The sequence below is a fragment of the Vitis vinifera genome, chromosome 18 (genome assembly GCF_030704535.1).
Source record: "Vitis vinifera cultivar Pinot Noir 40024 chromosome 18, ASM3070453v1".
In the NCBI taxonomy this organism is placed as follows: Eukaryota; Viridiplantae; Streptophyta; class Magnoliopsida; order Vitales; family Vitaceae; genus Vitis; species Vitis vinifera.
The window spans coordinates 29,405,602-29,477,690 of record NC_081822.1 but is presented as its reverse complement, the minus strand read 5'-3'; the positions used below and the strand labels follow the sequence as shown (position 1 = coordinate 29,477,690).

Here is a 72,089-nt window from a genome sequence, read left to right as displayed (position 1 = left end):
ATTGAGATTTTAATTATTATTACTCTTTCTATCATGCATTATATTATTTATATCTAATTTCATATTTGTTAAATAATGATTGAGAGGAGATATTACAAAATTAAGCAATTGTAATTTGTAATTGACAAAGATTCCTAAATGACTATCCGAAAAGTTTGAAGGAAATATAACAATAGTCAAAATTCTAGCACAAGTTAGCAATTGTTTAGTAAAAATATGGAACATGTAAAATGTTATAGAAAGTCTTATCACTACAACATATATCAATTTTTACTACAAAAGTATTCATCATAAATAGACAACAATTCATTAGAATTTGTGCGATGTGACAATTTTTTTGTCATGAGGTTTATAGACAAAAGTTTGTTGCATACTGATAGTCATGTTCTACGAATATCTTATTTCATCATGGAAAATTAAGTGATTGGTGACAAAATTTGAAGTATCATTGAAATAACATTTTATGAAAAAAGAAATTAACATAAAAAATAACAAATTTTTGTTGCTAGATCCTACCATTTTGTTGCTAAAGAGATATTTTTGTGGAAAAAAAAAATTGGCCAACTTAACATATATTTTTATGAAAAATTTCATCACCAAGGAGATATCTTTAACAAAGAAGCTAGTTTTGAAGCAAAATATTTTATAATGATAATTTATTTTTTTAACCTTTTAGAATATATATTATATTAGCTTAGGTCCATTTCTAAAGTCATTGTAAAACCTCCACACTCATCTTGGTTTATAGGTAAGACATTTGAACCTTTTAATAATTATGCTATTAACTTGTAATTCTTTTTATTTGAACTCTTGACCATTTTGTTTTACCATCCAATTTATAAACTAATTAATGGTTAAAAAGGTATGCTAATCCCTTTATCTCAAACAAAGATATTTTCTATAGTTGTATCCATGAAGATTAAAAATTTTGAAAAAAATTAAACATTTCAAACAAGCTTCATAAAATTATCAATTCTTATTTGTTTATGAAAATTATCATCTCTTAAAAATATATTTAAAAGAGAGAGAGAGAGGAAGAGGGAGAGAGATAAAGAGAGGTAGAGAGATTTTCAAGTAAAAAAATATATGGAAAAATGTAGTAGTTATGTGATCCGAAAGAAAACTAAAATATTAAATTAAAGAATCTTTGTAAAAATATGATACTTATTATGCAAATGAAAGAAAGAAAAATTAAAATTGAAAAAAAAAACCTATTTATGTAAAAAGTAAGAAATAAATTTTAAAATTTTATACGTTTTTCCTTATTAATGCAAAATAATAAATGCTATTATAATAATATTTACTCATTATAAAATATATGTAAATCTTCAATCTCACTTTTATTTATTTATTTTATTTTTGTGGTTAAATATTATAGTATATAATGGTAAATGTATATATGACCAAATATATTTATTAAAAAATTCAATTCTTTATGATAAAATATATACAATAAAATCTCAATAAATGAATGTTTGATAAATTAATAACCTGACTTAAAAAATAAAATTTTCTAGTCCCAACACTTGAGTCAATGTATTAAATTAATAATCTTGTTAAATACTATATATATATATACACTCATACTTATTAATTATAAAAGATAGAAAGACTCCTAAATACAATAAATTTAGTGTCAAAAATTAATGTTGACATTTAACGCAGAAATTAACACACAATATTCCATATCATTGAATTCAACCCATCTCTAAATTTAAAAAAAATGTATAGATTACATACCGTTTGAAGAACACGTAGCCATGTTGAATCGAGAGATTCCCTTCAATCTATAAATCTTAAATCTTTGATGTCTTCTTCTCCTTATCAAACTTTAATATACAGAATTGTTTTCTGTAATTGATGGAAGAGAGCACTCACCACACATGAAGGGGTTTCTGTATATATATTTTATTGATAGGAGAAGAGGGCCAATAATACACGTTCAAAACCGTTCTGAACGTGCTATTCGAATAACTGTTTTTATTCCAAATAATAATATCATTATTATTATAATTTACCCACTTCATCAAAGGATAAATATCTTTATAACAGTTTAAATATTTTGGGCATTCTTTTAATTGGCTAAACACTAGGTTAGTGGGCCACCCACTTAATTTTAACGTGGGAATAACACTTAATGCCCTAAAAGATAAAGAAATTTGGAGTATGTGATGATTCCAAGAATGAATGAAATGTTGAGAAAAATAGAATTTGTTTGGTTGTTATTCTTTGTTTTTCATTTTTAAAAATAAAGTGAAATAAAGAACAATTTTTAGAGATCGACTAAAACTTATTTTAACTTTATATATATATATATATATCATTATTATTTTTTTACTTTAATCAATTGGATTTGTTAATAAATCTATTAATTTTTAAAAAAATTAAAACTTAAATAATAAACTCATTAATATTAAAATTTATGAACAAAAATTGGTTTAGAATAATTCTATTGTTTTCGCTTTTACATAAAGTCATAATTTCTGGATTTTTTTAATATGCAAATAAATTCCAAAGTAAATAAGACTTAATAAGTTGGATTCATTAATAAGTCTAGTAATTTTTAAAAATAATTTAAAACTCAAATAATGAACTCGTTAATACCATAAATTTATGGGAAAAAATTGGTTTACAATAACTCAATTATTTCCTTTTTGCATATAATTATATTTTTATAAAATTTTCCACTAAGAAAAATGAACTTAAAAAAAAGGAATACTTTTTATTGAATTTATTAATGTGTTTAAATATTTTTTAAGATAATTTGGAAAAGTCTAATCATTAAAAAAAATAATAGAGTAAAACTCATATATTGTAGGTGATGACTTTACTATTTTTCCTAAGTACAGAACTATTTTTCTTTTTAAAATTTTCTCATTAAGTAAATGGATGATAAATTAAGTAAGATATACCTAATAATTTAAATTCATTAATAATCCTTTATTTTTTTAAGAATAATTTGCAATAAAAAAATTGATCCAATTAGATCAATTAAATTTAATTAATATTACATAATTTGAATTTACAATATTTTTACAAAATCAAAAGAGAAAAATTATTTTTAAAAACAATTTATCCAAACAAGGATTTTTGTTTGTTATTTTTAAAATCTTCTTTTAAAAAAAAAACTTGCCAAATACTCTTATTTTTATAAAACACTAAAGAAACTATTTTTTGTTCTTTAATTTGAAAATAGATTTTTAAAGAATTAAAAACCATAATCAAATGGGAATTTTTTTTATAAAAATAAATAAATTACTTATTTGAGTTGTATTAAAAATGAATACTAAAATTATTTTTATCTTATAGTAATTTTTGTTTTATTAGAATAAAAAAAATTATTTATCTTTAACTTATACATAATTATATCTTTATTTTTTATATTTTTTAAATAAAACTTAACTTGAATTTGATTTCATATTAATATAAATTAAATTTCTAAAATAAAAATAAGACATTGTTTTTTAAAATAATATAAATTCTTTCATCAAAACAACTTTTTGTTTTTTCTTTAAAAAAATTATTTTTTAAAACATCTTGCCAAACACTCTTGTTTATTTTTAAAAACAAATTAAAATAATTTTTTACTCTTTATTTTAAAAACAATTTTTAAAAACCATCCAAATGGGCCCTAATATTCTTTATAAATTAATAAATATTTATTTATTGATAAATTAATAACCTATATATATATATATATATATATATATATATATATATATAAAAGAAGATGAAATTAAAAATATTACTACTTTTTTGTGAGTAAGTATTATTGTCACAAAAATAAATAAATAAATACTTTATTGACAAAGTATTTTACCACAAAAGAATACTTCTATAATTTAAAAATTCATTTTTTTTATGGAACATTAGTATTGCAACATAATTATGAATAGTAAATATATTTTCCAACAATGGTTGAAGTAGTGACCAAAATTATTCCTCATTGAAAAATATAATGATAATCAATTTCATCATAAATATACGTATTTTTTCATAAAAAAATTTCCCTTTGTATGGTAGAAACGACATTTTTTATGGTAAACTCTCTAGTGATAAATTTTAGTGAAGAAAGAGTTCATAGGCAAAAAACTTATGGTAAAATATTTTATGATAAAATCTCCATTATTTTGTGTAAGTTTATCATTAGTAACAAATTTTTAATTTAGGATTAAAAATCTGTCATTGATCTCGTATTTGTCACTAGTATAAATACAATAAAGGGTTGAAAGAATAGCACACCTTTAGCCTCCCATAGAAGAGTCACATTTTGTTTTATTTATTTGATATTTTATTTATTATGAGGGGAATTTTTTTTAGCTCCTAGGATAAGTATTAATATAATGATGATAAAAATGTAACTATTATAGCTTATATGCTATATAAAAAAATCAATTATTAATACTATTTTTGAATATTATTATGGCCAATATGTTGTAAAGGAATTATTAATTTCATTATATTTAGCTAGGTGTAGAGGTTTATATATGTGTATGTATTTAAACCACATTTGATGATATTAGGGCATAGTGTTTGTTGTATTGCTTGAATATAAAATATGCTATTCCAATTATATGTGTCCAAGACATTATTATAGAGAATATTCCCACAAAGGAACCAATTCAAAAGTTTCAAATCACAATTTTTTATTTTATTTTATTTTATTTTTGTAATTTTGATTATATTTTTCTATCCACTTTAATATTAATTTGCCCTCATACACTCACTACTTATGTCTCTCAATCAACTTTTAGCATGGTTAAAAAATGAAATTAACTATTTTGATTGTTAGCTTTGGAAATCTTTCAAGTAAAAGTAATTTTTTTTTTCAAAATAAAGAGATATTTTTGTGAGTTGTTTTAATTTATTAAACTAGTTTTATCTTTAAATTCCTAAAACATTTGACCAAAATTTGCTTTGTTTCTCTCTCTTTAGAATAAGTTTGAATTTGTCTTAAACTTAAAAAGAAATTAATAAAAAAGTCATTAATTTTGATTTCAAATTTTTTAATTTATTTATTTAGCTAAAATACCTTATAATAAGAATATTCAATCCAAACCTCTAACATTTTTGTAAATATATTTAATCATTGTTGTTAGGAAGTGTCCCAAATTCCTAATTAGTATAGATTACTTTTTTTGTAAAGAATATTATATAGAATATTTTTAGGTTGATATATTATTATAATATTAGACTTCCTTATAGAATAAGGAAGGTTGTTAGAAATATCTCTATAAATATTCTAGGTCATGAGAAAAAAAAGTTATGAGATGGAGATGGGTCTGTAGAGACTATATGAGATGAATAGAGATGTGAGAAAGAATGGGAGGTACCCAATGGAGCGAGAGGGCTCATAGTAAGGTATGGATATAAGGAGTGGGAAAACATGGGATGTTTCGAGAACCCAATAGTTGTATCTGGTTATATCCTCTGTAATATTCTCTATTATATAGTGGAATCATTCTCTTTCATCCATGGACATAGGCATGGTTAGCCGAACCACGTTAAAATCTCGTGTACCGTATGTTTGATTGTTTTATCTTTGTGTTCTTGAACTAACATTGTTGGCATTAAAACTTTCGCTGACACTACTACAATTGTTGGTGTCAAATTTCGAATGTCAGCATCCTATAAATTAATTCTATTTGTAAACTTTATATTTGAGAGAAATTTTAGGTAAAAAAGTTTTAAGTAGGTATGTTTAAGAATTCTCTAAAATTAAATTTTATCATTTAAAAATAAATTTTATTCTCTAAAAAGTAAAATTTATATATAAAATACATCATTAAAGATGCTACTAAAAAAATTTGAAACTAATAATGATTTGATATATTTATATTAAATCTAAGGAATATGAATGAAATTAATCCTCAAAACAAATTATAACTAAACATTTGAAGTCTATTACTACAAAAATAAATGAATAAATAAATAAATAAATAAAACCTTAATATTTTTGGGAAAATAATTCATTTCTAGAAATGTTTGTTAAAATAGTTCAAGAATATTCTATAAAACATATGTTGTATTCATTTTTTATTGTTTCAAAAGTAGAAATCAATTCTCATTTCACTATCAAAGAAATTTTTAATTATCTCCAATGTATTCATTTTTATTGTTTCAAAAATGCAAATGGGTTTTCCTTTTTATTATCAAATAATATTTATGCATATGCTTCTGCTAAAAAAAAATCTAAAATAAATGAAAAATAAAAGTTAAATGAGTTGATTGAAAATCATGGACGAAAATTTAATAATAATATAAACCACATACAATAACATGTGACTTGATGGGAAAGTGGGATTTTACTATTTGGGCTTTGAATTAAGTAGCAACATCAATCAACCTCACTTCCATATCTATCTAGATTTCAAATGGTGGATTGGAGCAGTTGAAGGACAATGACTTCTAAGAGACTTTACAATTCCATTACTAAAATCATTGACTCTCAACATGAGAAAAGGCCCATTAATTTGGGCATGTTTAATATTTGTACGATCACTTTAAAGTAAAATTTGCAAATAATAATAATAATAATAATAATAACACATAAAAATATAAAAGAAACACAATGCTTATATTACCATACCATAGAAAATAACATCTCATCTTAAACATTAGGGATGACAAAGTTTGTTAGAATTTGCCACTAACACGACACGTAACCTGATATGTTTTTTGTGGGTTTAAATTAAATATAATGAGTTTGATCAAATTTATGTTGATTTGTATAAACTTCGTTTAATAAATAGATATTTTTTGAGTCAATATATATAACATAAATTTGATTCGAATTAACATATTTAATAATTTTGTTAATTACCTAGAATATATGATTATTAAATGAATTAAATAGGTTACACATCATATTACTTGTTTAATAATTAGATAGTATTTGAGTTTATATTTTTTATACGATTATTATTTGTATTGGACTGGATTGAGCTATATATGATACATAAGTTTTGATATAATACAAATACAATCCATCAACACGAATTGCAAGCCTGATATAGAAGGATTTTAGCATCTGATTTAAGACCATCTCTTAAAAAAAATGGTTTTAATATATTTTAAACTTGTATCTTTAACAAAATGATTTTATTTTCTCCTTTAGATTAATTGTTTTTGAAAGTTCTTGTCCATTTACATATTTTATAGGGTTTGGAAAACCATTGTCATTATCATATCAACATCAAAAGTGGAGAATAAAAGGAAATTTAATGTTCCACACCACTGAAAGCCACCAACCCACCTCCCCCTCATTGAGTTTCTTCCTCCTTAGTCAACCCTGAAAATTTTAAATTTTCTTCCCTTACCACTATACCACTATAGTGTTGCCTTTGAATTCATCCACCCTTTTTGGGTTGGAAACCATTTTCACAGCAGAGTGACAGGAAAAATGGTGTGTAGGAGTCTTTGATGCCATCATGATTCATGGGTAAAGGGCATTGAGACTAAAATTTTGAGGTATAAACTTCTACATAATACATAAAAAATTTCAAATGCTAACTTTTTCATCTTTGTGTACATTTTTTTATTTATAGAAATTACTTTTAAAATAATATATAAAAATAAAATTTAAATAATATTTTTGTGTAATATATAAAAAATGCACTTTAAGTTGAAGTTCATGTACATCAAAAAAGTGGCAAAAAACATTACAAATGCCCCCACAAAAAATAATACGACAAAAAAAATTATTATAACTTTATATTTGTAAGGGAATTTGGAAAAGGAATCCTTTCGGGGAACCCCAGCGTAGGAGTGAAGGTTGTCCAGACTTGACATAAATCCTAAACCTATTCTGACACTGACACTGACCCATGTGGCCTCCCTATTTACTCTACCCATTGGAAACCCGTTCCAGTCCCCCAATTCAATCACAATCCTTTTTCAAATTGCAACCCATTCATAATTGTTCTGTCAGCTCCATGACAAAACGTCAAATCTTATCTTCAATATATTTACTCTCATTTTCATACCCAAAAAAAAAAAATATTTACATTATAATTGTATAACAATACATGATTTATAATGTAATTTTATTTAAAAAAAAATTATAATACCCTTATGGTAGCTATAAAAGGAAAATATTATAGTACCTTTATGATAGCTATAGAATAAGAATTCGAATAGGTGAATATACATTATGAAACTTGAAATAAGGATATAAATAAATAAGAATTAATTATGATGATTTAAATAAATAAAATTAAGTTATAAAGAATATGATCAAAAAGTATGTATATCATACCGTTTGATTATCAAGACATTTTTTATGGATATAAAAGAAGTATATTTCGATACTATATCTTGACCCAAATTAGAAAAGAATAAAAAATGATAGTTAATAATCTCTTAATTAATAAAAGCATGAATATGCAAATGATATGTGTCTTCCATGGTGATTTATGAGGTTTAGGGAAAGAAAAAAAAAAAAAAAAGGGTAAAATTGTGGTTTTGCATGCAAGGGTTTTTGGCATTTTCTCTTCTAGTTGTTATGTATGATAGCCTCCAAAGCTTCTTGCACCACTTCATTTTTACCTACATTTTTTTTTGTTTTCTCTTTTGACTTGTATTGGGCTATATATCAACGCACTACGAAAGCCAAACATTATTTATTTTCATTGCCCTCCACAAGCTTTTTCCATTGACCTTCCCCCCTTTTTAACTCCTAGAAATGTCTCTAAATTTAGTCCAGAACCCCAATATCTAGCGCACCAAAGAAGAAAAGTCAGAGAAAAAAAATGAATGGGTATTCCAGAATCATCAATACTGGCCTGCAAAAATCAAGGTCCTCGGAATTTTCAGGCCTGGTCTTCATCCCAAACCACACGGCCCCCAAGTCCCAACAGCCCACCCAAAACCCCGCCATGATCAACTGCAACACCCATGATTTGCATCAGAGCCAGGACCCTGAGGATGGGGTTGGTGAGATATTTGGAGTGATTCTGGGGAGAAGGTACTCAGCCGCTTCTGCATCTTTTCGTGGGCCGAGTGGCTGTGAGAAGCACAGTGAAGCAGCAGTACCAGCAGCAGCTGAGGGTTGTGCTGTGAAGAGGGCATTTTCAATGAGGAGATCATCTTCAGTCTCAGACGGGTACTCAAGGATTCATCATCAGTGTGGTTGTGATGATGGAGGAGGCTTGGGGGCACAGCAGAGAAGATCTAAGAAGAAGAAGAACAAGATCCTTAAAGCCTGTAGGCGCCTCTTTGGATTTTAGTTTTGATTTTCTTTCTTTTTTGTTTGGAAGTGGGAGTGGTGATGATGATGATAATAAGATTCACAGAGAAATTCCTTTTAAGATCTGCAGAATATATGGTCCCTTTTCCAAAGTTTTTCTTTGTATATTCAACTTAATATCTTAATGTAATCAGCTGTGGCTCCCTTTGCAAATTTAAACGTGCTTAACACTTAATAGTAATTCTAGTGTCAGTGTATATGGTTTTTATCTTTAAGTTTTTGCTCTTCAGAATTCTATTCATTGTTAATTGGCTATGCCAAGTTGTGTTAGACTGAGTTGATTGGTGAATTGGAAGAAGATTCAGGGGCCTCTCTCCTTCCTATTCATGAAAACACCTTATGTTGCAGAGAATAAAACAGTTTCTTCCATTGAAAAATTCTTTTGAAATTTGTTGTAAAATACATTTTTTTTTATAGAATGTTTTATTTCAAAAAAGATGGAAAACATTTTAGAAATATAATTTTATTCCTAAAAATAATTGAAAATAATTATTTTTAAAAATTGTTCTAACCCTTAAAAAAACATTGTGAAATCCATCTTAAAAGCTTTATTTTTTATTTTTTATTTTTAAATTAGGCTAGTTATTATTTTTGTTATACTTTTTAGTACTTATTTGACCATACCTTTTATTTTTGTTTTTAAAAAGAGAAAATGGTAGTAATTAATCCTTATATATAAAAAAAAATTATGAACTTAAGGATCTTCTTAAAATAACTTTTAAAAATGTTAAAATGGCAATTTTTTTTTAATATCCTAATTTTTTATATAGTTTTTAAAAATCATTATTTTTTTTTAAAGATAAGTCTTTAAAAAAATCTTATATATTATATTAGAGTTATTACTATTTTTTATTTTTTAATTAATAAAAAAACAAAAAGTGTATTTAAAAAAGTAACTTAATTCTCATTATTTGGCACTAATTGTGCCATGTCATGACCATAACCTCAATTTGGAAGTCATTTCACATTTTAAGTTTAATTTAAAAGATTATAACCTTGAAATATTGTAATATACCAATATAAAAAAAATTAATATATACAAAAGCCTAATTTAAATGAAGTGGGTGTGATCCAAAAATAGTGCTTTAAAAAAAATAAATACTCAAATTTAACTGAAGACTTCCTCAAGAGGGAAATAATTCTAAAATATCTATAGTCATCCATCCATCTGCTTAAGGGTGTAAAATTTGGCCCATGGATTGAAACCCAACATAGGCCCACTTAAGAGTTTTGGGCTAGAGCCCAGCCCAAACATTAAAAGTTCGAGTTCAATCTAGGAAATCTAAAAAAGTGTTGGAAATTTGTTATCGAAGAAATTTAAATTATTTAAAGTAACTTGTTTTAAGACTTCAATTATTTTTAAAATTAATTATTTTCAATTAATTATTTTTTAAGACAAAATTTTAATGAAAAAATTATTTTTTTAATATTAAATTATATAGTAATTTGATTTTAAGACTTAAATTTTTTTTTTTAAAAAAACAACTCCTCCATCTCCAAGCTGCCCAATCTAGAGTATTTTGTAGAATATACCATTATTCCACAATTTTATTTTATTTTTTCATTATGAAGTATTTATAAAAATTTTTTTAGGTATCATAGTTATTTTTTATTACCTCTTTGTCTTAACTATTTTTTAGAAAATGATCCATATAATATTTTATGTTAGCTTATATTCTTAATAATAATATATTATTTATATAGTATATATTTGAAAGAAAATATCAATTTATATTCTTAATAATTAATATATTATTTATTTAGTATTTGAAAGAAATATTTCAAGTTATATAAATGCAACACTTATAGTATAGTAATAAAGTACTTAATACTTAATTTTTAATCTTATCATAGACCCCTTAGTCCCTCTTAGGCCTATTTAAAATAAAAATGTAGAAATCATTAATAGCAAATTGTTGGATACATAAATATATAATATTGGTGTATCATACTAGTGTTATGCTTAGGTGACATGTCACAGCCTCACTCCCGAGGCGATGTGGGACACCACATTCCACCCCTTTGGGGGCCTAGCAGCCTCATTTGCACACTTCCAATGAGAGATTAGGTTATGATATTATTTTATCACCACTCCAATACTATTCACCCGATATTGTTTGGTTTAGGGTTACAATGGTGTACACAAGGTTTTCCAATCGACTCTATTTTTGTTTCTTTATTGGGCTTATACCCTCAAGAAAAAACCTCGATATTACATTGTAAAAACCTTCTATATACGACTTTTCACTACTTACTCTTCAAATGACATGAGACACCACATGATATTTGTTTTTAATCTAATTAAAATATAAATTTGAATAAATTTGTTTGAATTTAAATAGAAATTGATGTAAGAACATCATTCGAATTTTAAATTTTAGATAAAAATTGAAAGTTTTAATGCTTTATATTTAAATTTATAAAATATCTAAAAATAAAATAAACTTTATAAAGAAGAAAAAAAAAGGCAAAAAAATAAAAATAAATAAATCAGGGGCTTGATCTCAACCCATCTCCCTTCTTTTCCACTCCTCACCTTCCATACATTTCTGACTTTGCATCCACATGTCCATGCCCTAATGGTGGCTGAAAAGAAAAAAAAAATGATATATACAATATGACTAGTAAATAAATTGTTTGCTTGTGCATATGTTCCTCTAATGATTAGCTTACCTTAAAGTACTTTGTTATGGGATGATCTCAATTTGGCATTAGACATGTATGACAAAAAAGCTAGTCTCATAATCATGCTTGATTTAGCTGTGGTGGGTAGTAGACACAGCCAGCCGTGTATAGTGGAAATCCAACTAAACCATTTTATCTTAATTCAATTATGCAACTCCCACTAATCATGCTTACTGCTTTAACAATTTCAACTTGGCTCCAAGACATGTTTCTCCAACCCCACTTGCTATATATTTTGATAAAGTAAAATTTTTGGAAATAAAGACAAAATTTAGTGAAATCCCACCTTAATTATTTTTATTTTAATAGTATATACACTTTTTTTTGCAGACTCAAACATCCTTCTTCATGCCTATTTCTCTAAGAAAATTTATATGTATATATATATTAACACATAGGTACATAGATGAAGCAGACTGATTTTTTGAAGGATGAACCTTTATTGTTGCATCTTAGCTATGTTTCTCTTGGTCTCTTCAGGTATTATTACTATATTGAATTTAATTGAATGCATTTTTTTTAAATACAAAATGCATGTAATGTAATTTTTTTCTTTTAAATTAAATTGTTTCTTCTTAACTATAACTAGGTTTTTCCCTCTGAATTCTAATTATTTTTCCTTCCAACTTTTCTATTGCAAATTATATTGAATTTTGTCGATTTGTTCAACATTTTGGCCCTGTTGGAATCATAATAAATTTAAAGAAAAGTACCAACAAAAGAAAGTACAAAGGAAAAAGGAGAGGAAAGACTATGTTTGGTTTCCAAAAAATATTAGGAAAGAAAAAAAATGTTAAAGAAAATGATTTTTTAATGTTTGGTTTTGCTATAGAAAATAGGAAAGAAAGTCAAATATAATTAAAATTATTAATTTTTTTTTTATATTTTAAAATTATTTAATCTTTATATAAAAGAATTAAATAAATGAAAATTTTTTGAGTAATATATCAAAATAATTTATTGACTTTAAATTTATTTTTAATTTTCTTTCAATTTTTCTTTCCCTTACATTTTTCTTCAAACTTTTTGGGAACTAAACACAACTAAAGGAAAAACAAATGAAGTAAAACAAATTAATAAGTTTCTATTTTTTTTATTATTTGATATAATGTATGTATATGCACAATATCATGCCTTAATTATTTTTGGATTAGTTCTATATTGTTTATAACACCTTTTTTTTTTTTTTTTTTGTATTATTTGAAAAAAAAGGAGTGGAGATGAAGCATATTAAGGCAGAGAATGGCAATGGAGGGAGGTGCATGGCAGTGATGGACCCAAATGGATGTAATCTGTCATCATGCAAGCAACGTTGCCTTCAACAAAAAAATGGAAATGGAGTCTGTTTGGCAAATCGGAAAGAGGGCTATCAATGTGTCTGCTATATTAATTGTTGAGGACCTTTGTTTAATATTGCAAATTTTTATCTTCAAATGATCAATATCATATGATGTTTCCTTTTTCTTTCTTGTTAACAATGGGAATTTATTAATCTTTAAAGAGTACGACAAATAATCAAATATTAAAAAAAAGGATTATTGAAAAACCTCTAGACTCTACTCCACTTTCACCAATCCAAACTCCTCAAAAAAAAAAGTCTTGTTCCATTCTCATGGATTTTTTATAAGAGGACGACAGTTTTAAAAAACAATATCTAAATTACTGTAGCAGGAAAAATAATTCCAAATCTACTGTAATTTTATCCAAATAGGAAAGAAAAAATAACTTGTAAGTGAAAAATCGTCTCTTCAAGAGATGATTTCCACAAATATATATATACATATGTCTCTGTGTGTGTATGTGAGAGAGAGAGAGAGAGAAATTCTCACTTAAAAGAAAAAAAACCAAGTGGGAATAAAATTAATTAATTTTATAATATATATTTATAATAATTATATTATTGTATAAATAGAATAAAAAGTGGATTTTTGAAGGTTTTTTTATTTTTTATTTATTTTTGAAGTGAGAATTTCTCACTTTTAAAAGTATGGAAATTGTCTCTTAAAGAGACAATTTCCCACTTGGTTTTTTTATTTATTATTTATTTATTTAAATCATTTATTAAAGAGACGATTTCTCACTTCTTAAATTTTGTACTTTTTATTTTTTTGAAAATCGTTTCTCTAAGAGACGATTTTTCACTTACAAGTTATTTTCTCTTTCCTATCCGGGCAAAACTACGATAGATTTGAAATTATTTTTCCTACTACGGTAATTTAGAAATTATTTTTTGAAACTGTTATACTTTTATCAAAAATCCCCATTCTCATCTCACCAATGACACTTCCTACTTCTAAAAAAAACACCTGAACCTCTTCCATATGGCCTCTTATTCTTTCCAAAAATCTCTCATTTTCTCTTTTCCTCTCTCCCATATCCGGACACAGCCTGAATAGTATTCCCTTCCTCAAAATGTTGAATTTTTCTTCGTGCTCAATCCAGCCTAAAATCAAGCAAAAGATATTCTCTAAAAATGTTGATCCCTTTCCCATAAATATAAAATAAATATTGATGTATAATAAAGCACAAGCAACATATATATATATATATACATTCACACACGTATAATCATGTCAAACTCTCAATGTGTTAAAATAAATGGAATGGGGGGTAGTGTCATTGGAAGGGATTGTTGGCTATTATTGTTGGTACTGATGGTGGTAATATGCAATGAGTGGTGATGGGTAAGTGGAAATGGGCATGGAAAAAGAAAAAGAAGAGAGAATGAAAGAAAGGAAAACCAGAAGAAAATGGGAAAAAGAGGAGAGAAAAGAAAGTAGGAAGAGAAGGATGGACAGTTGTGGGAGGATAAGTTAAGAGTTTTTAGAGGTCTCTTAGAATGGATGGTGTAGATGAGGAGGACAAAAAATGAATGGCCAAGATAGGTTCTTCTAAAATAGGTATAGATGGGCTAAAATTGGTGGTTCACACCCACCTTAATTTCTTCTAAAATAGGTATAGCTGGGCTAAAATTGGTGGTATACACCCACCTTAATTTCCTCTAAAATAGGTATAAATGAGCCAAAATTGGTGGTCTACAACCTTAATTAGTTTAATTTTAATAGCATATATGGCTTTTTGTATACTCAAACACCCTGTCATGCCCATTTTTTCTAACAAAATTTATATTATATATATTGGCAGCTGATGGGTACACAGATGAAGTAGACTAATTATTTGAAGGATGAAGCTTTACTCTTGCATCTTAGTTTTGTTTCTCTTGATCTCTTCAGGTATTATTACTATATCAATTTTAGTAGAATGTTCTTTTTTTTTTTTTGTGTAAAATACAAAATGCATGTAATGAATTTTTTTCTTTTAAATTAAGGAAAAGTGTGCTCCATATGTAATATATAGTATCTGATAAGATAATCAAATATTACTTTTTTTAATATTAGTTTAAATTGTTTCTTCTTAGTTATGTTTTTTTCCTGAAAATTCTAATTATTTTTCCGTCCAACTTTTCTATTGAAAATAATATTGAAAATTTCTGATTTATCATGAAAAATACTAAATTATTAATTTCAAATTACTTTTAACAATTTCATCTTGTTGGAATCATAACAAGGTTGAAGTAAAGAACCAACAAAAGAAAGTAAAAAAAAAAAAAAGGCAAGATGAGAGGAAATGGAAAAAATTAAGTAAAATAAATTTAAAAACTTTATTTTATTAATTAAAAAATACATAAAATATAAATTACTGTCAGCAAGTTTGCTTTATGTTATATTCCTACCATAGAAACTATGCAGGTCACCTACATCTTTTATTTTTTGTTCTGTATATTGTTTGTTTAGTTGGGAAGTAAAAATAATTTCTAATTGATATAATATATATTATGCACAATATCAAGCATAAATTATTTTTGGATTAGTTCTCTGCTTAGTGGTAACCCATCAAAAACCTTGAGCTTCTATTTAGGTTTTCAAAAGTTAAATCTAAAATTTTATTATTTGATTTATCAAGAAAATATGAAAATAAAATAAAATATAATTAAATTGATTTAAAAAATTATATATTTTCAAGTTTTTCATTTTTCCTATACATACATAATAGGAAAATGGTCTTTTCTTCAATTTCTCTTTTTTATTAATTTCTAATCTTAGTATCTTTGTCAAACTCCCTAAAATACAACAAGAGTAAATATTTTTTTTTCCAGGGAGAATTAGCATTTTATATATTATTTATAATACCTATTTTTAATTTATGTATTGTTTGGAAAAAAAAAAGGTACAGAGATGAAGGAGGTTAAGGCAGCGAGGTGCATGGAAGTGCTGGACCCAAATGGATGTATTCTACCATCTTGCAAGCAACGTTGCCTTCAAGAAAAGAATGGAAATGGAGTTTGTGTGCCTAATCGGAATGGAGGCTATGAATGTATTTGCTATTACAACTGTTGATCACTTCGCTATGAATGTGATTACTAATTTAACTGTTGATCACTTCATATAAAATAAGTAAAATAAAAAACCTGTTTGGAAGGTTTTCTTTAATTGGGTGCTTTCCTTCCATGATTAACATGGTGTGTAAATAAATTATTTATAAACTTTATAAAATTTAATGTTTTACAGAAATATATACTTAATTAAAACTTTAAAAATAATTTCACCCATTTTAAAAATCACATGCATCTATTTTGAAATAGTTTCATCATTTTTAAAAACAAATCCTATTCACTAATTCAATATTCTTATTCATCTAATATTTTTTTTTAAAGTTTAAAAAGAAATAATTTTTTTTTTCAATTTTACATGATCGAATCTAATATTCTGATTTAGCAAGATCTCATATTTTGTGGTATTAGAAAAAAATTTTACCTAGAAAAATATCAATATGTAATTGATCATACTTACAATTTCTAAGATAACCTATATATTCATTTATGTTATAACCAATTAGTAGAATATGACTTTGCTTATATGTTATAAGCATTGACCTACCTTTGTAACTTGGTAACTTGTGGTTGAAGTTATGGCAAATCAATTTCATTAATCCAAATAAATCAATGTGGATATTCCCATAAAAAATTAATTAGAATGAATAAATTATGTTGCATATATTTCATCAATACCAATTTATTTCTTTATACTTACATGATATAATGATAAAATCAACAATCACATTTATTTATTTTAAAATCTAAAGATGCATATGTTTGCACCTACAATATTAAGCATCTTCTCCACCCTCCTTCAAACAACTTAAAAACTATGTTTAACCATTATCAATTACAACATATGACATATCGTACTAATTAAAATCAACTAAAAAACCTATAATTGTTACTTTTAACTAAAGAATGTACACATATTTAGGATTACATAGATGTTAAGTCATGGATTGACATAATCTGTCACATTATTTAAGCAATTTCATCCTTACAAGTTGGTATAGTTGTTGCACTCTAGAAATCAATGAAGCGGCTTTGCTACTTAAGGTGGGATGCAATTACCATGATCGAAATCACCTAAAGCACAAGAAGGACGGGATGTGGTTGATATGGCTAAAATCACCTAAAAACCAAGGGGTGTGGTTGACATGATTGAAATAACCTAAAAGATGAGGTACATGGTAGTCTTAACCAAAATCATCTAAAAACTGAGGATGCATTGCCATGATTGAAATCACTTAAAAGCTAGAAGGATTCAATCTCGATGACCGAAATCACCTAAAACTAAGAGGTGTGCAGTTGCAATGACCAAAATCACCTAAAACTAACTCAAAAAGGAGGGATAAGGTTAATAATGCAAACAATGTTGATGAAAAGGGGATATGCTATAGTATGACAACTCGCAAGGATCAGGAAACAAATCTGATGGTAAGGAAATCCATAGAACATAAGATAATATCAAAGAAAAGGGTATGCCCCAACATGTAATGATGATCACTATGAGATATATAATGCCAAAATATAAGATACTGTAGGATATACTCAACGATAATGTAATAAGAATATCTATACTATGCTAACAAAACAAAACTAAAACAATAGGCAAAACAAACATTGAGCAAGTCAAAACATGACATGTTAACTATAAAAATAAGTATCATCACAAATAAATTGGTAATCTAATAGGCTATGCCATCATGGAAGATGCTAAACCCAATGTCTAAAAGACACATTAATGTTTCAACCAAAAAACTCAAGGCTGGTCTACATCATCCTCTGACCAAGAGAGTGAGATAAGGTCATATGTGATGATGAAATAGGTAGGCTGATTAGAAAATATCAGTTAGGCTCTAACATAATGGATCTAATCTAACATAAACTATCATTTCAAGAAATCCATCATTGATGAGTAGGCAATGCCTTAGTATAAGCATCTCCAAATCAAACACTAACGACATGAGTATAACTTATCATACATCATCTAGCATTTTGCTGACTTTTTGAAGTCATGTGTAAGGATCCAATCTGGATACTCTATAACAACCTCAGAGATGCTCATCTCAACCATAGAGTAATCAATGATGTGATATAGTGGTCAAACTACTCTCTCATCATAGGTGACCCCCTCATTATGAAAATCTCACCTCAAATCCAATTCTCTCGGACTCTACTTGGTCGAATTGGAGAAAGGATGTGTAAAACTAGAATAGACAGGAGATGGACAGGTCATGTAGTAGTATCAAGGGTGATGATATTCAGTGTTCAAAATATTTAGGTGCACAAGGTTGAGATATGAAATAATAGGGCGGAGCATTGCTTTCATCATAAGATAAATGGGTCACAATCTTAAACTGTTAGAATAGTGCCTTTAAAAACATTACATGATGTAATTGTTTATATTTTAGATCTAAGCAACAGAAGTAATACCAAGTTTTAAAAATGATATTTTGGGGTAAAAGTACGAACCTTTAGGTTTTCATGTTCTCAAACCTTAAATTCAAAGTGTTGAAAATGACCTTGAAGTTGTTGGAAGTCTCGAAAATCCATGATATTCCACTTGATGACTTAATCTTATTCTTGGTACACTTTCGGTGGGGAGGAGAGGAGGGTGGAGGCTATAACTCTCTTTCTCTCTGGATGGTGGAAGACAAAAGTTATGAAAACTGTAACCCTTAGGGGGTATTTACAGGGTTCTTAATTGGGCTTAAGTGACTTAAGCCTACATAAGCTTGGGTAACTTAATCTAGCCCAAAATGGGTCCTAATTGATTAATTAACCAAATAGGGCCTGCTAATTAATCAATTAACCCAATCCAAATACCTTGTTCACTTATCTCTGTGCAACCTTACCTAATTACCAAAATGCCCTTATGCATAAAAGTGAACTTAGAGCCAATTCGACCCTCATAATCGATGCCAACAAGGTATATGAGCTTAAAGTGGGGACCATTGGAACCCATAGGAGTGTTGTCTCCCTCAGAATCCAATTTTGAAGTTGATTCAACATCCCACTATAGAGGATCAACCCAACTCTAGTTTCCTATGTAATTAACAACGAGACACTATGTTCGGGTCCATGGCCTACTATCCATTGTGTTTAGTCTTCCTATGAACTGGTGTCCATAGTCTAACAAGGTGAAAGCTATTAGCCTTTCAAGACTACCTCTACTATCCTTGAGTTATAGATCTTCCTATTGTGTTTTCAATTGAAATGTCTTAGCTCTCAATAAGCCTATGTCAAGTTCCACTTAAGGAATTACTATAGCCATAGTTTCCATGAACACACTTCTTTAGGATCACCCAAGGGAACACACTGTCTTAATTCCATGAGATATTATGGTGCCTCTATTGATAATACCTATTGCAACTGGCTTCCATCAATAGTGACCCAATCTATAGGGAATATATGATTAGCTTATGATCTCGCCCATATGTTAAATCCACTACTAACTTTAGAACAAGCTCAATATTCTCTCAAGGTCAAGAGACAACACAATAAAGTAGCTTGGTGAGGTCATGACTACTTGATAACCTTAAGTCGTGACTCACCGTAGGTCCTGTTCAATGTGTAACCATACACATATTGGGATTGAGCCCTGAAAAACAAGACATGATGTAGCAAATTGAGATTTATTTATAAATTTATTTATTTATGTTTCTTGGTTTCCCTTAAATATTTCACTTGTATTAATTGGTTATTTAAGTATACACGCTCTATATCATTTACATTGTACATGAGTTTGGTGCATTGGGAGTTGCACAGAAGATCCAAGTCATAGGTTCCTTGTAGAGTAATGAGTTGTCTATAGTTGGTTCATGGATTTGGGCTATCTTTCTAAGACTGTAGTGCACTATCTCCTAATTAGTGGGATGACTCGTCTTGGTCGTGGGGATGGTTTTCCCATGGTGATTGTACTAGTGCATGTGATGCTTATTGGACAAGACTTATGATGAATCATGACTCAAGACTATCAATTGTCATGATTCATGAAGCTACTCTATTGCATGTACTCTCAACCTTGAAAGAATATTGAGCTTGTGTCAAAGTTAAAATGAGGCTTTAACCTATAGCTGAAACCTTAAAATGGTCATATATTCCTATGGATTGGGTTACTATTGATGGAGGTTAGTGACAATAGGTATTCTCAAAACAAACACCATGATATCTCATGGATTGATACAATGCGTCTCTTTGGGTGATCCAAAGGACATGTGATCTAAAAAACTATTACCATAGCATTTCCTTTAGTGAAAATTTGACATAGGCTTCTCAGAGTTAGAGTACGTCAATTAATCACACAATAATTGGGATATGTCACTTAAGGATTAAAAAGGTAATCTTGATAGGTGATTGATTCGTGTCCCAATTGGTGTCTTAGCTGATTCATGTCCAGCTGGTGCTCCTTGACTGAGGGAGTGATCAACAAAATTTATAACCTATATCACCATGCATTAGGATAGCTTTAGCTAATATAGCATAGTGGCTCTAGGATCGTTCACTGGGAAGGGTTTTCAACTCACAATTGATACCAATTCAAAGTTAAATTGGTGCTTTTTCATTTCAAGGTTAGCTTAAGAAATAAAACACAAACTTTGTTTAAATGAGGTTTTGTTTAAAGCTAACTAAAAAGAAAGTAATGGAAATTACTTATGAAGAAAAACATTCCTTGGAGGTTTAGGTTCATAGGGGAGGTTCCTTATGCCAAAAACAGAGCTCCGGTCATTTGGTTCATTTCCTCACATTAAAGAATTAACATATAGTCGATTCTCTAACCAGTGCTGTACAGATGTATCCTTTAAATGGATTTCAGCTTTAATTCCATCTCACTGATGCAACTTGCAATGACTTGTGCCTCTCACCTAGCATTTGCCATTCAAGGTGATCTTTAACTTTGGACTTCCCTTCTCAAGCTCGCAAGAGATAACTAATGGATGTCTCCTTGGAGTCCAAAAGCTTACCAAGTGTTGGCAATTCTAGAAAATCCTACCTTCAAGTCACTTCCCAAAAGCTCGTAAGAGGTAAACTAGTGCATCTCCATGGACGGAGATCACTTGCCTTACCACGTGTTGGCTCAAGTGAATTGAAAGTGTTTTAAGTTAACTAAAAACATAGAAATCATTAAAGGATCACACTTTCTCTTCATTAAAGGCTGAAACCACAAAGCTATAAATTCTTGCACTTGGAACCTTTCTCGGCAACCTTAGCTCCAAGGAACTAAAAGTCTAGCCACTCATTCTCTGAGGAAATTTCCTCAAAGCTTGTTTGGCTAGTAAGAAAAAGAATGAGAAAACAAAAATATAGGAAAAACAGAGCAAGTGCTTTGTAAAATATATTTCTTGCAAAATTGTACAAAGGATGCGTCTGAGAGCAAGCTCCCGACTCTCTATTCTATATTATCTAATATATTTTTGTAAAGAAAATTACAAACTACATATATGAGGTTATTCACCCTTTGTGCTTACTTAAAGACTAAGGAATCCTATGATAGGTGGGTTACAAGGAGAGTTTGGGGATTTAGACATCAAATATCTAAAGCAAAATATCTCAAAAAGTCGGTCGGAAATATCGGGAAGTTTCAGGAGAACATCGCGGCACTGTGCAAAATGGTTGCGAAACTCTCCGGGTGAGCGCTATCAGAGGATCCGGATATGTCCGTCCGGGGAAGTTGAAATGTCCTCCTCTCCCATCCGGTTGTGAGATATTCAGATGTAAAATATCCGATCAGAGGATCCGGATATGTCTGTCCGGGGAAGTTGAAACGTCCTCCTCTCCCATCCGACTGTGAGATATCCGCGCGTCGCAAGGGGGACCGTCTGCGTGTACAAGGTGTAGGGACCCTTCCCCCTAATGACACGGAGCGCGCATTGCTATCCGACGCAACTCCATCTGGATTCCCCAAGAGGACATGCGCCGCCATGCTATCCGGAGCAACTCCATCCGGATTCCCCAAGAGGACACGCGCCGCCATGCTATCCGGACTCCCTCAGGGAGAAGCACACGACACTCGTGAACATCACTCTCCGGACGATAGCATATCCTATCCGGATATGTTGTCCAGATGGAAAACATTGACTAAAGTGAGCAAGCCTTGCTACGTCATTCCGATAGCCTGCCACAGCTCACGTTCCGCCGCCCTCCAATGGTGTGTTGAACATCTTTTGCCATGAATTCCAAAGAAACTCTCCTCAATCTCGGATTGCTTTGGTGATAAAAAAGGTATCAAAACGCCAAAACTTAACACAATTTGATTAGAATTGATTGCAAGGGTCCTTAATATGTTAATTGGGTTACAAGGTGATAACTACTACTCAAAAGTGTTTGAAAGAGTTAATTACAAGCTATGAAATAACACTTTTTGAGTAGTAGGTTATGGACCCCGAGCTTTGTCTCGTTATTTATATAGGATACTGAAGTGTAATTGATTCTCTTTAGTGGAATATTGAACCAACTTCAGAATTGGATTCAAAGAGAGCCAGTACTTCTATGGGTTCTAATGGTCCCCATTCTGAGCTCATATACCATGATGACATGGTTTATGATGGATGAATTGACTTTTGGTTCATTCTTGTGCATAAGGGTGTTTTGGTAATTATGCAAGGTTGCACAAGGGATAGTGAATAAGTTATTTGGATTGGGCTAATTGATTGATTAGATGGGTCTATATGGTTAATTAATCAATTTGGATCCATTTGAGGCTAGATTAAGTGACACAAGCCTTGGTGGGCTCAAGTCACTTAAGCCCAGTAAGGAAACCATATAAATACCCTATAAGGGCTAGGATTTCCATAAACTTGAGAGAGACTTTTTCTTCCACTTGTAAAGAAAGAGAGAGATGGTAAGAGCCAAGAGATCATCATTTCTAAAGTCCACACTTTGGAGTGTCAAGATCGTGGTTCAAGTCATCGAGTGGAAGATCTTGGGTGTAAGAGACTTTTAGATTCATTATTCTTCATTTTTTTTTGAGCAAAATTGAATTGGAAACATCCAAATCAATGGTAAAGTTCCAAACCTCTTGATCCTAGAATTGTAAAAGTATGTTTTTTTTTTTTTTTTTTACTTTCGTTGCATTGGATCTAGAGGCCTAGGATAGTTTTGCATGCACCTATACAATCTAGGATAAGGGAATGGAGAAATCCAAGGTTCCTAACAACTGGTATCAGCGCCCTAGGATAGGATTTTGCATGTTAGATTTGCTTGAGGATATGCTAACTCTATTTTGCAAGGTATGTTTTTCGTCCCATGGCCCTAGAGATGAATGTATGATGGTTATTGTTAAATGTATGATGATCATAATTGTGATTAGATTAATTGTTTTCTCAAGATATGGTTGTACACCTTATAAAGGATATGAGATGTTTATTTGACTGTAAAAAAATTTTCTTTTCACTAGATGGGTTGTAAACTCCATTAAAGGAGCATAGGATTTTTTTTTTGTTGTTGTAAAAATCTAAGTTTTTGTATCCATCTATGGTGACCCAAGAGAAAAGAAGGTTTCTTGAAGTTTCTTTCATGAGTTCCTATGGTGATTGAAGGAAAAAGAAAGATTCTTGGAAGTTCTTGTTTTGAGATCCATAGCAGCATAGTTATGTCATTTTTAACATAAAATCAGGATGACTTACCATGAGTTTATTAGAGAAATCCACCTATGTTTTTGAAGCTTAGGAAGTTAGGAATCGAATGCTTCAAGCAGATTGTAATTTAAAGTTGAAACAAGGGAGATATAGTCAATTGAAGCAAGGTTGTGCAAAGAGCTTGACAACACAATGATGCTGACTTTAATTCAAAATTGGGGCTAACTCCCATAAGATTTTTGGGTCAAACCACATATGGTGGTGAAACTTAGGAAGTTAGGAATCCAATTGTTTAAACAGATTGCAATTTAGAGTTGAAATGAGGAAGATATGGCTGATTGAAATAAGGCTACACAAAGGGCATGCAATTACTGTATTGAGTTTGGGCCAAATTGTTTTCAGTTGTTTGGACTCAATTTTCGGGCCTCTTTTTGTTTTTTTTTCCTGGAAATTGGGTCCGTTGAGTTTTTCTTTTTTCACTAACCCTATCTTTGGTTGTAGGGCTATTTTGGTAATTTAGATTTTATCCAAATTTTAATTACCACATTTGCAACAAGATTCCTAGGGCCATTTATTTATTTAATTTCCTTTTACATTTTTTATGATTTTTTATTTTTGGCATAAAATATATTTTGGTATTCTTAAGTAAATGAATTATTATATTTTCTTCTTCTTATTTTAGATAATTTATTAAATTGGAATTTGCTAGGTATTAGGAATTTTTTTTATTTTAGGGAAAGACAAGTTGGAAAGAAATAAGGAACCCACTTCCTTTTCAAAATTAAACTCTTAGAGATTTTTTTTTTCAAAATAAATCTTTTTAGATATTAGATCTCTAAGAATTTTTTTATTTTAAGCAAGAAATTTTATTTTTCCAAGTCTTTATGAAATAAAATCTTTCATATTTAACACAAGATTCTAATTTAAAGAAATATATTATTTTTAGAAAAATGTATGATAGATAATTCATGATTAAGATAACTTACCAAGATATTGTTTCAAATAAAATAAATTAAAGTAATTTTTGGATTTTTCTTAAGAAAATAAATTTTCATGAGAAGTTTTTTCTAATGTTATTTTTCTTGTAACTGGTTATTGTTAAAATTTATTGCTATTTCTTTAGAATTATCTGATTATTAAATTTTAGGAGTTTTTTTTTTGTTTTTTCTTAGTGAGAGAAGAAAAACTATACCTATAGTTGGTCCTTTAGGTTTTCCTCCTCAGAGAGAATGAGGAAACCGTTTTGTATGGATAGTTCAGTGATAAGAAATAAGAGAGCAATTCTTTTAGCATAGGACTCCTAGTTTAAGAAGTAAATAATAGATTTGTAAAAACTCATGATAGAGACTTTATTTTAAGAATGATTACTAACATTACTAAAAGTCTTTTTTTTTATAAAAGATTAAGTTAAACCCATCTTGATTTGGGTTCATTACCACCCCCACGATGGGTTGGGCCCTAGGAATAAAGAGACATGGACTTTCCATATGGACAATACTTGACATGTCTATAGTGGGAGCAACCAAACCCATGATGGGGTTCCTTACTTGGTGACATTGATAGCTTAAGGACAATGGTTATACACTTCACATTGGATATGAGGTGGTTGAATTGCCCCACGCGGTCCTACTTGCATAGTCCATGGACTAAATTAAAATGTATGTTGATCTTGTCTTTAGATACCTTTATGTTCAAGACATGGAGATCAATCTAAGAGAGTCTCCAACTAGTAATAAGGTCATGACCTACCCCATGTAGACTTGATCCTTATGATACTAGGATACCTTGCAAATGGATATGTAGTTTGAGAACACTACATTTTTACTAAATTAATTACCAATTTGTTGTTTATGCTCAATTAATTAATACATGGTTTTATTTATGTTATCGATATCATGTCTTATAATCCAATTAATCTCATTCTCACTACTAATAAGTTGATCGAACCAAACTATATGGATTGGAAAAGGAATCTAGACATAGTACTCACTTCAGAGGAGCTAAAGTGGGTAACTCAGGAAATTGCTCCCTTTACTCCTAATGAACATTCAACTCAAGAGGAGAGAGACAATTATCATAGTTGGCAGATGACGAATCAAAAGACTAAGTGTATCATACTTAGGTCTTTGGATAATGTGCTGCAACATTAGTACGTGTCTATGCCAACAACTTATGATATTCTTGTCAATCTCCATGAGATTTTTGCTGGCAAGGGCAAGCTAGCTAGGCAAGCTACTTTTAAGGCTATTATGGATGCTAAGATGTTAGAAAGAACTCATATTAGAGATCATATGATTCATATGATCAGACTCTTTAAAGAGATGGAGATATTTGGAGCTAAGATCATTGATAGATAGTCTTTATTGTGTTATTCCATTATTTGTTTTTCCAAGTAATGAGAATTATCATATCTCACAAAAAAGGAAGGAACCTAACACTAACAAAACACAACGTTGGCACTTACGCCTAAGTCATATCAATCTAAACAGGATCTAAAGATTGGTTAAGTCTGGAATTTTACCTTCTTTGATTATAGAAGATCTTCCAGTCTACGAATCCTATATAGAAGGTAAAATGACCAAGATGCCCTTTATTGCTAAAGGATATAGAGCCAATGAGTGTTTGGAGTCAGTACATACTAACGTGTGTGGGCCTTTTAAAGTATATGCATGGGGACGGTAGGAGTATTTCATTACGTTTATGGATGATTACTCCAGGTTTGGATATGTTTACCTAATGCATAGAAAGTTTGATACCTTGGACAAATTCATTGAATTTGAGGCGGAATCGAAAAACCAATTAGGTAAACGTATCAAGGCACTTCAATTTGATCGAAGTGGAGAGTACATGTCTACTCAATTCGATTCTTTCCTCGAGGAGCATGGGATTATATCCGGTTGAGTGCACCTGGAACTCCACAAAAAATGAAGTAGTAAAAAGAAGAAATAGAATGTTGATGGGCATGGTGAGATCTATGATGAGTTTCTCATCACTTCTTATATCTTGTTGGGGGAATGCCTTAGATATTGTGACTTACCTTCTTAACCTAGCGCCTTCCAAGTCGGTACCTTTGACTCCCATAGAGATATGGAAAGGTCGCAAACCCAGTTTACAACACATTCACATTTGAAGTGTCTAACACATGTGCTGAAATCAAAGGTAGACAAGTTGGAAGCAAGGTCTGAGGTATGTCAGTTTGTAGGCTATCCAAAAGGTACGAGATGACATTACTTTTATAGTTAGATTGACTAGAAGGTACTTGTTAGTATAAATGTTGGATTTCTAGAAGAAGACTATATGATGAGTAATAGGGCAAATTGTGATCTAGATTGGAAAACACTTAAAGACACTTTCACATTAGCACAGGAGACTATGGGTCTAGAAGTTTCTACACCTACCATTTTAGTCACTTCTTGTACACTAGTGCCTCATTATAGTAGGAGGGTTGTTATTCAACCATATAGGTTCATGTATTTGGGAGAGTTTTTCAAGGCAATTCCAGAGGAACATGAGATTGATCTTAGAGATTACGATGAAGCAATGAGTAGTGATGATGCTATTCTTTGGCAAAGAGCTATAGAAGCAGAGTTGGAATCTATGTGTTTTAACGAAGTTTGGGATCTCGTAGAAACACTTGAAGGGATAAAACCCATAGGGTGCAAATGGGTCTACAAGAGAAAAAGAAGGGTAGATGGAAAGGTTGAGACATATAAGGCTAGCTTGGTAGCAAAGGGTTATAGTTAAAAGCCTGGTTTTGACTATGAGAAGACCTTTACACTAGTAGCCATGCTCAAGTCCATCAAAATACTCCTATCCATTGTGGTGCATTTTGATTATGAGATATGGTAAATGGATGTCAAGACAATATTCTTGAATGGTGATCTTGAAGAGAGCATCTATATGATGCAACTAGACGGATTCATAGCAAAAGGCTAAGAGCACCTTGTGTGCAAGTTACATAAATTCATTTACAGATTAAAGCAAACATCTCGGTCATGGAATATGCATTTTGATAAGGTTATCAAGACTCTTGATTTTGATCAAAATGAGGATGAACCTTGTCTATACAAGAAAATGTAGGGAAACATGGTGGTGTTTTTAGTCTTTTACGTTGATGACATTTTACTCATTGGGAATGATGGGTTATTATAGTTAGTCAAGATCTAGTTATCTCCATAATTTAAGATGAAAGATGTGGGTGAGGCACAATATAATCTTGGGATAGTGATCCTTCAGGATCGTAATAATATAAAGATTGCGTTGTCTCAGGCCACTTACATTGACAAGCTTTTGGTCAAGTATGTTATGTAATACTCTAAGAAAGGTTTACTACATTTCAAGCATGGAGTGCCTCTTTCTCAAGATTAGTGTCCTAAGACGATTGATGAGAAAGATCGCATGAAGGAAATACCCTATGCTTCTACTGTGGGTAGCCTTATGTATGCAATGTTATGTACTAGACCAGATATTTGCTTTGCTGTTGGGGTAATGAGTAGATATCAGTCCAATCCAGGCATGAAACATTGGACGACAATCAATCATGTACTCAAGTATCTTTAGAGAACGAGGGATTATATGCTTGTGTATTATTAGGATGAGTTGTTACCCCTTGGGTATATGGCCTTGGACTTTCAGTTTGATAGAGACTATTGCAAGTTTACCTTCGGTTTTGTGTTCACTCTAAGTGGTGGAGCTGTTAGTTGGAGAAGTGTGAAATAATCTTATATCGTTGACTTTACTTTGGAAGCCAAGTATGTTGTTGCTTTTGAAACAACAAAAGAAGCTATTTGGATTTGGAAGTTCCAATTAGAACTTGGCTATACCGCCCGTGGTACTGTTTTGTGACAACAATGGGGCACTGGCATAGTTTAAAGAACTAAGAAACCACCGAAAGGATAAGCACATTAAGAGAAAGTATCAGTTGATACGTGAGATAGTAATGAGAGGAGATGTGGTTGTGGATAAGATCATTTCTATAGAGAACTTGATGGATCCTTTTACGAAGACGTTGTCTATTGGAGTCTTTAATAGTCATAGGGATAACTTAGGTGTTAGATGTGTTCTTAGCATGCTTTAAGGTTAGTGAGAGTTTGTTGGGATTGAACATTGAAAAACATGACATGATGTAATAGATTGAGTTTATAAATTTATTTATTTATATTTCTTGGTTTTCCTTAAATATCTCATTTGTATTAATTGGTTATTTGAGCATATATGCTCCACATCACTTACATTGTACATGACTTAGGTGTATTAGAAGTTGCATAAAAGATCCAAGTCATAGGTTCCTTGTAAAGTGATGAGTTGTCCACAATTGGGTCATGGATTTGAACTATCCATATGAGATTATAATGCATTACCTCATAATTGGAGGGATGACTTGTCTTGGCTGTCGAGATGGTTTTCCCATGGTGAGTGTACTAGTACATGTGATGTGTATTGGATAAGACCTATGATGAATCATGACACAAGGCTATCAATTGTCATGATTCACCAAACTACTATATTGTATGGAATCTCAACCTTGAAAGGATATTGAGCTTATGCCAAAGTTAATAGGAGGCTTTGACCTATGGGTGAGACTCTAAAGTGGTCATATATCCCTATAGATTGGGTTACTATTGATGGAGGCTGATGGCAATAGGTATTCTCAATAGAAGTACCATGATATCTCATGGATTGAGATAGTGTGTCCCATTGTGTGATCCAAAGGACATGGGATTTAAAAAACTATGGCAATAACATTTCCTTTAGTGGAAATTTGACATATGTTCCTTAGAGGTAGAGTATGTTAATTGATCACATAATAAGTGAGATCTATAACTCAAGAATTGGATATGTAATCTTGATGGGTGATAACACTACCTTATTAGATTACAAACACCAGTTCATAGGGATTTTGCATGCAATGGATGGTAGGTCATGGACCCTGATCTCCGTCTTATTGTTATTTACATAGGATATTAGAGTGCAGTTAATTCTCTTTAATGGGATGTTGAATCAACTTCAAAGTTGGATTATGAGGGAGCCAATACTCTTTTGGGTCCCAATGGTCCCCACTCTGAGCTTATATACCATGATGATACGATTTATGAGGGATGAATTGGCTTTTGGTTCATTCTTGTGCATAAAGGCGTTTTAGTAATTTGCAAGGTTTCACAAGGGATAGTGAACAAGTTGTTTGGATTGGGCTAATTGACTCATTAGACGGCTCTATATGGTTATTTAATCCATTAAGACCCATTTTGGGCTAAATTAAGTGACCCAAGCTTTAGTAGGCTCAAGTCACTTAAGCCTAGTAGGGAAACCCTATAAATACCCTATAAGGAGACTTTGTCTTCCGTTTCCAGAGAAAAAGAGAGATAGAGAGAGCCAAGAGATCATTCTTTCCAAAATCCACACTTTAGAGTGTCAAGATCGTGGTTCGAGTCATCAGGTGGAAGATCTTGGGCGTATGAGACTTCCAAATTGATTGTTCTTCATCTTCTTCAAGTGGAATTAATTTAGGAACATCCCAAGCAAAGATAAAGTTCTCTAATGGCTTTCTTCTTGATCCTAGAATTGTAAAAGTATGTTTTTTTTTACTTTTGTTGCATTGGATCTAGAGGCTTAGGATAATTTTGCATGCACCTATATGATCCAAGGTAAGGGAATGGAGAAATCCAAGGTTCACAACAACACACTCGTGTACTCACCATGGGAAACCCATCCCTATAGCCAAGACCAGTCATCCCTCCAATTTGGAGTTGGTGTACTATAACCTCTAATGTATTGTCTAGATCCACGAACTAACTGTGAACAAATAATCTATTTACAAGAAACCTATGACTTTGATTTTCTGTGCAACTCCTAATGCACCAAAGTCACTTACAATGCAAAAGATGTAGATAATAATGCTCTTAAAGTGTAATGCATGGAATAAGGATAGATAAAAGTAAAACTAGAATATCATTAAATAAATAATGAATTCCAAGTCATTACATTATGTCATGCTTTTATGGGCTCTATCCTAACATTCTCCCACTAGCCCTCAAAGCATCATGCCTATAAAGCATGCCATATACTCATTTGAAACCTATGTTATCCTTGTGACTAACAAAGACTCTCCTTGTTAATGTCTTAGTGAAGGAATCTACCAGGTTCCCCACAGAAGGTGTCTTATCAACCATCACGTTACCCTCTAAACTATCTTAACACTTTGGAGCATAAGCACATAATCCCTCATTCTCAAAAGATACTTGAGTATATGCTTGACATAACACAATTTTCCTATTCTTATAGTCCCTAAGGACTTTAAACCCAAATATATGACGTCTCTTCTAGATTTCCATCTAGAAATGAGTAGACAACTAGATATTGACTGATGACAATATCTCTACATCATTCTCAACGAATAGATGGTCATCTATCTACAAGATCCTAAAGCACTGCCACGCTTTCCTGCAGTTTCTTGTACATACAAGGCCATTTTCTATGAAAATATTGGTTACATCATATAGATGTTAACATCAAGACAATTGCTTAAGAACATTATCTTAACATCCTATTGTAATATCTCATAAATGAGATACATCGCAATGGATAAGAGTACTCTAATGGATTTGAGTATGGTTACTAGTGAAAAGATTTCCTATAGTTGAAATAATGTTTCAAACTATAGCCTTTAGCTACAACCTAGTGATTCATGCCCAATTGGTGTCTCAACTGATTTGTGTTCAGCTGGTGCTCCTTGATTGAGGAAGTGATCAACAAAATTTATACCTATAACACCATACACTAGGGTAGCAAATACAAAGCTACTATAGTATAGTGGCTCTAGGATCGTTCACTGGGAATGATGAACAAGCAATCAAATTTCAAGGTTAGCTTAAGAAATGAAACACAAATTTTGATTGGTAAAGGTTTAGACTTAAACTAACTAACTAAACAGAAGTTTGGAATAATTTAGGAAGAAAAGCATTCCTTGGAGATTTAGGTTCACTGGGGTGGTTCCTCATGCAAAAGACATAGCTCTGGTCAGATGGTTCATTTCCTCGCGTTAGATATTCAACATATAGTCAATTCTCTAACCGGTGATGTACAGAGACTCCTTCAATTAGATTTCACTTTAATTCTCTCACTGATGCAACTTGCAATGGTTCATGCCTCTCACGAGCACTTACCATTCAAGGTGATCTTTAACCTTGGACTTCCCTTCACAAACTCGCAAGAGATAACTAATGGATGCCTCCTAGGAGTCCAAAAGCTTACCAAGTGTTGGTAATTCCAGAAAATCCTACCTTAAAGACACCTACCAGAGGCTCGCAAGGGGTAAACTAGTGCATTTCCATGGTTGGAAATCACTTGCCTTACCAAGTGTTGGCCCAGGTGACTCCAAGGTGTTTTAAGTTAACTAAAAATATTGAAATCACTAAAGGATTTCACTTTCTCTTCATTACTAGCTAAAACCACAAAGCTTTGCATTCTTGCACTTGGAACCTTCCCCGGCAACCTTAGCTCCAAGGAATTGGAGGTTTAGTTACTCATTCTCTGGGGAAAACTCCTCAGAGAATTCATAACTTAGAAATAAAATGAAAATACAAAGTGAGAAGGTAAGGCAGTAGAAAGAAAATAGACTTTACTTGCTTACCCAAATGTTTACAGAAGGAACTCCTCTCTGAGAACAGGCTCCCGAGAGGTATATATATCAAACCAATATAAAACTAATTGTTACAAAGATATTTGGTCTTTTTACTAACTTAAAAACTAAGGAATCATGCAATTGGTGGTTTACAAGGAGTATTTTGGGATTTAGACAACAAAAATCTAATGGATAATATCTCCCAATGTCGGTAGCAAGCTTCGGGAGGCTTCAGGAACCATTTCGCAGGAGAAAAATGGTGTCTGCGAGATTTCGCAGACACCCAAAAGGGCTGCGAAATTATTTCGCAACACCGAGCTATCTTCACTAGGCTGCGAAGTTGGCTTCCACCTTGAGGTTCCCAGCTTCCTTCTCGCGGCATGGTTCGTGTATCGTCAGAAGGAGAAACACCTTACTGTACAAAAGTGCTGCGAAATTCTCGCAACAAAAGGCTGATTCTGCAACACTTTAGAGTGATTGACTTGTAATGGCTGCAACTTCTTCGTTTCAACTTCGAATCGCGCACCGTTTGAAGCATTGGATTGTTGACTTCCTGAGATTTGAAATGGTATATAGCATGCATCATTTGAACTTCAGAAAGTGCTCCAAAAGTGGCTGCTACGACTGTCATCAAGAATATGCTCCATGACTGATCCTCTTTGCTTTTTCTCCTTGCAATCCGGATTCACTCTTGGCAAATGAATTCTAAGCTTTGCCCAAGATTCCTCATAGCTCTCCTCAGTCTTGACTTGCTTTGGTGATCAAAATACTAACAAAAACACCAAAACTTACACAAAGTGATCAAAATTGCTTTAAAGGATCCTTAACATGCCAATTGGGTTAAAAGGCCTAAACTACTACTCAAAAGTGTTTAAAAGGATTAATTATAGGCTATAAAATAGCACTTTTTGAGTAGTAATCACCTAGCCACATAAATCTCAACTTTTCCATCTACTCCTTTGTTTTTCTTGTAAACAAGCTTACACTTATGGGTTTTATTCCTTTAGAGGCTTCTATAGGAACCCAAACTACATTAAAATCACAAGGATTCTAAGGCAATGATTTTGGGAAGTGTTTCTAGAATTTTTAATACTTGAAAAATAAATATTTTCAAGTGTTAGAAAGATTAAAAACACTTTTCAGAATCACTGTTAAACTCGCTCTAACTTTGCTTCCATAGCCTTTGCCAAAGATGTGTAACCATATCTCTCATTGCTTCATTATAATCTATAGAATCAATCTCATGTTCCTCTATAATGGCATCGAAAGACTCTCCTAAATACATGAATCAGTTTGGTTGTATAACAACCCTCCCACTACGACGAGGCATCGATGTACTAGAAACGAGAATGGTTGGTATTAGATCCATATTATCTTGTGTATAGTGAGACTATGATCCATATTATCTTGGGTATAATGAGACTATCTTCTGGTATTCTCCAATCTATATCATTGTTTGCCTTATTACATATCATATGGTCTTTATTAGAAATCTGGTATTGTAGACCCTTCCTTTTGTCATCTTAACAGTTGTGATACTAGGTGTCTTCCCATACTTCTCTGATGACTTGTAGTCATCCCTTGGCTGCCTTTCGAGCTTAATTTAGGTCTCATTTAGATCTTTTTAAGGATAGATTCCACTTGGATGCTTCTATAGGCCTAGTTCATTTAGGTTAGTTTTTTGAGTTTGATTTCCTAATTTTGAGTATAAGTAAGCTTTGGCTTGATTTTGGATCTTTGATTGCATGTAATGAATTTTCGATCTTTGGTTGCATGAGTTTGACATTTTATTTTATTATTTTTTTAATTTTTATTACTATCTATAGGGATCGTTTAATATCCTTATCCATTTGATTGCAAACGTGATATTTATATTTGTGTTTATTTTACTTACATTTTATCTTATTTTATTTTTATTATTATTATTATTATTATTATTATTATTTTTGCATGAGAGTTGTACTTTGTTTTCTTTTGCACATGTAGGATTAATGATTGATTTTAAATATGCATGTGATTGACATTAATTTTTAAATTGCGTAACTTTGATGTTCAATTTTCTAATTGTATGATTTTTTTATTTATTTAATTCTTATTCTATTTTTGCATGGGACTTGAGTGCTATATTTTGAAGATTTTGGTTGCCGAAAATTAAAAATCATATTTTTATATACCTAAAGATTCTAGGTATAACCCATCCAGTTATTTGGGATATCCTTGATATCTCTTGAGATAAAATTTTGGAATAACATATAAATTTTTATTTAAAATTTTTAAATCACCCATTCATCCCCCTTCCCCCATTTGGGTGTTCTCTATTGGACTTTTGATGTTTTTTTATATCCTATCTTCATGGTTTCTAGCATAAGAGAAGATTGGGCTTCTCTTTCACATGTGGATGGCTAGGGTTCCTCTCTTTGGAATCTCAAAAATCTAAGTGAGAAAACAAACCCCTAAGATGGTTTATATAAACTTCCCTATAGGTTTAAGTGACTTGAGCCCAAATTAGACTTGGATCACTTAATCCAACCCATTTGGATCCTAATTAATTAATTAGCTCTAATGGGTTCTGATTAATTAATTAGCCTGATCCAAAAAGACCATTCATAAGATCTAGTGCAACCTTACATTTTTTTTACCAAAACGCCCTTATGCACACTTATGAATTATATACTAAAAGTACTCTTCAAGTGTGTGCCATTATGAACTAGAAGCTCAAGCGAGGACCACAAGGACTCATAAGAAAATACTAGCTGCCTCATAATCCAATTATAAACTTGAATCAATACTCCACTAAACAGAATCAGTTGTATTCCAATATCTTATGAAATTACAATAAGAAAAAGCTCAAGTTTGTAATCTACTATCCATTGCATGTAGATTCCTCATGAACTGGCATCTGTAATCTAACAATGTAACGCTATCAACCAATCAAGATAATATTTCTAATCTTTAAGTTACATAACTTCTTATTATGTGATCATTTAACATACTCTAGCTCCAAAGAACATATATCAAATTTCATTAAAAGAATTGTTATGACCATAAATTTCATGATCACATGTTATTTGGATCACTTAAAGAGACATACTATCTCAATCTCATGAAATATCATGGTACCTCTATTGAGAATACCTATTGCCACCAACCTCCATCAACAATAACCTAATTTGTAGAGAATATATGACTATTTTAGGGTTTCTCCCATAAGATAAAGCCACTTGTTGATTTCAGCATAGACTCAATATTATCTCAAGATTGAGAGTCCATGTAACATGTTAGCTTGGTGAATCATGACAACCTGATAGCCTTACATCATGATTCACCATAGGTTTTGTCTAATGTGTAACCATACACATTAGTGAACTTACCATGGGAAACTTATCATAACAATCAAGATAAGTCATCCCTCTGATTAGGAGGTAGTGCACTATAGTCTTTACTAGATTGCCCAAATCCATGAAACGACTATGAACAACTTATCATCTTACAAGGAATCCATGACTTGTATGTATCTTTTGTGCAACTCTAGATGCACCTAAGTTATGTACAGTGCAAGTGATAAGGGTTTGAATGATCAAATCAATATCATATAATGGATAGAAATATGGAAGTTCATGTCTAACTTTATTACATTATGTCTTGCTTTTAAGGGTTTTATCCTACTAAGTGGCTAGTGACATAGTTTTATAAACTTGGTGCCCTATGCCTAATGGTTAAGAGTCATTGATGAATCCTAGCTACATGGGTCACATACTTGAGAGATACCTTTAGCATTGTACTCTTATAATAAGTCCTTTGAAAAAAAGAAAATAAATAAAATAGGTGCATTCTTAACCTATGAAAGAGCTGTTTTTATTGCTTGGATAAATTGAGCTAAGGTAAAGGGACGATTAGTTTTGAATAGTATATCGAGGGCTACATCAAGTATACTTGAGACTTATTCGAAAAGATTGTCTAGGGAGTGAAAACAAATTTGCTTTTTTCACTTTTGTTTGCATCATATTCCATCTATTAGAGATAGTAAATAAGTTGGAATTTTAATGATGCCTATGGATAGTAGGGTGTGCTTACTTATCAATTATTTATGATATGAAATTTTCAAAGACATTTTCCAAATGGTTGGCTTATGTGACTCATGATTTTTTTTATTATTCTTTCGTTTTGTCATACCATTGCTAAGTGACTAGTAATGTGTTGGTTGGGAGGAATGATTACTACTTAAAAAGAGCATATTTTAGATAATAATTTTCATGGTTTTATATTTTTTTAGTAGTAATTACACCTTAAGCACTCAATTAATATGCTTGCACTCTTGTGATGCTAATAACAATTCTTTTGAGTTGTGAAAGTGATTTTAAGGTGCATTGCATGCCAAAATTTGTATAAAGGCTAACAAACAAATGATGTTGGTCATTTTTTAGATCTTCTATAAGAGAGTTTTTGTAATAAATTTTTCTTACACTTTTTTTTTTTCATTTTCCTTCATTTTTCTCACTAGCAAACATGTTGTGTAGAGTAGATCTCACAAACATGAGTGGCTAGATTTTATTTTTCTTAAAGGAAGAAGGATCTCTCCATTCCCATACCTTGGATTGAATTGGTACATGTAAATCTGCCCTATGCTTTTCTAGAAGCTAATCTAAGCAAAAACATGGTTTTTAAAAACCATTTAGATTTATAAAGCTACAAAAGAAACATTCATACCTAGATCTAGATGTTCTCAAATTTGTTTTCTATGATGAAAAAGAAGCTTAAGAGTCTAGAGGTATCATACACCCAAGATCTTCTATCTGATAACTCAAACCACAATCTTAACACTTCAAAGTGTGGGTTTTGTAAGGGAGAATTCATAGGCTTTTTTTCTCACTCTTTGGAGATGGAATACGACTATAAAAAACTTTGGAAACTCTAATCCTTAAGGGGTATTTATAGGGTCCCCTTATTGGGCTTAAGGCTTGGGTCACTTAATATAACCTAAAATGGGTCATAATTGATTAATTAAACACACAAAGCCACCTAATTAATCAATTAGCCTAATTCAGAGATCTTATGCACTATCCCATATGCAATTTTATATAATTACTAAAATGCCCTTATGCACAAGAGTGAACCAAGAGCCAATTCAACCCTCATAAACCATTTCATCATGGTATATGAGCCCAAAGTGGGGACCACTAGAACTCATAGGAGTGTTAGCTCCTTCAAAATCCAATTTCGAAGTTAATTCAACATTCCATTAAAGAGAATCAACTGCATTCTAGTGCGCTATGTAAATAACAATGAAACGAAGTTTAGGTTTGTGACCTACTTTCCATTGTATGCAGACTCCCTATGAACTAATATCCATAATCTAACAATCTAGTGTTACAACTTATCAAGATTACCTTTCCAATCCTTATGTTACAAATCCTACCTGTTATGTGATCAATTAACATACTCTAGCTTCAAGAAGAATATGTCAAATTTCTACTAAAGGAAATGTTTTGATGTGACCCCTAATTTTGGATTTTGGGAGAGACATTTTTTTGAGCACTTTTTTGGGACTTTCTAGAGGCTTCTAGAAACTAGCTAGAGAGTGTGAGTTGTCAAGAGAGTGGGTGAGAGTAGTGGTGGTTTTTCGGGAAGCAGTAGGTTGGTTAGGACAAGGGATATTCTCTACAGTGGTGACACGTAGTAGGGGGGCAAGAGGTTGCTTTTTGGTTCATTTTGGAAATGAGAGTAAGGAGTTGGGGATGAGGAGGATTCAATGAGGAGGTTGTGAGAGAGCCATTTTTGAGAAAGTGAGCAACAAGAACGAGTTGGGTTTTTTTTTTCCGGGAGAAATGAAGAGCATTCAGTAGAGATGATATGGATTTTGAGGGAGACAACTGCTCTTAAGATGAGAAACTAGTATAAGAGGATTCAGAGATCACTAGGAGTGAGCTTGGGGGGCAAAAAATCTAGGAAAGTTGAAAAAAAAAAGCATTGAAAAGTCGAGCAATCTTTGCTTTAAAGGAGGCTCCTCAGGTAAGTTCATTGTGTATCTCTCGTTTCATCTTTACTACCATTGTTCTTCATTTTCTCCTCTTGTTGTTTGGGGCTTTGTTTTCTTGTTTGATTAGGGATAACAGAGGCTACACATGAGTTTTGCTGATTTTTGGCTTGTTCATATGCTCATTGTTATTGTTTCATTCACTGTTCTTTTTAGTGTTATGCGAACTCAATGAAGCTCTATCTCATTTTGCCTTATTCTGAGATATTGGTTACTTTTTTTCTTGTTGGAATATGTTTGTACTCCTCCCACCAATCTGAGCCTATCGAATGAAACATGAAATGTGGCTTTCACTAGTTCATTATTTGTTTCCTTTCTTTGTGCTCTATTTTCTTGGTCGTCTTCCTCTGTTTTATGTGGATATTTTGGGTGCATAGCTGATTACTACTCAAAAAGTGCTATTTTGTAGCTTGTAATTAACTCTTTTAAACACTCTTGAGTAGTAATTGTTACCTTTTAACTCAATTGACATGTTAAGGACCCTTGCAATCGTTTCTAATCAAATTGTGTTAAGTTTTGGTGTTTTTGATAGCTTTTAGCTACACCAAAGCAATCCAAGAATGAGGGAGAGCTGTATATAGTTCATGGCAAAGCTTTTGGAAGCTCAAATTCATGAAGAACCAAGCTTTGGAGCTCCATAGCCCTTTGCCAAAGTCGTTCAAAGTATGCAAGGAAAGAGCAATGGAGAGAGGAAAACAGAGTGAAGAAAACAGAGGACAGCAGCTGCAGTATTCTTTCGCACTTTTGAAGCACTTCCCGAAGTCCATTTTCTACATTCTATATACCATTTCAAAGATCAGGAAGTCAAAAATCCAACGCTTCAAACGGTATACGAATTGGAGCTGAAATGAGGAAGATATGGCCTTCGCAAGACAACTGCATCCAACTGAAGGGCAAATTCGCATCTTGCGAATTTGGAACTCCAACGTGCGAAATTAAAGCCTACCTTGCGAAATGGAAATGGAATACAGCCGCACAGTCACAGAGAAGCCCAACTTGCGAAAGTGATTTTGCAACTTGTGAACTTGGAGCTCAACGTGCGAAACTGGATTCTAAGTTGCGAAATCAACTTGCGAAATTTTCGCAAGTCACCATGCAACGTGCGAAATCTACATGCGAACTGGGATATTTGTGCACCGACTCTTTTAGATATTTTCTTCAGATATTTTTGTATAAATTTCCATTCTTCTCCTTGTAATCCACGAACCATAAGATTTCTTAGCTAGGAAGATTGGAAAAACTTCTCTATATATATTCCCTTGCATCTATTGTAAAAAATATATAGATATATAAGTATGTAGAATCGATCAATATATAGAATATACAGAGCCTTGCTCTGTTTTTCCTTTTCTTTTATTTTTCTTTTTCTTTCTAGCTAACCAAACTTTGAGGATTTTTCCTCAGAGGATGACAGGCTAGGCTCTTCATCTCTTGGAGTGAGGAAAACCGAGTAAGTTTCCACATGCATAAATTGGAAGTTTTGTTGTTTTAGTTTTTAATGAAGAGAAAGTGTGACCCGTTAATGGTTTTTATCTTTTTAGTTAACTTAAAACGCCTTCAATTCACCTGAGCCAACATTTGGTAAGGCAAGTGATCTCCGTCCATGGAGATGCACTAGTTTATCTCTTGCGAGCTTTTGGTAGGTGGTTTGAAGGTAGGATTTTCTAGAATAGCCAACACTTGGTAAGCTTTTGGACTCCAAGGAGACATCCATTATTTATCTCTTGAGAGCTTTTAACGGGTAATCCAAGGTTAAAGATCACCTTGAATGGCAAGTGCTAGGTGAGAGGTATGAGCCATTACAAGGTGCATCAGTGAGAGGGATTTAGTGTTTGAACCCATTAATGGGAAGCATCTGTACAACACCGGTTCGGGAAATAACTATATGTTAAATCCCCAATGGGAGGAAAAGAAACAAGTGACCGGAACTCTCTTTTTTGTATAAGGAACCCGAGCCTAGTGATCTAAACTCCAAGAAACACTTTTCTTTGTAAGTAAAATCAGTTACTATTTTTGGTTAGTTTAAAACCAAACCTTTTCCAACTCATCTTTACGTTTTCTTTTAAAGCTAACCTTGAAATGAAAAGGCACCAATTCAACTTTGAATTAATATATTTTTTGTGAAGTGAAAACCCATCCCAATGAACGATCCTAGAGCCACTATGCTATAGTAGCTTTGTCTTTGCTACCCTAGTACATGGTGTAATAGGTTATAAATTTTGTTGATTACTCCCTCAATCAAGGAGCACCAGCTGGACATGAATCAGCTGATACACCAATTAGGCATGAATCAATAGCACATTATGTGCATCACCAGTTGATGATACTAGAGAATGGCTTCCGGATGCTGTTGGAACTTGGTATCTAAGTTTGGAAAAAGAGAGCAGGCTCAGTGGTTTCTGATGTGATTATTGTTTCATGGGAATGATAACTTGGCATTGAGGCATAGGTTACCAGAGAATGATGAATGCATGGTTTGGGTTTCTTCAACTTTGGGCTCCTATTAAGGTTTTCAACAAGTTTAATCGAACTAGACAACTAAAAATCCCTCTCTTGTCAGAAGGAAGCCATGATTTGAACCCTAGTAGCCCTTTCTGCTTGCCTGTTTGCACCTACCTCAAATTCACTCAAGTTCCATTTGATTTGAGACTCAATCTCATTCATGCTGATTTTGATCAAATTCCCTACATAGAGTCTGGTGTTTGTTTGGCTTATAATAATAAGAAGAGTGGTATACTTTTGAATGGTATTATGCACATTCATCTAAGTGGCATGTGGATTGGAAGTTGCATTCAAACTCAACATATGGTCCCTCAACTAGGTTTAACATACAGGAAGACAATTGGTGTGGATTTGTTGAATTCTATGGAGCTTGAAAGCACAATGGATAAACCTAGTTATCCCTCTTATTTAGGATCTTTTGGCAGAGGCAGTGGCTCTCTTTGCAAGTTTATTGGCCCAAGTAAGCATAATCAAGGAATCATTTGCTCGATCTTTGGCTTGGAGAAATCCAGAGGCTCCCCTATAGATTAGACCATCTAAAGGTGGCATAATGAGCAGTTGTATGAAAACAGAGATACGAAATAATAGTAAATCTTTTCTAAGCATTATACCTCAAGAGTAGGATTGCACACCAGATGGATTCATGGAGGTTCTGGCAGCCACCCAGACACCAAGGAAAGCAGGACATAAGTGGTTTCAAGCTCTCAACTCATTCATTCAACGAGCTTCAAATTCATACTGTGATAGAGCAGATAACGGTAAAAGGAATAATGGGGCTTATTCCTAATACTGTCAACTCATCCCCTCTACTTCCCTTCCACATGCACGTAATACCAACTTGTATAGCCACATTTTCCATGCCAAGTCGCAGTCCCAATTGAGTCAAGAGCTACTGATGCAATGACAAGCCATTTTTGAGAGGATAATAGGCTAGATAACAAATGATTTCAGTCAAAACACCAATTTGTTTGAGGAGGTTTGATTAGTCCGGGAATTTAAATACTTCAGGTTGTATGAGATGGGCAGTTCCTATGGAATCCTTTGGGTCCCAAAGTCAATGTAGGAATATTGAAAAGATGAAGCAGTAGAAACATTATCTGTACCCATAGTTGATCACATTTCCAATTGGGCACGCATCCATCGTGGAAACAACAATTGGAAATTTCCAAATTCCAACCGTTCTCTTACTGACTCCATCAACATAATTGCCAACACTAGCTAGTGCAGATTCCAGCATGATTGATTATCTCAGTGGTGATATCTACAAGTCTTAGTTTGAAAGACCCCTGAAACATCAGAAGCCACGCCCTATGTTATTCCATTGTATTCTAACGATATAAACTCCATCTCCCTATGAAAGCCAACATTACCACCCTTATTCCCCCTCTCTCATTTCATTAATGCTATTGCATCACCCATGTTCACTGCACTTCAACTCTTGTGTATAACAAACCACCTCTATTGACAAAATCTGTCGATTCGCTACTCTCTGCTCCTTGGGATACCTAAGCTCTTTTCCACCCTATTCCCACTTGTGCATGAGAGTGCATGGCACCTTTGGGTGTGCCATTTTCAAAGCCCACAACTGCTGGATGTGCAAATGATGAAGAAAATGAAAAGTAAAGAAAACTTGTCTGGGTGAATGAAGAAGAGGAAATGATCAATGTAAATATAGCTAAAATCAACAGATTGGGGAAGCTAAGGAAGGAAGAGGATGAGAGTGTGATTTCTGGTTCAATGTGTGTATCGCTATTGAGAGTTTTGCATGTAAAATTGAAATCTGGCATTGAGTGGACCTAACTTGATTCATAGTCTAGGGATTATAGCCAATGTTTTTAAAGGCGTTTGTGGGGCACGCCTTGAGGCGAGGCGCAACAAAAACGCGTTGAAACGAAACACGTGAAAGGCGTACGCTTTTCCAGTGAGGCGTGCTTTGATCGCGTCTTTCACGCTCCAAGAAGAAGGCGTACGCTTCGTCAGATCTGATGTGGCAATGAACAGAGATTTAAAAAAAAAACCCTAAGTAATCCCTAAAACCCCAGTCCTGACTAGAAACAAACCTAAAATGAAACCCTACCTCCAACGACTCAAGCGGCGACGAAGTGCTCACCCTCGGCGGCGACCAATCGCAGTGCATCTTTTCCGGTGGCGATCCCTCTCGTTCATCTCCAGGTATGTTGCGAACTCCCTCTTCCATGGTTTCTCCCTCTTCGTTTCTCTCCCTGCAATCCACACGGGCTTCGTCGGCTCTTCATCCAATTTTTTTTTATCAAATCAGTTATGTATATCTATTTAAATTTTAAACCCTTTTTCTCTCTCTTACAGTATATCTATTTAAATTCTCTCTCGGCGGTCCACTGCCCACACTTCCAGTCCACACTTTTCTCTCTCTCCCAGTAGGCTTTTCATCTTCCTTTTTTTTTTTTTTTTTTAAATTATCAAATCAAATGTGCCTTTTGTTAATAAGATTTTTTTTTGAAGTTTTTTATATGTTTGCTTATAGTATCAACAAACAAATATAAATAAAATTATATAAAAGATAATTATTTGTGAATTTTGAATTTTTTTTATTTCTGGTTTAATTTTAATTTTCACCTCAATTTTCTTTATTTCATTATTAAATTCCAATTAAAATTTATGTGTATAATTTTTAAACTCCTTTAAAAAAAATTGGTTTTTTTTTAATTTAAACCAATTAAATTTTTTATTTCATTTTTAAATTTCTTTCAATTGTGCTTTGTTATTATTTTTTAGTCAATTATATTGTTATATGGAAATTTGAATATTATTATTGGTGATTTTTTTTAGAATGAGTTTCTCCGATTCGAAAAATTCAAGAAAGGATTTTGTGTGGAAGTATGTGATGGAAGTTTCTGGAGAGCAATATTTAAGATGTAAATTTTGCAATCAAAGATGTACGGGAGGGGTGAATAGACTAAAGCATCACTTAGCCGGAACTCATCATGGTATGAAACCATGCAACAAAGTTAGTGAAGATGCTAGATTGGAATGTAAAGAGGCATTGGCTAATTTTAAGTATAAAAAAACGAAGAGAAATGAATTGCTCCAAGAAATTGGTATGGGTCCAACTTCAATGCATGAAAGTGCCTTGTGTAAAACAATAGGGACATTAGGGAGTGGGAGTGGGAGTGGGAGTGTAAGTGGGAGTGGGGAACCTATTCCTAGGGGACCCATGGATAAATTTACCACTTCACAACCTAGACAAAGTACTTTGAATTCAAAGTGGAAGCAAGAAGAAAGGAAGGAAGTGTATAGAAAAATTGGTAGGTTTATGTATTCAAAAGGTCTCTCATTCAACACTGTGAATGATCCTTATTGGTTTCCTATGATAGATGTTGTTGCAAACTTTGGGCTCGAGTTTAAGCCTCCATCTATGCACGAATTGAGGACGTGGATTCTTAAAGAAGAGGTGAATGACCTAAGTATCATTATGGAAGATCACAAAAAAGCTTGGAAACAATATGGATGTTTAATTATGTCAGATGGTTGGACAGATGGAAAAAGTAGGTGTCTTATCAATTTTTTGGTGAATAGTCTTGCTAGCACTTGGTTTAGGAAATCAATTGATGCTTCTGATACAATAAAAAATGGGGAATTGATGTTCAAATATCTTGATGAGGTGGTTGAAGAAATTGGAGAGGAGAATGTTGTGCAAGTCATCACTGATAATGCCTCTAATTATGTGAATGCTGGAATGAGGCTTATGGAAAAAAGGAGTAGATTGTGGTGGACTCCTTGTGCTGCTCATTGCATTGATTTGATGTTGGAGGATATTGGAAAGCTAAATGTTCATGCTACTACACTTTCTCGAGCTAGGCAAGTTGTGAAGTTTATATATGGGCATACTTGGGTTCTTAGCTTGATGAGAACATTTACAAAAAATCATGAACTTATTCATCCAGCAATTACACGGTTTGCTACTGCATTTCTTACTCTCCAAAGTCTTTATAAGCAAAAGCAAGCTCTTATAGCAATGTTCTCCTCAGAAAAATGGTGTTCAAGCACATGGGCTAAAAAGGTAGAAGGTGTGAAAACTCGAAGTACAGTGTTGTTTGATCCAAATTTTTGGCCTCATGTTGCTTTTTGCATAAAGACCACTGTTCCATTAGTTAGTGTCTTGAGAGAGGTTGATTTAGAGGAAAGACTAGCCATGGGTTATATTTATGAGTTGATGGATTCAGCTAAGGAGAAGATTGCATTTAATTGTCGGGGCATGGAGAGAAAATATGGCCCAATTTGGAGAAAAATTGATGCAAGATGGACTCCGCAACTTCATCGACCTTTACATGTAGTAGGCTATTATCTTAATCCTCAATTGCGGTATGGAGATAAGTTCTCTAATGTTGATGAGGTGAGGAAGGGATTATTTGAATGCATGAATAGCATGTTGGATTATCAAGAACGTTTAAAAGCTGACATTCAGTTGGACTCATATGACCAAGCAATGGGTGAATTTGGGAGTTGTATTGCAATTGATTCTTGAACATTAAGAAGTCCTACAAGTTGGTGGATGCGTTTTGGGGGTTCAACACCAGAGTTGAAAAAGTTTGCTATTCGAGTCCTTAGCCTTACTTGTAGTGCTTCGTGATGTGAAAGAAATTGGAGCACATTTGAATCGGTAATACTTCTATTTTTGTAAATTTTTATACATATATTTCTATTTCAATGTTAGAGAACTTTATTTCATTTTAACACATAAAATTGTTTCTTTTATTATTTGTAGATCCATACAAAAAAAAGAAATAGATTTGAACATCAAAGGTTGAATGCTCTAGTGTATGTAAGGTACAACACTAGATTGAGAGAGCGAAGTCTACAAAGGAAACAAAATGTTGATCCAATCTTGGTAGAGGAGATTGATTCCGATGATGAATGGATTGCGGAGAAAGAAGATCCCCTCATCCCCCTTGATCTTTGTTGGCTTCAAGATAATGAATTATTCAATGTTGATGCCATTAGAGTTGTGTCATCCAACTCCCAAGAGACGCAAGCATCATCGGATCATATGGTTTCTTCACATTCCTACAAAAAGAAACATAATGAAGTACCAAGTAAGTACTCAAAAATTGAAACCATAAATTTGATTAAATTTAATAAAAAAAACTTTTAATATTTACACATAATTAATACTTTATGCTAGGTACAGGTGGAGGCAAAGGCAAAGAGAAGGAATTGAATTTGACACCAATTGATGAAGATGAAGATTTAGATGAAATGGGGATACATGATAGTGGACATTTTCCTACTATTGATACATTGGATGAGGATGATGATGACCTTGGAGAGGAGGATTTAAGTTGAAACAATTTACTCTAGTTGTTATTTCATGACTTAGTTATGGATTTTTTGTAAAAGTTTAGAACTATTATTATGGTTGACTCTATTTTCTATTTCATGACTTAGTTATGGCTTTTTGTTAAAGTTTGAAACTATTAGTATAATTGAATCTATAATCTATTTTATGAATTTGTTATGGTTTTTTGTGAAAGTAGGGAACTAGTATGTTTTTTTTAATGATTCTAATGAATTGTTTTCATGTTTTTATTTATGCTATTTTATTTTATATATTTTAAAATATTAATTAATTATATAATGTGAGGCTCAAAAAGCTTACGCCTCAACGCCTCGAGGCTTACGCCTTGCCTCACTAACACAAAAACGCCTCACCTTACGCTTTCGCCTTTAAAAACTTTGATTATAGCTCATATGATGATGAATCATCAAATAATCAATAAAATAGTGCAGTTTCGACCATCAATAGAATATCTTAGTTCTGATGATACGTCTACTTTGGCTTACAGTTCGAGATATGGTTCACATGTTTTTGATGCAATGTTAGGTAACATGCTTGATGTTACTCTAGCTGATTCAAGCAAGTATGATTCCAAGTTGTATCATCTCGATGTTCAAATAGGGTAACTGACCCTACTATTCCTTCAAGAAAAATAGCAACTTCCAACAGGTTGTTCCAAGGTCCAGAATGTCGAAGCAGGTCCACCTAGAAAGCTAGAAAGTTGAAAAGCTCTTCATTTCAGCCCATTAAAAGGCTTAAATCCCTTGGAACCCGAATTCACTATTACTACAAGCTTCACCCACTGTGAACATGAGCAAATGAAGTAGCGTATACTAACAATGGAGACTTGAGGTTCAATAAGCTCAAAAAACCAAAGATCTTGATGCAAGAAAAAAAAAATCAGTTGGACAGTCCCAAAACTGAAAAAGAAGAGGAATTCCTTTTCTATGGGGCCCACTTCCTCCACCACTCATTCCCACCCAACCCAACTCCATCTTTTCCACCCAACATGGACCTTTGAACACCACCTAGCTTCAATCACCCAACACTACCAATTTTCTATTTGCTCCATCACCCATTTCCCCAACCTTCATACCCACTAAGCTCATCACCATACCTTCAGCTTATCTCCCATACCATACTCACCACCATCAACCTAACCCACTTCATCATGCCCACCAAACACTCCTCATTCTTTCACAACATTAACCAACTATTTGAGACCTCTAGTATGCATGCCAAGTCTCAACCCCATGCACGAGCCAATTCCCTATCTTCGTTACATAACTGAGCATAAGGTGTCGTCCCAACTGCCATGCCCTTGGCATTTCCAAGTACATCAACATTTTTCACAAATGTATCAGCAGTGCGCAATTATAGCGTATTTTCCCTACCACATTCTTCGTCCAACTGCAAGCTGAACTTGGATCTAGTTGCTCTTCTTCATTATCAGTGAGGTTTAGAGAAACTATCCCATATTGAGAGAGACCTCAACCATGCACAAAAGAATGCTATGGAATTTGGCAAGATGAGCATGTAGAGTTGAAACTGGAGTCAAATCATGGAAAGATGCCCTTGTGGAAATCAGAAGTAATTGAGAGGGATCTTGGAATTCTTTAATACTAACAGTGTCAGGTTAACTCACCTCCAGCAATGCAGTCCTAGTTGCATCCGAGACCCCACTTCCATACATGAGAATGCATGGCCACTCTTAGCATGCAGTTCGTAAAGCACACGTGTCTTACCTTCTAAATTCTCCACCCTTGATTTCAAACTTTGATTGTCAAAAGTCCAGCTTCCAAATAATGTTAATCCTTTAACCTTTTTTTATTCTTTCTTAGAGTTCTAGGTCACCAAAAATCCCAATTTTAATAAATTTGTTACCATTTTTCTTTTCGGCAAACATCTTTTGCAAAATTTCTTTGATTTTTAATAATTTTTTGATTTTCACATTTTTAACAAGCATGAATAATTCTATAATTTCAAGTAATGAAATTTATGGAGTTAATTCATTCTAAAATAAATTGGGCATTGGTGGGGCCCAACATCTGTGAGTGATATTGAATTATTTATGTCCTACTCTATTACATGCATGCGATTATTCTATACTTGTCCACCAACCCTATTTCCATGATAGCGTATTATTGATTCACTATTCAGGCACACATCCTATCTTCTCTCATTTTTTTGATCACTTTTCATTGCACACTTTAGTAATAGTATATCTTTGATCACTATTTGGTATCCACAATTAATTGATCAATTGCCACACCTGCTTTAACCAAATAGTAGAGACCTAATTCTTAGGGCTTAAAGGGGTGCTATAGTCTATCACCGTACCTTCCCAATAGGTAATCTGACCCCCAAACCTAGACTTGGTTTTTCACAAACCTAGACTTGGTTTTTCACAAACCTATTTTTCCTTTAAGAGTCACATTTAGAGTTTTTCTTTCTTATTTTGTTTTTCCCTTTAAAAGTAAAACAAAAATAAGTTTCAACTCTAAAAACTTTTCAAAAATCAATTTTCAAAATAAAAAAATGAGTCTCGCCATTCAAGTGGGAATGCATGCGGAAAAATGCAAGGTCCACATATGGCCATAGTCTTCTAGATTGCATGTCCTTTGGATCATCCAAGGGGACACACCATCTTAATCTTATGAGATATCATGGTACCTCTATTGAAAATACTTGTTGTCACTAGTCTCTATCAACAGGAACCCAATCTATAAGGATATATGACCACTTTAGGGTCTCACCCATAGGTCAAAGCCTTTTGTTGACTTTGGCATAGACTCAATATTCTCTTAAGGTTGAGAATCCATGTAGTATAATAGTAGTTTGGTGAATCATGACAACCTAATAGCCTTACGTCATGGTTCACCGTAGATCATGCCTAGTGTGCATCACCTACATTAGTGCACTTATCATGGGAATACCATCCCGACTTCTAAGATAAGTCATCCATGCAATTAGAAGGTAGTGCATTGCAGTCTCAGATGGATTGCCTAAATCTATGAATTGATTGTGGACTACTCATCACTCTACAAGGAACCCATGACTTAGATCTTTTATGCAACTCCTAATACACCCAAGTCATGCATAAAACAAGTGATGTGAGGTGTGTATGCTCAAATAACTAATTGATGCAAAAAAGATAATAAATCGGAAACCAAGAAACATAAATAAATAAATTTATAAATGAATATCTATCAATTACATCATGTCATTTTTTTCTAAGGCTTAACCCTAACAGATTAATCACTTAAAGTTAAGATTAAAAGGTAATTTTAACATAATTGATTAATTGATAAATTTGAGAAAATATTCTATTCTAATTGTCTTGAATAATGAATATAATGAAATCTTAAGATTTATCAAATGCTTAATATAAGATTCGATGAGATCATGTAGTTACATTATGATATCTATCAAAAAGTAGTTAAAGATGAACTGAGCTTGATTGTGAATAATTAGTCAAAGGAAATTAGGATTCTTAATTTGAGTTTTTGTTGGATCTAGATTTAAATCTAAATCAAATATCGATTTAAGTGAGATTTTAAAATCTTCATCCTAACGTGATGAATAATATATGTTGATGATCTTTTCACCAAAGAAATTGATTTTTAGTGAATTCCAAATTCAAGAAGTTTTTCATCATTTTTTTATTAATGGATTTTTATCATTTATCGTATAAAAAAAATTATAAGCTAATTCAAATATGCTAAGGTAACTTTTGTCTGATAAAAAATGCTTTTTAACATTATGGTAGTATAACGGTTTTAGATGTCATCCACTAGGACGATTAATGTGTTTGACAATCAAGAGGGAAAACAATAAGAAATGAGATGATAATGATGTTGAAAAAAATGAAATAGTGAAGAATTATAAATGAAAAGTTGAGAAATTTTGATTGGGAGTAAAAAAGATAAAATTGATCAAAATTAGTGAAAATTTAATTACTGAAAAAGTTCTCAAATGTTAAATTCACTATAAATCAATTTCTATGGTGTAAAAGTCATGAAAATCTACTTTTCATCAAGTTAGGTAGATCTTAAAATCTCACCTAAATTGATATTTGATTTAGCTTTAAATCTAAATTTATTAAAATTTCAAATTAGGAATCCTAATTTCCTTGATTAATTATTTCAATTAAGTTCCATTCATTTTTAACGACCTTCCAATAAATCCTATAATGAAATTACATGATCTCATTGAGTCTAATATTAAACATTAGATGAATCTTAAGATTTTATTACATTCATTATTCAAGGCAATTAGAAGAAAATATTTTCTCAATTTTATTAGTTCACGAATTCTATTAAAATTATCTTTTGATCTTAACTTTAAGTTACTACTCCGCCATAAATATTGACTCTAAATCCTTCTTCCTTCAAGAAAATTAAAATGAAATTCAATCATTCATGTTTGTGAGATCTACTCTACACAACATATTTGACTAGTGAGAAAATGAAGGAAAATGAAAGAAAGTGTAAGAATTTTTATTTATTTTTTACTAAAACCTTTTTATGAAAAATCTAAAAATGGTCAAAAACAAAAATCTAAAAAGATTGAAAAAAAGATAAAAAAAACTAAAAAATGTCTCACATGAGAGTTTTAAACTCCTATTTATAGACTCAGGTCAAGTGGACACTTAGTATCATCTTATTAGTCTTTTGAAATATTTGAAACCAAATATAACATTTCTACATGAGAACTAGCATTTTCGCATGAACATGCGAAATTGAAGTTGGTTGGTTGCATCATTTGAACCCTCTCTAGAACAATTGACATGTCTATGTGAAATTTCGCATGAGCATGCGAAATCACTCCTTAACTTGTAACTTTTCCTCCTCTCTCCCAATCCGCATAATCATGCAAAATTTCGCATGTTGATGTGAAATTGTTATTTAATTCTCCATTTATTAATCTCATTCATTTTTGTCCCGGTTTCATTACTTGCACAAATTTGAACATTTTATCCATCACCGACATCAGTTTCACTATTTTCTCATGAGCTTATTAGCCTTTATCCACATATTGGCATCAATTGCACCTAAAATAACTTCCATAACTTACAAGAATTGTTAGTAGCATCACAAGAGTGTAAGTATATTAATTGAGTGCTTAAGGCATAGTTATTACTCGAAAGATACAAAATTTATGACAATTATTATCTAAAATATGTTTTTTTTTTAATAATAATCAATACTTATCTTCCATTCTTTCTCATATTTTTATTTACAATATGTAATCTTTAGTTTTACAAATCCATCTTCATCTCATAATATTTTCTAAAAATATTTTTAATAACCCAATAATATTTTATATAAAAAATTAATATTTTATTTGATATTCTTACTTTTCTATATTTATATTATCAGTTAATAATTTGAATGTTTTTCAACAATTTCAACCATCCAAACATCTTTTAAACTATGTTTAGTTCCAAAAAATTTGAGACAAAATGTAAAGGAAATAAAATAAAAAAGAAAAATGGAGGAAAACAAAATTGAAGGAAAATAAAAAAATAAATTTAACTCATTTAATTATTTTTATGTACTACTTTAAATTATTTAACTTATTTTAACTACTCATATAAAAATTAAATAATTTAAAAATACATAAGTTTTTAATTTATTTAAATTATATTTGATTTCTTTTCGTATTTTCCATTATACAACCAAATATAAGATATTATTTTCTTTAATATTTTTTTTCCTTTTCTTATTGCTTTCCGAAAATTAAACATTATTTTAAAATAATTATAAAGAAAATACTATGTCATACATGAAAGATGTTAATAGCCTACTGAGTAACTCTCCCTCTCTTCATTTTTTTTTATTCTCAATTTCTATCCAAACATATTTTCTAGTAGATATGGAAAGTAGCTGAGTAGGTGGGTATTTTTATACTAAATTAAGATTTGGCTAATAACCACTTTATTCTTCCATGGAACAAACCTCAGACATATCCCCTAATGCACCAGTGCACCTCATCGTCCAATCACACAACCTCCCACGAACATTCACACACATAATTAAATTGGTTTAATTTTTAATATAATTAATGGCAAGTCCTAAAAAAATTATTAGAGTGGCTTAAGTAAATTATTTAAATTTCAATATAAGATGGTTACGCAACAAACTAAGAGGTTGTTTAGTAAATTAATTTAATGATTTAGGTGTTATTTATTTTTCTAACTTTTTATTGAAAATAACTTTCTTTTAGATTTTAGATTTTTTTTTTCTTTTTCTTTTGTTAACATATTACTTATTTATTAAATTTTTTTACTAAATAAAAAAATTTAAAATATTTGATTTTTTTCTAAATACTAAAAACAACCTATTAATTTTTCTTTACTACATAGTACTCAATAGAAACAAAATATTAAAAAAAAAACAAGCAATTTAATACTAAATATTATTAAATACTATTTCTTTTTAAGTTTAATTTAGAATTAAATTAAAAAATAAACATCATTTTAATATGACTTAATAACTTAATTTAACTCATTAATTGGATTATATATGTTTGATAAAATAACTTAATTCTAAATATAACTTAATAGCATTAAGTATTAAATTATTTTTTTATTACTTTATTTTTATTAAGTATTAATAAAGATGTTGAGATTATATTTTGGTTGTTTTAAAAAGTTATTTTTAACATTTAAGAAAAAAAACTAAATATTTTGGTTTTTTATATTTAGTAAAAAAAAGAAGAAGCAATAACTACATAAAAGAAAAATTACAAACAAATGATTGATTTGATCTAATGTGGAAGCATATTGCATTCAAGATTAAGTTAACAAAACACCACCACCTTAATATTATAACTTAAAATTATTTTTAATTTTAAATATTAAGTCAAAATAGTTAATTTATTTTTAATCTTAAAATCCTTTTTATTTCATTGATTTGTACTAATGAGAGTATATTTTAAAATTATTATTCCACATCCATGACTAAGTTTTTGTAATTAATATTTTATGGTTATATTATGTATTTACAATAGTTTTAAATATGGATGCTTTATAAATAAATTTATTACTTAAAATGAATAAAAATAAATAAATATTCAAATCAATAAGAATAAATATTAGCTAAAATTAACAAGGCAAAAAATGTTGATTTAATGATTTAGATTAAATTTTAAATTAACCTTAATGAAAAATAAGTAATAAATTTCAAGTTAATAATTTAAGAACAATTTAAATTAAAATCAACTGAAGGAACTAAACGATAAGTATTAAGTTTTAAACACTCACTAAGTGGGTATTTGATAAACCAATTTAACTACGTACTTAAAGTAACTTAATAATTTAATTTAAGTTATTAAGTAAATTAATTATATTTGGTAAAATAATTTAATGACATGATTTAAAGTCAAAAACAATTTTAAGTAATAAATAAAAATAATTAACTTATTCTTAGTCCACATCTTCATATTACCTTTTTATACTTATTTTCTTTAACTACGTTCACGATCTATTTTGATACTCCATGACCTCCATTATTACTTGATCTCTTTTTCTCTAATTATAATTTATGAGGATAAACATGTCAATTTAATGATTTAAAATAAATTTTAAGTTAATTATTTTAATGCTTAAAACAAGAATTGAGTAATAAGTTTTCAATCAATAACATAAGTAGAATTTAATTTAAAGTCAACTTAAATCATTAAATGATAAATCTTAAATTTTACCAAATACTCCTTAAACAGTTGTTTGGTAAACCAACTTAATAACTTAAAGTAACTTAATAACTTAATTTAAATCATTAAGTAAATTAAGTATATTTGATAAAATAACTTAATGATATGACTTAAAGTAAAAAGCAACTTTCAGTAATAAGTAAAAACAATTTACTTATTCTAAAGTTTGAATCATCATTTTACCTTTTTATCTTCATTTACCCTAATTACTTTCACGATCTCTTTTGCTACTCCACGAACTTCATTGTTACTCAACCTCCTTTACCCTAATTATAATTTAAGAGGATAATAAATATATCAATTTGATAATTTAAAATAAATATTAAGTTAATTTTATCACATAACCTTAATATTTAATTAAAGTAAGAATTAAGCAATAAGTTTGAAATTAATAATTTAAATATAATAATTTAAAATCAACTTAAGTCATCAAGTAATAAGTATTAAATTTTATCAAATACCCCCAAAACAGAGCCTAAAAATTAATAAGCATAAAGAACCAACTAAAGAAAAAAAAAGGAACGAATAAAAATTAAAATTTGCCATTATATGTAATTTCAAGAGATAAAATATTAAGTAGTTTAAGTTAAGTATAACCAGAAAAAAATTAATTAAGCTGACAAAAAAAAAATTCAAAAAATTTGGGAAAGTAGTCGTTCATTGGCAATTCATAAAAATAAATAAATAAATAAATAAATAAATAAAATAAAAATAAGTCAATACCTCTTTTTAAAAAATAATTTTCTTTTGTAAAATCCAACTAAGAAGATTTGTTGCAAGGCCAATCTTCTTGAATGACATTGGTTTGTTGGGGTTTTCCTTCTTGAAAATAGGTTTTAAATTAATAAGTTTTGTATTCAATAACTGGGTGTTTAGTAAACCAACTTAATAGTTTAAATCGACTTAATAATTTAATTTAAATCATAAATAAATTAAATATATTTAATAAAATAACTTAATGGTATGACTTAAGATTGAAAACAACTTTAAGTAAAGAGTAAAAATAATTAACTTATTTTTAAGTTCACATCTTTATTTAACATTTTGCCCTTATTTATCTTATCTTTATGAACTACTTTACTACTTTATAATTTCTTTTACTATCCCACGACTTCTACTATTACTTGATCTCAACTGTTGCTCCACCTTTATTTCTGCTAACTTTTCTTGGCTTCGAGATCAACATCATGAACAATCACAACTTTATCAAAAGATTAAATTCTATTTCTCTCTCTCTTTTTTTTTTTTTTTTTACGAGTTGCAATATAAATAGTGTTTGATTTTTTTAATATCAATTTAAAAATAATTTGTTGTGTATTTATTTAGTGGTAAAATGTTATTTCATCTTTTATAATAAATGTTTTGTAATTATTTTATAAGATTTTAGGCATTTATCATACTTTAATATGCATTTGTTAAAAAAATAATTAAATTTATTACTTTTATATTAATGAGGTAAATGTTAGTTATAATTTATTAAATTAAATATATCAATTTGATTATTCAGAATTAATTTGAAGTTAATTTTATTAAACAATCTCAACATTTGAAATAAGAATTCAACTATTTAAATATAATTTAAATTTAATTTAATTTAAATCATTAAATAATAAATATTAAGTTTTCTCAAATACTTTCCCCAATCTCAAGTTTTTAATTACACTTTAGACTAATAAACTTTATTAATTTTTATGAATCAAAGATAATCATAGTATACATCTATTTAAAGAAAGATTTGAAAAACCAGGCCAAGACCGACTCGATCTTTTACTCCAAAGGGATACATATATTAAATAATAATAATAATAATAATATAATCAAATAAGTTTTTAATCTTTGTTCTAAAGGAGATTTTCTGTCAAAAACACTTCACTGAATGAAAAGTAGAATATGGTACCAACTCAAAGACACGTTCATACACACGTGTCAACTGTTAAACAAAAGTTGGCTACGTGGACGTTTACGATCAAAGCAAGTCATGAACATCCTCAGCCACCGCCTCCCTTCACAACCAATCAGCTATAAATGCTAAGAATTGACCTTTAAATTTCACCTCCTGGGGGCGACCCAAGAGCTGGAAATGCCATAGAGAGAGAGAAGAGATAAAGATGATGAATGGTTTTGCTCTGTTTCTTGCTGTTTCTTCACTTGTAGCAGCTGGCATATGGTCTCCAAACCCAGATCAGAAGCAGAAAGACTACCCAGGTGCTGAGGAGGTTATTGTGAAAGAAGGTACAAGAGTAGTTGTTGTAGAGTATGATAAAGAGGGCCCTGGCAACACTAAGGTTTCAATCTCTACCCAAGAGGCTCGTGTCTTTCAGAGTGCTCCAAAAGGTGAGGACAAGTTCAAGGAGAAGGTCAAGGAAGCTTTTGAAGTTCTTCCAAATATGGGCCAAGGTTTGTCCAGAGGCCAACACCCACAAAATGGCCAAAAACCCAGTACTCCTAAAGAGCTTATATGTGATGCCTTTGGTAAATGCAAGGAGAAGATAGCCACTAAAATTGGTAGATCAGAACAGAAAGTGTCTGAGAAAGTTCATGAGATTCAGGAAGGAGCAAAAGAGACATATGGTAAAGCAAAAGAGAAGGTGATTGGGAATGTAGAAGAGAAGCTGTCTCAGAAAGTTCATGATATTCAGGAAGAAGTGAAAGATGCATACACCAAAACAAAAGAGAAGGTGTCTGAGAAAACCCATATGGTTCAAGAAGGGGTCAAAGATGCTGTTGAGAAAGCAAAACATGCTGCAAAACCCACTTGTGATCTGAGCAAGACAATTGTGGAAGATGTTGCAGGAAATATTTCAAAGATAGAAGCAGCCTCAAGAGAGCAAATGGGGCAGAGAGGCAGAGGAGAAAGACAAGGAGAAGAAAAGGATAGGGTGGACACTGTGAAAAGCACTTTGCATGAGTTCCAAAAAAAGGGTCAACATGACTTCATTAATAGGGTCTATGATGTTGTGAATTATATGCTGTCTACGGATGCTATAGGATCATTGACGTGTGTGATTCATATTTTAGGATTTGCCACAGCTTATGGGGTATGTGTGTGGGTTACATTTTTTTCAAGTTTTGTTTTAGCTGGGGCTCTGCCAAATCAACAGTCTGCGATTGTGCAAAGCAAGATTTATCCTTTTTATTTCAAAACTATGGCTTCTTGTGTTGGGTTGGCCTTGTTGGGACATGCATTGAGTCAAGGAGAAAAAGTGTTGTTAGGTAAACCTGACTTGTTTCAAGGGCATGCACTTTTGGCCACACTTCATATCATTCTCATCAATTTACTGTATTTGGAGCCTCGAGCTACAAAGGTACCTGCTCTTATTCTCAATTCATCTTTTGCTTATTGTTTATGTTACGGTAGACATTTTGGGGGAGAGACCTTATTCCTAATTTTGCCTACTTTGGGCAATTCTTTGAGTGATGATGCATGAAAAATAACCTTATAGTGGATTTCTCCATTTTCTTAATTTATATTTGTGAGACCACTAAAAGTAGTTTAGAATTAATTTTTTCTATGGGAAAGAAGAACTCAAGAACCATACCAAAATTTTATAGCGTTTAAAATGAAGACATTCATTTTTATATTGCATTCTCCACTCATTTTCTTTTGGGATAAATATGAGGCTATTCAAAACATGTTAGCATCTAGTTTTAATCCTTGTTACAATGAAGGGAGAAGTATCAAATTGTAGTTTATAGCTCTAGCTTGATTCTAGGTTTATCATCCACTAAAATAAATAATCAATTTAGTGGTATAATTTGTCTTCATAGAGTGGCTATTTTAGTGAGTCTCTTTGTCCAACAACTTTCTTATATACGTTCTCTCCTGCCCCCCCCCCCCTCTCTCTCTCTCTCTCTTCTAAAATTTGCTCTCTCTCTCTCTCTCTCTCTCTCTCTCTCTCATTTCTAAAATTTGCAAATGTTCAGCTCCTCATAGGAGGTTTGGCAGAGGCAAGTACAAAAATAATATATTTTTCATGATTAATTTGCAGGTGATGTTTGAAAGGATAAGGGTAGAAAATGAAGAAAGGAAAGGACAAGAGAGTTCTAGGGTTGAGCCTGGCAAGGAGGGTGAGCCCACCACAGGTGCATCTGACCCACAAGTTATGGGAAGACTAGACCAAGAGACGGTGAACAATCAAATCCTTGAACTGAATGAGATGCTGAAGAAGCTCAACGCATATTCATCCTTCTTAAATATTCTTACTCTCATGGTTCTCAAGTTGCACCTAGTGTACTTAGCCCATCGTCTTTACATGACATGTTGATTTTAATATAATCATGTGAAGGTTTGGTATGATATATTGTATTTTCTTTCTCTCTGTGATTAAGTTGTGAATTTTGAAGCTAGACACAATTTTAGTTTTGAAAGAGTTTTGTAATGGTAATGTCATGTTGTGTTTTCTTGGTTAATTTTGTTATATTAGAATGTTTGGGCTTTGTTTTTTTTTCAATATTTTTAACCGTTTTCCATTTCAGAAGATTTTCATTTTTAATATTGTTAAATGTTCTCATTTTCATTGTCATATATATATAGCTCATTTCAACACATCAATAATATCATTATTCAATTGATTAATTATTATATTAATATTTCTTATTAATCTATTTGGTTAGTATGATGGTTAATTAATTAGTGCTACAATGATTGTGAAGACATTGGATGGGGCAAAAGATAGGATCGTGATTTTGGCATTGTTTTGCCTGAGAGAGGAAAATAAGGATTACTTTTTTGGCACTGCTCTAGCGATCAAGGGTGCAAAATAATATTTTTATGGTAAAATCAACACATAAGAAAATTATTTTTCTTATATATTAGATGGCTTAGTTTATTAGCATGCACCCGAACCCTTTTCCACCATTTGCACGGTAGACAAGAAGATAAAATTGAACCAATCTTATAAGGATGGATTCGATTATTCCATCACATGGGAGATAACAAAAGAAAATCAAACCTAATCTTGTCATAGATTAAGATGGATTAAAGAGAGGAAGCAGGTGCAATTAAAACACAAAATTTCCAGATTTGCTCACTTCTTGACACGATTTGGGTTTTGTAGGGTTTAAGGGAACGTAATTCAATAGTAAAGTTTGTAAGTTGTGTGTGGCAAGGAAGACCCATAGTCAAAATTTCTTGACAACAAGAAGTACAGGGGAGACCATTGTTGCCGAACATAAGATATCTATAGTACGGAAGTGAACAGCCTTCCGAAACCTTCTTGGCGCAGTCATTCAAATAGTGGCTAGTTGGGGGTGATACCGGCGGAAATTCATGCTTCCAATCGTAAGAAGGTCCAACTGCGATCTCTGCAGGTCCCGCTGATACCATCAATGCCTTGATAGCTAAGAAAAAGATCACCAAGATGGAGGAATTAATGCTGAAATTTTCCATATTGATCGAGGGAATTTCTCTAGTGGTGGTAAAGAAAAGAATAGAATTAGGCTGACTGAGATTAGGTTCATACATATGTTTATGTGGTGGGAGAGGTGGCGAGTAGTGTTGATGCACGGTTCAAATAGCATCTGATCGTCTAGACTTTAAGGGCTAGATGGAATGGTCAGTTGTATCTCTTTGTCTAGTCTATCCGAGATGCAGATATTTTTCTTTCTTGTACAAAAGGATGTCCGAACTGGTTGTCTGAGCAAGCTCTTCTGATGCTTAAGTCAGCAATTGACTTGAGCAAGTAAAGGATGAGAAAGAAAAGCAGCACATCTTTCTTGAATTGTGTGTTGCTATTTATTTTTGCTCACATGTAACATTTTTTTTAGACTTCTTAATAACACCTCAATTGCGTTGGATTATACGGTATTATGACATTGACTACTGATGCATAACAGTTGTCTTGTCTTGATAAGCCACCAATAATGGAATATCTCCTCATAACGACTACATTAATTATGGAGAGTGTTTGGTGCACAATTGATGCTGAAGGTGAGTAAATGTTTGGAGGTTAGTCAAAAGCCATTCTTGTTGTTTATGTTTCAAGATTGTCTGTCTCCATTTTGGTTTTAGGGATAGACGGATCATCCACATGGCCTTAAGCCTTTATAGCAAACGGTCGCAAGTGCATTTCCCCCATATAGTCGCAAGCGCGTTTCCCCCATACAGTCGCAAGCGCGAATGGATGATGGACAACCTTGTAAAGAGGGTCCCACAAGTAGATTTGGTTAAAAATTAAAAAAATTTGGTTTTGTTGTCATTGGGGTTTAAGGGTCATTTTTAATCATTTCCATTTTAGTACTAATTGATGATTAATTAAGTGAATTTTATTGGTTTAAATGTTTAATTTAATTCGTCCACAAATTAAATTAAGTATTAAGTTCAATTATTTCAGATATGTTAATTGAAGAGTTATCACTTGAAAAACAACCCCATGTATTAATCAAATGGAATCAATAAAAAAAAAAACCAACTTTATTTTACTGTTGTTGCCTACAAGGCATTATGTGTGTCACTCTTTTAACTCATATGCATGTAATTATTATAATTCTTTGGTAACTATTTTTGAAAATGATTTTTTATTTTTTATGACAAAAAAATAGAAAAATATGTTTTATAATTAGAAAATATAAAATAATTTTCTATTTTTAAAATAAAAAATTATTTTAATATTTTTAGAAAACATGATATTTTTAGAAAACATGATATTTTTAGAAAATATATTTTAATAATTTTTGGTTATTTTCTTAATGTTATTTTAAACATAATTTTACAAAGATGAATAATAATTAAAAATAAAACATTACAAATAAAAGTTATTTTTAAAACATATTTAAAAATATATATAAGTTATGAATATTTCTAAGTTTTTAAATAGATTTTTATTTTACAAAACATCAAAAAATATTTAAGAAACATTGTTGTTAAATTTTTTTTAAAAAAATTGTTTTTAAAAATACTTCTCAGACAAAATCTTTCTCTTTCGCACATTCATAGATTCCTCATGAAATGAATTGTTAACTTCACTTGTACATCATGCTTATAGCTGATTGTAGTTCACTAAATATTACATTACAAACGTTGAGAAAAAAGGACGGATTAATTTGAAGCACTTGAGGGAATGATTGTAGGAGCGATGGCATAATGTAAGAGCAAGTGAAACTTGGAAACTAGAAGCATGTGGGCATTGTGGGATGACTAAGGAAATTATCGCAAAGGATGAATGTGAGGAAATAACATTCTTAGGCTAGAACAAGCTTATAAATTAATACAACCATGGCCTTTGTATCCACCCTTGAATTAGCTTATACCACTTCAGATTGATCCTCATAAATGGATCAATCTTTTTCTTATTTTCGATCTACAAGTTAGTGCCAAAGTGAGTTTTCATGGTAAAATATGGTTCAAATGCTAAAGTCGATAAGAGAAAATGAATACCATTTCTCAAAGGATGAAAATGAAAACAAATGGATAAATACAAGATGAGAGAAATAGTACAACCACTGTTAGAAATAATTTCTCTCAATTTCAATAGAGCAGCAACTTCTCTTAATATTAATCATTCGGATGCATTGGAAAAGAATCATTTTCCTAATTGGTTCAAGGAGTTATCATATTTATTTCAATTAAGTGCACACTCATACTCATCACATCAAAATTTCTTACCCGTGAAAATTAAGACCTTGTTTATCAATTATTTTTTTAAACAATTTGTTATTCTACAAAATAAAAATAAAAAACAAGAAAACATATTTGACAATTAAAAAACACGAATCAATTTTTTGTCATTGAAAACATAAAATAAAGTGTTTTCAAAGAGCCTATTTGTTTTCATTTGTTTTTTAAGGATTATTTTAAAACATAATTATATAAATATCGAGAATAACTAAAAATAAAGTATCGCATATAAAAATTATTTTTAAAACATATTTGAAAGTATAGAAAACGAGTTAAAAATATTTCATATTCTAAATAGATTTTTATTTTACAAAATATTAGAAAATAATTTTTTTAAATTGTTCTCAAAAACACTTTTGAAAGAGAGCTCTTAGGAAAAGACTTCTTCACTGTGTGTGAATATAACTTCTTTGTCATCTTGTTTTCACATTATTTAATAAAGTGGTTATTAACTTGTTTGCGAAAAACTTGACCTGCTGGTACGTTTGTGAAGAATGCTGATGTGCTTGGAAATGCCAAGGGCATGGCAGTTGGGACGACACCTTATGCTCACTTATGTAACGAAGTTGGGGAATTGGCTCGTGCATGGGGTTGAGACTTGGCATGCATACTGGAGGTCTCAAACAGTTGGTCAATGTTGTGTAAGAAAGAGCAGTGTTTGGTGGGCATGATGAAGTGGGTTAGGTTGATGGTGGTGTGTATGGTATGGGAGATAAGCTGAAGGTATGGTGATGAGCTTAGTGGGTATAAAGGTTGGGGAAATGGGTGACGGAGCAAAGGGGAAGTGTAGGAGATGGAGTAGTAGAGTAGTTTCAGGGTGGAAGGTGTATATCAGATATATGTGTGTGTGTGTGTGTGTGGTCCCCGATAGCAAACCACGTGGATAGTGAGATCAGAGGAGGAAAAAAGAAGAGGAAAAGAAAAGCCAAGTGTGTGTGTGTGTGAAAAGGGAGGTCCCCGATAGCAAACCACGTGGATAGTGAGATCAGAGGAGGAAAAAAGAAAAGGAAAAGGAAAAGAAAGGAAAAGAAAAGCCAACTCTCTCCTGATAGCTACATTTTATCTTCCTAAATTCTGGAGAGAAAGGGACAGGGGGAGAGAGAGAGAGTAGGAAACGGAGGAAACCCCTTTCAACTCGGCGTATAAAGGGAGTGATTGAGAGGGGAGAGATCACCGATCAGTGTGTGTGTATGGATTTGGATCCTTCGCCGAGGGTGGGTTTGAAAGGTTCCACCTTCACCACCTGCTCTCTCTCTGTCCGTCTGTCTCTTTCTCTCTCTAGAAAAGGTGCAGAGAAAAACCAACCAAAGAAGACGAGAGAAGATCGCTCAAACAACAGAAAAGATCACGGTGTTTTCATTTTCATGATTGTATATATGAGAGGAGAATTCATCTGGGGTCTTGTAACGTACCTTCTTTCTCTCTTCCAAACTTCCTCATTGCTTTCTCTCTTTTTCTCTCCTTCCAGCATATGCTGATCAGAAGCTAAAAGAAAAGATCGAGGTGGCTGAATTGTTGATGAGAAAAATGTCACAGTTTCAAGATCAGCCCAGTACTGATCATCATCTTCAAGAACAAGAACATGAACAAGAAGCACAAGGCAATATCCATGATCCAGAGCCGATACAAGAAAAAGGAGGAGACAATCACGTCGACAACACAGTTTCTTCTCAGGAACCGGGGAGGCCATCATTAGGAGAATTGAGTGCAGTGGAGTAAAACGAAGGCTTCAGAACCCCGACAACCATGGAACATAAAATCCCAGCCATCACAGAATGCCCACCTGCACCAAGAAAGCCAACAGTAACACTAGCAATCCCAATGAAGCGGAGGATATCGAAGGTCCCCAGAAGACTCCAATTTGAAGAGTTTGAGGTGCTGATTCCTCCTAAAATTCTTGCTAGTTTGCTTTCAAGGCTCATGAAACCTTCCAGGGATGAAAGAAAGTGAATCTTCTTTATCATCTATACTATATCCAGAATGGTGAGGCTTCAAACCATGAAGCCTGTAATGGTGATGCTAGCTTGAGCCTGAAGCACTGCAGATTTGTTATAAGTTAATTTAGGTTTGGCTGCTGTTACATTCTTTGTTTCTTTTGTGGTTGAGATGTTTGTTTGTAGGGAAAATGGTCCAAGAGACCTTGATGATGCTGTAAAGTTAAAGTTGCAAGCGATGAAAGAAGGATAATCAATCAAGTACAGACCAAGAAAAAAGAGGCGGTTGTACAATTCCAACTTTGATGCACCTAGGTTCTTCTATAATCAAGGTGTTATTCCATCTTCAAGAATGGAATTGATTCGATCTCAGAGATTCAATAAACATCAATCTTCAAGTTTTATTCTCTCTTTTTTGTCTTTTACATTTTACATTTGGATTCCTTGATCAGTATATATGTTCTTCTCTTCTTAATTTCTAGCAGAAGATCTATGGTATTGTTATTATTCTTTGGAAAGTGGCTCTTGGCCGGGTGTGAAAGACAAAACCATCCATGCTAGAAAAGCAACTGGTTTTGTGGAATGAAGGGGCAGTATTAACTTTTCATCAGTGCCTTCAATTATTAGGGCAGAAGGCCGCCTTCATCTGTGAAGATGGGGGGCATTCCCAAATGTACTGTCCCCCATTTTTTCGTCCATAGAATTTCTCTTAGATTTGGATTAAATCTGAATCTTAGTTTTCCAAGAGAGGCAAACATGCCCCTTGATGCATGAGCCCCTTTAAACGACGAAATATATTAATAATAAATGAATATTTATGGCAACTGTTGGTTCTTTGTTGCCCATGAAAGGTCATACATATGTATGCCTCCCTCCTATGCCAAAGTCTCTAGGTTTTGCCTTAATGTATTGTTTTCCTTGCTAGTTCATTGGTGGTTGTTGTGGTTGTTAAAAATTTAAAACTCATTTTCCATGCATGGTGATGTTTCAGTCTACTCTTCCTTCGTACTCTCTGGGGTGCAGGTGTTACTAAACATGTTTTTGTTGAGACATGATTACAGAGGTTGTAGCAACGTGTGTTAGGCTGATTTTGGTGAGTCTAAATGTCAACCTTGTATGAGAGTAAGTGAGATCACTATGGGATGTGATTGTTCTTTTGAGTTTATAGATTTTGAATGTTCAAACGAATTTAATTTTTTTAATTAATTTATATTTTGAAAATATAACTTCTATAGAAATTAGAAATCATAGTTTTAAGATATGTAATGAAATTAGAGTTTCAAAATATGGTTTTTAACCTTTCTTTCAAAATATAACCAGTGATAGTATATCCTATTGGATACCTTGGATATTATATCTCGTTAAGGTTCTATATTAAAATATGTTATATTTATATTTGTTGTGTAAAATGAATAAAATAAATGAAATGAAAAACATATTAATATATATTATTTGATGTTTGCTTAAAATACAATAAAATAAAAATTATATAGTATTTTAATATTTGTTATTAAATAAATATGAAATCTCTCTCATGTCAATATTATTTAGAAATTGTTCAATAATTTAAATTTTAAAATTATTTATTTATTAATAATATTCATAATTAAAATTTATTTCAAATTTAAAAAAATATATATATTAGTTCAACACATAAAAATAATTTGTATATATATTAAATAATACATATAATCCAAAAACTTTATTATTTTAGTTATTTTTCTTATTACATATTAACAAAAACTTTGTTATTATAAAATTGATTATCGCCATGGAGATGGGTATTTTGTTATATTGTTTATGTGGGACTGTGGATCATTAGGTGAAAGTCCCTAAAGCCCTCGAAGAAGACACTTCGATGTAGGTGTATGAAGTTGATCCTCAACCCTTAGATGATATCTTATGTGTACATTGGTGGGGGTTAGTTTATCATGTGTGAAAGGATGAGTGAGGAATAGCAAAACTTTTTTCCAATGTAACCTATATTTGTTGATGCAGTTGTGTAAACATGAAAAAAGAGAGTTGATGCATTTTTGTCGAGGAATAACAAAAAAATTTGTAAACGTGAAAAAAGAGAGTTGATGCATTTTGGTCTTACCTAATTTGTTGTTAGTACATGATTGATGTCCTTATGAACCCGTAACCTGCTACGTTCACCGGGTGGTTCAGATTTTTGCCTAACAATTTTCGAACCCATTTCTTAACCACCAAGTCCTAGAGCAACTCTAAACACAAGGGCACTATGTACAGTCATTGTTATTATTTGACGTGTGAACTACCAATTTTCCTTTCATTTTTGACAAATATGGTTTTAATATTAATTAGATTCCAATATACATATTTCATTAGCTTACTATAAATTTTTAAGCTATTCAATGGCTAGCTCACTTTTTCAAATTGGTTGTTTTCATTTTCTTTTACTATTTCATCAATAAAGAACAAGCTAGTAAATTTTTTCAAATACTTTCATGTAATATGTTTCTTAGATCTATGATATATAATGTTGTTGCTCCGAAAGTAAGAGCTTAAGAAATAAGTTTATCTCAGCTGAAAATTAATTAATATCCATTGAGGATAGGTAAATTCTTCAATGACATTCAATTGTTGACATTTGGACTCCAATAATCTTTCTATCAACATGATATTTTCACAACTCAAATCATGATCTTGATTGTGATACTAATTTTAATTTGGATCCGGTCAATTAATATTCCGTGAGAATAGACTACATTTTTTATGAAATTGGAGCGCTATAAGTGACCCATTACTGAACGTAAAAGTGACATTATTGCATCCCGACAAATATAACTGATATTACTTCATGGCAAACTTAATGTGACTTCAAACATATAAAGTGAATTCACTTCATCTTATTGACCATTGCTTAATTATTGCAGAAAGGATGATTAATACCTGGATTTACTAATTAGGTTTGCAAGAATTTGTCCTGGGATTTATTAAATACATGTGGCTAGATATGGAAGCAGGCACTTTCACACCATTTTGGTTTACAGTCTTCATTGGCTTTTTGGTAGACAATAGGCCAGGCAAGAATAAGTAGAGGGTGGGCAGGTATCATGGTTGACCTGCATGGACCCAATTCATTAAAAGTACAGAAAGTTACATAAACATATAAATAACATTATTGTTACTATAATAGAAACTGCACATTTAAACGCGGAGAGAGCCACAAACCGCATTGCTACTGACACTGGCTTCCTTATGTTTTTACAGAAGTGTTCGAAAATGGGGAATCAAGATTTCTACGATGACCACACAACTGCTGCTGTTGCTGTTGCTGGTACAGAATTTGAAGCTGAAAAATGTGAATCTCAATAATGAACTACACCTAAAGGGGGTGAATAGGTGTTGTATAACAATTTAAAAATTCTTCCAACAAAGATTACCTAACCTTAGACTATCTTAATGTCAAGAATTTTTTCTTCTAATAACTTTTCAACAAAGCAAAACATCCACAAGCAATAATGTATGCATCAACACTCTCCCAACAATTTATAAATGCAAAACACATGCAAATGCTTCAACACTCCTCAAAAATAAATCAAAATATAGAGTGAGAGAAAGAGACAATGAACACCGGATTTTTAACGTGGAAAACCTCCGAAGAGATAAAAAACCACGGGCCTATCACCGATTGAAAACTCCACTATGAAGAATAAAAACTGAGTACAAGGTTTTACCTAGCTCAAGCCAACCAATCCTTCCCGAAATACTTGACTAGTACCTTCATTTTCAGCTTCTCCTTTTGGAGCACACTTGGAGTCCACACCAAGCTCAATCTCGGCCACTTCTTGAATCCACACAAGAAGAAAATGGGTTTTTGCACAACCCAAATAGAATGAGAGATTTAGATGTGAATGAAGGAATGAATCTACCTATTTATTGCTCAAGAAAATCCATTGAAAACTAGTTTTGAAAACATTAAGAGAAGTGGATTTTCTTTGCAATCAAAAACCCCAAATTAGAAAAGCAAAAATGAGAAAATGAAGAACACTTGGTGTCTGGCTGCTCTCCCCACGTTTTTTGCAGTCTCTCATGCCAAAAAATGAGAGAAGATTGGTTTTTAAAGTGTAAAAAGAAACCCTTAATCTAATGGCTGGGATTTGATCAAAAAAACATTAGTTGGATAGATCCACCCCTACACTTGGATCGATCCAGAAATAGAGGAATGAAAGCCTTGCACCAAAAACCATTTTTCCCAACTTTCTAACACATTTAAAGATTAAAAACCGGGTTGATTCACACCCAATCACTCCACACTCGACTACATACCTCAGCCTCTTAGCAAAGTCTTATTCTTCAAAGTCAAGTTGTCCGAATAGGAATAGGAAAGCCGAGTTAGGGGACACTTAGGAATTTTGTCCGGAATTGCCAACCTAGCTAAACACTCACAGAAGCCTTCTGATTTCTCGCTCTAACATATTCTGTTCCACTGCATCCAACAACCTCCATCAAGTTTTTACTTCAAATTTTTATCTAAGTTATGGTAAAGTTGCAATGGTATTTTATCATTTAAAGACCTTTGAAAATACCTCAACATTGATGTAAAAGAGAAAATTAATTATGAGGACAAAAAACAACTCCTCAAAAGAATGACGGGCTTTATTATTTCTTATGTTGATAAAAACTGAAAATTGAAAATTTATTTCTAGAATTCATGTCCTTGCTGATTTTGGCTTGGCAAATCTTTCCCATAGAAAGTAAAAGTTGTGAATTTTTAAGAAAATCAAATGTTGATTTACTGATGTAGGGTACAAAAGTTGAGTGTAGGAACTAGTGCTCCTAAAGCTAAGGAAATGCACCTTCAGCCATTTTTCAAGCTTTCTTAAATTCTTTTACGACCTAAAATTTCCATTAAAGGGTTTAGAACCTTGAAATCCATTTTCCATTGAAGAACTTGAAACTATAACTTCAAAGTCAGATCATATACATCAAAACAAGAACCTCCAACTTAGTAGAAGCTCCGTTATACAAAAGTTCTAATAAATAGTCAAGGTTTTTAACCCTCAACACATAGCAAAGGTTTTTAACCCTCATGTTCTCTAATTTTACAGTGATAACGCAAAAATACACAAAAATCTCCAAGTTTGCAGTTTACTCATTTCCTAATTGCTAGCTAGGAAGTGTCCTATGGTTAACCATTCTACCTGTCTTGATTCCATCCTGGTTTTAATATTAATTAGACTCCAATATACATATTTCATTAGCTTACTATAAATTTTTAAGCTATTCAATGGCTAACTCACTTTTTCAAATTTGTTGTTTTCATTTTCTTTAACCATTTCATCAATAAAGAACAAGCTAGTAAATTTTTTCAAATACTTTCATGTAACATGTTTCTTAGATCTATGATATATAATGTTGTTGCTCCAAAAGTAAGAGCTTAAGAAATAAGATGGCTTAAGAAAAATTATTTTTCTTAAATATTAGATGGCTTAGTTTATTAGCATGCACCCGAACCCTTTTCCACCATTTTATTAGCATGCACCCGAACGGTAGACAAGAAAATAAAATTGAACCGATCTTATAAGGATGGATTCGATTATTCCATCACATGGGAGACAACAAAAGAAAATCAAACCTAATCTTGTCATAGATTAAGATGAATTAAAGAGAGGAAGCAGGTGCAATTAAAACACAAAATTTCCAGATTTGCTCACTTCTTGACACGATTTGGGTTTTGTAGGGTTTAAGGGAACGTAATTCAATAGTAAAGTTTCTAAGTTGTGTGTGTCAAGGAAGACCCATAGTCAAAATTTCTTGACAACAAGGAGTAGAGAGGAGACCATTGTTGCCGAACATAAGATATCTGTAGTACGGCAGTGAACAGCCTTCCGAAACCTTCTTGGCGCAGTCGTTCAAATAGTGGCTAGTTGGGGGTGATACCGGCGGAAATTCATGCTTCCAATCGTAAGAAGGTCCAACTGCGATCTCTGCAGGTCCCACTGATACCATCAATGCCTTGATAGCTAAGAAAAAGATCACCATGATGGAGGAATTAATGCTGAAATTTTCCATATTGATCGAGGGAATTTCTCTAGTGGTGGTAAAGAAAAGAATAGAATTAGGCAGCCTGTGAGATTAGGTTCATACATATGTTTATGTGGTGGGAGAGGTGGCGAGTAGTGTTGGTGCACGGTTCAATAGTGTTTGATCGTCTAGAGTTCAAGGGCTAGATGGAATGGTCACTTGTATCTCTTTGTCTAGTCTACCCGAGATGCAGACACTTTTTTTTCTTGTACAAAAGGATGTCCAAACTAGTTGTCTGGGCAAGCTCTTCTGATGCTTAAGTCAGCAATTGACTTGAGCAAGTAAAGGATGATTGTAGAAAGAAAAGCAACACATCTTTCTTGGATTGTGTGTTGCTATTTATTTTTGCTCATGTGTAACATCTTTTTCAGACTTCTTAATTGCATTTGATTATACAGTATTATGACATTGACTACTGATGCATAACAGTTGTCTTGTCTTGATAAGCCACCAATAATGGAATATCTCCTCATAACGACTACATTAATTATGGAGAGTGTTTGGTGCACAATTTATGCTGAAGGTGAGTAAATGTTTGGAGGTTAGTCAAACGCCATTCTTGTTGTTTCTATTTCAAGATTGTCAGTCTCCATTCTGGTTTTAGGGATAGACGGATAATCCACACGGCCTTATGTCTTTCTAGCAAACGGCCGCAAATGCATTTTCCCCATATAGTCACAAGCGCGAATGGGTGATGGACAACCTTGTAAAGAGGGTCCCACAAGTAGATTTGGTTTAAATTTTTTAAAAAAAATTGGTTTTGTTTTCATTGGGGTTTAAGGTTCATTTTTAATCATTTCCATTTTAGTACTAATTGATGATTAATTGAATGTTTCATTTAATTCGTACACGAATTAAATTAAGTATTAAGTTTAATTATTTCAGATTTGTTAATTGAAGAGTTATCACTTGTAGAAACAACCCCATGTATTAATCAAATGGAATCAATAAAAAAAACCAACTTTATTTTACTGTTGTTGCCCACAAGGCATCATACCACTCTTTTAACTCATATGCATGTAATTATTATAATTCTTTGGTAACTATTTTTGAAAATGATTTTTTATTTTTTATAACAAAAAAATAGAAAAATATGTTTTATAATTAGAAAATATAAATCATTTTCTATTTTTAAAATAAAAAACAATTTTTATATTTTTAGAAAACATGATATTTTTAGAAAATATATTTTAATTATTTTTTGTTATTTTCTTGATGTTATTTTAAACATAATTATACAAAGATAAATAATAATTAAAAATAAAATACTACGAATAAAAGTTATTTTTAAAACATATTTAAAAATATATATATAACAAGTTATGAATATTTCTAAGTTTTTAAATATATTTTTATTCTACAAAACATCAAAAAATATTTAAGAAACACTATTGTTAATTTATAAAAAAAAAAAATTGTTTTTAAAAATACTTCTCAAACAAAATCTTTCTCTTTTGCACATTCATAGATTCCTCATGAAATGAATTGTTAACTTCACTTGTACATCATGCTTATAGCTGATTGTAGTTCACTAAATATTACATTACAAACGTTGAGAAAAAAGGACGGATTAATTTGAAGCACTTGAGGGAATGATTGTAGGAGTGATGGCATATTGTAAGAGCAAGTGAAAATTGGAAACTAGAAGCATGTGGGAATTGTGGGATGACTAAGGAAATTATCACAAAGGATGAATGTGAGGAAATAACATTCTTAGGCTAGAACAAGCTTATAAATGAATACAACCACGGCCTTTGTATCCACCCTTGAATTAGCTTATACCACTAAGGTTGATCCTCATAAATGGATCAGTCTTTTTCTTGTTTTCGATCTACAAGTTAGTGTCAAAGTGAGTTTTCTTGGTAAAATATGGTTCAAATGGTAAAGTAGATAAAAGAAAATGAATACCATATTCATTTCATGGAAAAGAATCATTTTCCTAATCGGTTCAAGGAGTTACCATATTTATTTCAATTAGGTGCACACTCATACTCATCACATCAAAATTTCTTACCCGTAAAAATTAAGACCTTGTTTAACAATTATTTTTTAAAACAATTTGTTATTCTGAAAAATAAAAATAAAAAATAAAAAAACATATTTGACAATTAGAAAACATGAAACGATTTTGTCATTGAAAACAGAAAATAAAGTGTTTTCAAATAGCATATTTGTTTTCATTTGTTTTTTGAGGATTATTTTAAAAAATAATTATATAAATATGAAAAATAACTAAAAATAAAGTACCGCATAAAAAAATTATTTTTAAAACATATTTAAAAATATATAAAACAAGTTAAAAATATTTCCTATTCTAAATAGACTTTTATTTTACAAAATATTAGAAAATAATTTTTAAAAATTGTTCTCAAAAACACTTTTGAACAATGTTTTAAAAACCGGACCAGACCGG

General features: G+C 31.7%; 2 protein-coding genes and 1 long non-coding RNA gene across 3 annotated transcripts; all 3 read left to right on the top strand.

Moving 5' to 3' along the window:
* The first annotated feature begins 15,097 nt into the window (after window positions 1-15,097).
* On the top strand, window positions 15,098-16,422 carry LOC104877954 (uncharacterized). The gene is made up of 2 exons (XR_784896.3): window positions 15,098-15,165; window positions 16,160-16,422. It is a non-coding gene; the product is annotated as an uncharacterized LOC104877954 (long non-coding RNA).
* Window positions 16,423-44,499: 28,077 nt separating this feature from the next.
* On the top strand, window positions 44,500-46,090 carry LOC132253247 (uncharacterized). The gene is made up of 2 exons (XM_059734958.1): window positions 44,500-45,685; window positions 45,791-46,090. The coding sequence occupies exon 1, from the start codon at window positions 44,543-44,545 to the stop codon at window positions 45,548-45,550; it is 1,008 nt and encodes a 335-aa protein (XP_059590941.1). The 5' UTR covers window positions 44,500-44,542; the 3' UTR covers window positions 45,551-45,685; window positions 45,791-46,090.
* A 10,032-nt stretch (window positions 46,091-56,122) lies between these two features.
* Window positions 56,123-58,486, top strand: LOC132253254 (uncharacterized). Its single transcript, XM_059734981.1, has 2 exons — window positions 56,123-57,381; window positions 58,066-58,486. Exons 1-2 carry the CDS (start codon window positions 56,185-56,187, stop codon window positions 58,339-58,341), a joined length of 1,473 nt encoding a protein of 490 aa, XP_059590964.1. The 5' UTR covers window positions 56,123-56,184; the 3' UTR covers window positions 58,342-58,486.
* The last annotated feature ends 13,603 nt before the right edge of the window (window positions 58,487-72,089 follow it).

What these genes read in the sequence shown, in the direction of transcription:
- LOC132253247 (XM_059734958.1), top strand. Translation starts at nt 44,543, where the DNA reads ATGTCAGATGGTTGGACAGATGGAAAAAGTAGGTGTCTTATCAATTTT.
- LOC132253254 (XM_059734981.1), top strand. Translation starts at nt 56,185, where the DNA reads ATGATGAATGGTTTTGCTCTGTTTCTTGCTGTTTCTTCACTTGTAGCA. An exon ending in TGGAGCCTCGAGCTACAAAG is followed by an intron (nt 57,382 to 58,065) that starts GTACCTGCTCTT and finishes ATTAATTTGCAG; the next exon opens with GTGATGTTTGAAAGGATAAG.